Genomic DNA, 72089 nt, shown 5'->3' with positions numbered 1-72089 from the left:
CAAAAACAAATGTTTTTCAAAACCATTTCATTTATCAACATATCTAACCCCTCGCTGTAAAACATTTATAATTTTTCCCAAAATCAAGATATAAGCATATACATAAATATATATGAAATCATATCAATTCAATTCATGTATCACATAATCATAATCTTATATATATGCCATGCCAAGATATAATACAATAAACAATTCAGGTAAGAACAATTTCATAGAAACATAACATGTTAGCCGGAACCCCTGTGATAGTCTGTACAGTTGAATTCATGGCTCAAAAGTCACTCTAGCCCGAGTCACTACTATGACCTATACGGCAATATACTGCACAAGAGTCGGAACCAAACAAAAAGGTCTATACGACAATAATGGGTGTAATACAATTATGCTCAATACTACTCTCACATAATAGTTGGGCGATAATTCGCCAGTCATCTACAAATCGGAACCATAAGTAAGGTATGTACGACAAGACTGTGCACCTAAATTGGATCCAATATGAGCATATGGTGCGGGATGTGACATAATAAACAGGCATGTGCCATATCTACGGCTAAATCACAATCACCCTAAGTGCAGTTTTATGAGCTCAACATTATTCATTCACATCTCGCATCATCAATGATTCACATAACCAAACACAACTTACCTGAGCTTACCTGAGTGTCCACATCACCACATTTATATATATATATATATAAAGCATCACATACCAATTCATGTATGAATTATAAACTTATATGTATGGCATTTATGGCATATTATCATTCAAACACATTTTTCTGGGAAAGTATAAAGTATATAAATATATACTGAAAACCAAAAGTCCACTCACTGATATGTCGACGGGTCGTAACCCCCGAGTCGTCCTTGGATACGCTCATCCTCGGGATAAGTCTCACCTATATGCGAATTAACTATAAAAACATTATTTTAAAGCACATAGGCAAAACTAGCTAATAACTTTTATACACAACTCAAAATGGGTATATGAATATACCACAGGAACCTACACAACTTCAAGAACATCCCCATATTTTTAGATTAATTTTTGGACCCCTCACGCGCCGCCACGCGCAGGGAATCCTGACAGATTCCCTAACTGCCGTTAGGAATATTCCGTTAAGTCCAACGGTAACCGTCCAAACTAACTGACGGCGTCAACATATTCCGTCAAAACTGACGGAATATTCTCCTTTCTTCTCCGGTGAGTCGCCGGTTTCTGGGTAAAAGTTTAAAATCACTATTCTCCTTCGATTCTTCACCATTTTTCATGAAATTGGTACCAAAATGAAGCTAATAACATGTAGAATCACGTTATACAAGTTTCAAGGCTTAAATTCTACTAGATTTTTCCTGAGAAAGGACAATAGCTCGGCTTACCTAGAAACATGTCGATCTCAGTCCTCCGATGTCCAAATCCTTCCAAAGAAGTACCCCTAGATTCATGAGGACCTCCTTAAGCTTCCTATGTCCTTATAATTCCTTGAAACACAAGGTTTTACATGTGCATGAACAGTGCACAAAATCGGGGTTAGGGTTTCTTGGGTTCTCGAAGCATTTACGTCCAAACAAGGGTACCAATATACTCAGGAGGTTACAATGAGCAAGAACCTTACCTTTAAAGCTTCGATCCGTGCCTGAAAGGGGGAGTTCGAAGCTTGTCCATACGAAAGAGGGGAGAGAGAGAGAGTCTGAAAGATGAGAGAGAGAGAGCACAGGAAGGAGAGAGAAGGTAGGTGGGTATATGTGGTCCAAAGGCCACCAATCATAACTAAGAGAACACTTAGTTCTAATTGGTTCCAATAATAGAGGAATATAACTAATTGGTCCACACTCTTAAGCCTAAGCCACAACATCCATAATAATTCTCAACGTCCAAGGGTAATTCCATCATTCCACATCGTCAAAAATTATATATTTAGGACGGGCTGTGATAATCTCCCCACCTTATAAAATTTCATCCTTGAAATTATACATAACAAATACATCCACTAGTAATCATAAAACAAGCATGGATACATCTATCTCATCCAATCCTCTGTCTCCCAAGTAGCTTCTTCCACTGAATGATTTCTCCATAATACTTTCACCAAGCGTACAGTCTTGTTCCTTAGTTCCTTATCCTTCCAATCCAAAAGAGTCACTGGTTCTTCATCATAAGTCAAGTCCGAATTGATTTCCAAAGGTTGAGGAGGAATCACATGTGAAGGATCTGAAACATAATGTCGAAGCATCGAAACATGAAACACATCGTGCACCTTGGACAATTTTGGAGGCAACTCAAGCCTGTAAACAACCTCACCGACTCGTTCGGTGATCATATATGTCCAATACCTAGGACTCAACTTTCCTTTCTTTCCAAATCGTACAACACATTTCCAAGGTGATAGCTTCAGAAATACCCAATCACCGTCATTATACTTCCTATCAGTGGCATGCTTGTCTGCTAAACTTTTTTGTCGATCTTGGGCCGCTTTCAGGTTAGACTTAATTACCTGAACATTTTGAGTAGTCACATCCACAATCTCAGGGCCTACCAAAACTCTTTCACCAACCTCTAACCAACATAGAGGTGTATGACAAGATTTCCCATAAAGTGCCTCAAATGGTGCCATACTAATACTCGAATGATAGCTGTTGTTGTAGGCGAACTCCATCAAATCTAAACAATCATGCCAACTATCTGCAAACTGCAGCACTGAAGATCTCAACATATCATCTAATGTCTGAATAGTCCTCTCAGATTGTCCATCTGTCTGAGGGTGATATGTTGTACTATAAAGCAATCTCGTACCAAGAGTTTCCTGGAATGCTATCCAGAACTTGAAAGTAAATCTAGGATCCCGATCAGAGATAATATTAATTGGCACACCATGGTACTTCACAATCTGTGATATAAATAACTTAGCTAATCGGCTTAATGAATACTTCTCCCTCATTGGAATAAAATGTGCTGACTTAGTAAACTGATCAACTACCACCCAAATGCCGTCATATCCATTATGTGTGCGAGGAAGCTTGTACACAAAATCCATAGTAATATTTTCCCATTTCCACTGTGGAACGAGAAGTGGCTGCATTAAACCAAACAGCTTCTTCCTTTCAGCTTTAACCTGTTGGCAAATAGCACACCTACTCACATATTCGGCAATTTCTCTTTTCATACTCGGCCAATAATAAAATGGTCTAATGGTATGATACATCTTAGTGCCCCCTGGATGCATCGCATATGCCGAAATATGTGCTTCATCTAAAATTTCTTTCTTTAACTCTGCATTATTCGGCACATACATTCTGTTTTCCTGCATAAGCATACCATCAGTTTCTCAAATCTCAAAATCTTTCTTTTTTCCTTGATTTCTTGCTTGAATAATTTCCTGAGTCTCCTCATCATGCATCTGAGCTTCAAGCACATGATCAATTAAAATTGGCCTAACTTGAAAATTAGCAAGCAAGCGTCTTCTCAATCTTCCACTCCTAGCTCCACTCTAGTGGACCTCAAATCTGTTAGGAGAGGAACATGACAATCATAGATGGCATTAAGTCTGGCTGGAGTTTTCCTCCTAAGTGCATCCACCACTGCATTTGCACGACTAGGATGATACTCAATTGTGCAATCATAGTCACTCAGTAACTCAATCCACCTCTGCTATTGAAGATTAAGATCTCTCTGAGTAAACAGATACTGAAGACTCTTATGATCAGTGAAGATCTTACATTTCTCACCATAAAGATAATGTCTCCAAATCTTCAAAGCAAAGATGATAGTCGCCAACTCCAAATCATGTGTAAGGTAATTCTTCTCGTGAGGTTTCAATTGTCTCGAAACATAAGCAATTACCCTACCATGTTGCATCAATACACAACGCAAACCATTCAGAGAAGCATCACTATAAACCTTATAAGTACCGCTATCATCTGGAAGTGCTAGAATAGGTGCATGAGTGAGATAATACTTCAGCTGCTGGAAACTTTGCTCACATTTATTATCCTACTCAAACTTAACATCCTTTTGAGTTAACCTCGTCAATGGCAAGGCAATCACTAAAAAATCTTTAACGAACTGTCTATAATAGCCTGCTAGGCCAAGAAAACTCCGTACCTCAGTGACGGTTCGAGGTTGCTCCCAATTCTCTACAGCTACCACCTTCTGAGAATCCACTTGAATGCCTTGAGCAGAAATGACATGTCCCAAAATTGTCACTTGATTCAACCAAAATTCACATTTGCTAAACTTAGCGTATAGTTGGTGTTCCTTCAAACTGCTCAACACCAACTTCAAGTGTCTAGCATGCTCAGCCTTAGACTTAGAGTATACTAGAATATCATCAATGAAGACAATAACAAACCTGTCCAAATATGGCTGGAATACTCGATTCATCAAGTTCATAAAAGTTGCTGGTGCATTAGTTAACCCGAATGACATCACAAGAAACTCATAATGACCATATCGAGTCCTGAATGCGGTTTTAGGGACATCTTCATTTTTAATCTTCAACTGGTAGTAACCTGACCTCAAATCGATCTTAGAAAATACACATGCACCTCTGAGTTAATCAAATAAATCATCTATACGAGGCAATAGATAACGGTTCTTAATGGTTACCCGATTCAGTTGCCTGTAATCAATGCACAGCCTCAAAGTTCCATTTTTCTTCCTCACAAATAAAACTGGAGCTCCCTAAGATGAAGTACTAGGCTGAAGAAAACCTTTATCCGCTAACTTTTGCAACTGAACTTTCAATTCCCTTAATTCAGCAGGAGCCATTCTATAAGGAGTTAAGGATATGGGATTCGTACCTGGAAGCAGATCAATAACAAACTCCACATCTCTATCTGGCCGCAATCTAGGCAAATCCTCAGGGAATACATCCGGAAAATATCTGACCACCCGAACATCCTCCGCACTACTAATAACATCACCATTCAATACCACATGAGCCAAATATCCCTGACAACCTTTCGACAACAATCTCTTTGCTTTCATGGTTGAAATAATGCCATATCTCACCCTACTAGGCTCTCCTACAAATGTAACTTCAGGTAATCCAGGACAATGAAATGTGATTGTCTTTCCATAACAATCTATCTTGGCACGATTATAGTGCAACCAATCAGTGCCCAAAATCACATCAAAATCCATAGTATCCAACGACATAAGATTAGCCGACATAATAACATCATCTACTATCACTGGACATCCTGGATATACCCGATCCACAAAACATTTATCCCCTCTAGGCATGGAAAATTCTAAATTATATCCTAGAGGTGTAGGATGGGGTTGCGTCACTTGAGCAAATGTATGAGAAATAACATAATGTATAGCACCACAATCAATCAATACTCTAGCAAAATGACCAAGAATATTTAACGTACCCATGATTAAATCTGGATTATTCTGGGCATCTTGCAGTGACATGTTGTGGATACGCCCCTGATTCTGCTGTCGTCCACTACGACCTATGTTGGCATGAATACCACATCCCTGCCTCTGCTGACCCGACTGCCTCGAAGATCCTACACTACTAGCAGCAATCTCTCCCTGCTGGGGCTGTCCCCCTTGGTACCATTGAGATCCTCCGGTTGAATATGGCTGATAAGACATAAATCCTCCCTGATACTAAAGGTACCCACTCTGATACTAAGGATCCTGAGAGTACTGATGTTGTTTTGAGGTGTAGGGAGCGGTGTTGCCCTAATAGTGGTAGGCACCTCCTCGTCCAGTCTGAGTATAACCACCAGATCCTGAAGCTTGCTGGGTCGGTGCATGTGGTGGGAATGAATGTTGTTGAGGTCTTTGCTGACTCTGAGGACATTGAGTAACCCTATGACCTATCTGACCACAAGTGAAGCATCCACTGCTACCTCTCCTACACTCCCCCAAAATGCCTAATATTACACCTGTGGCATAAGGGAGCACCGGATCCACCTGAACCACCAAAATCTCTCTGCCTCTGGAGCTTAGGGCTTCTAGTAAATCTACCACCTCTCCTCTGCATATTAGTACTCAATCCCCTCCTAGAAGAGCTGGAACTGCCACCACTCATCTTAAAATTCTAGGTCTTGCGGGGTCCTTGAAATGCTTGCCCTTTTCCTTTGTCATCTCGTCTCTGGCCCCCATTTTTTCTTTCCTCATCCTCACTTTCACTAGGTATGTTCTTTGAGTCCTCAATCCTCAGTAGAATCTCATAAAACTCCTGGTAAGTGGCACAGTGAGTCGATGTCGCTATGGAACGCCATTTCTTCTTAGCACCCAATCTGAAATGGCAGATTATCTCAACTAGGTTAGCAGCAACCTCCGGATCATATCTCGACAGGTCAGTAAACATCCTGTAATACTCATTAGCTGACATCTTTCCTTACTTCAAATGAGTAAACTCTTGTTTCTTCCGATCAATATACTCATGAGAAATGAACCTTTTTCAAAACAGCTCTTTAAATACTCCCCAATCCGCAATCTCTGCTAGGGTCAACAAGTAAGACTCATGTCCTCACCAGGATGCAGGCTGCTCTACCAAATACCAGGTAGTCGTCTCGACCCACCTATCAGGAGGAAGATTCCCCTAACTCTACATCACTTGAAAGGTCTTCTTAATATGATTCAGCCATTTTTCTGCCCCCTCATGACCTCCATTCCCAATGAAGTGAGTCAACTTCAGATTATAAACTGTCTCAAGAGGTGTGTTTTAGGGAGTACAGAATGCAGACTGAATGGTAGAAACTATAGCTTCCCTTAATTGAGTAATATCGGGGAAACTAGGTTCAGCTGATTGACAGGGCTCTCTACGAGGCGACATAGTTCTGACATAAGACATCACAAGGATTAGATCATTCAAGAATTATACAGGATCACTAAACTTGGCTCTGATACCAAACTGACACACCCCGACTGAGATCAAGGCATGCTGGCCGTCACGTGAGAGTGACGTAGCCATGTGCACAGTGCGGAAGCAATAGAGATAAGAAATATACGAATAATTAAAAACTGAATTATTAGAATGCACTACTAAACAGGACGTGATAGGAGTTAGTTACAAAGTAAACATTCCTAATCAGAGCATAATAAGTCTAGGTGCAGTCCAGTAGGACAAGTACTAGTTATACAGTACCAGGAATGTCCTACTATTATTTAGGTAGGTCAGAACAGCCGACGTCTTCAAGCCACCAACAACAAGCTTACTCAAAACTTGGAGGGGCGCAAAATAGAAAACATGAGTGGGCAAAAACAAATGTTCTACAAAATCATTTCATTTATCAACATATCTAACCCCTCGCTGTAAAACATGTATAATTTTTCCCAGAATCAAGCTATAAGCATATACATAAATATATATGAAATCATATCAATTCAATTCATGTATCACATTAGGCCTGGCAAACGGGTCGTGTCAGTCGTGTTCGTGTCGTTTTCGAGTAACACCTGTTATCTTAACTGGTCGTGTCGTGTCACACCCGTTATCTTAACGGGTCCTTAACAGGTCGTGTCACTTTACCCAACGGGTAAAGTGACCCGACCCGTTATGACCCGTTATGACTCGTTAAGAAAAATATATTTTTTTTCTTAAATTTGCACATACCACACATTGCCACATAAATATTACTTCAAAACATTAAAATACATTTGTTGTTTAAGTACTACATCTACACTCGAAAATAAGAGCCTAATAAAAAAATAATACATACACTACTAATCTATTACAAATTTTAAATGTGCGAGGATATGCAAAATGAAACAGTTTTTGTTTTCAAGGTTGTGAAATCTTTCTCAAAAGTTTAAACCTCAATTTACAAAATCCTCGATTTACATCGATCATCATGAAATTGCATTGGAACTTTGGCTTGATCTATTGCCTTCAAGAGTTATGTTGATGATGTTTTCAGTAAGGTTTTCCACGTCATAACTCTCTTCTGCATAAACTAAGCATAGAAAAACCAAACATTAAAAAAATTTCAAATTATGAGAAGTTTACCAAAATAATTATGAAAAAAAAATAAAACAATAGTACCATACCATACTTTTATTAAGTATAAACATAAGATTTTGTGGTATCCACTAGTGTAAATATTTTAAATTGAAGATCGAATTCAATCATTGTATTCATATAAGGTCAAGGAGTGTAGTTGTAAAAAATCATCAAAATCGGAGTTAAATTAACTGTTAAATCGTGATTTTTCGTTTATAACCGTCGAAAAGTTTTGTTCCGTTACTTGCTCTCTGAATGTTTGTTTTTTGCAATTTTTGTCGTATACGATCTCGAAATATATACAAACATGTTTGACGGTTGGATCATTGAAACTAGTTTCGTAGAATGAGTATCCCATCAAAACAATAGATTCACTAATATTTAAGAGTTTATTCATACTTTTATTAAGTATAACATAAGATTTTGTGGTATCCACTAGTGTAAATATTTTAAATTGAAGATCGAATTCAATCATTGTATTCATATAGGGTCAAGGAGTATAGTTGTAAAAAATCATCAAAATCAGAGTTAAAATGACCGTTAAATCGTGATTTTTCGTTTATAACCGTCGAAAACTTTTGTCCCGTTACTTGATCTCTGAATGTTTGTTTTTTGTAATTTTTGACGTATGCGATCTCGAAGTATACACAAACATGTTTGACGGTTGGATCTTTGAAACTAGTTTCGTAGAATGAGTATCCCATCAAAACAATAGATTCACTAATACTTAATAGTTTATTCATACTTTTATTAAGTATAACATAAGATTTTGTGGTATCCACTAGTGTAAATATTTTAAATTGAAGATCGAATTCAATCATTGTATTCATATAAGGTCAAGGAGTTTAGCTGCAAAAAATCATCAAAATCAGAGTTAAAATGACCGTTAAATCGTGATTTTTCTTTTTATAACCGTCGAAATGTTTTGTCCCGTTAATTGATCTCTGAATGTTTGTTTTTTGTAATTTTTGACGTATGCGATCTCGAAATATATACAAACATGTTTGACGGTTGGATCTTTGAAACTAGTTTCGTAGAATGAGTATCCCATCAAAACAATAGATTCACTAATACTTAATAGTTTATTCATACTTTTATTAAGTATAACATAAGATTTTGTGGTATCCACTAGTGTAAATATTTTAAATTGAAGATCGAATTCATTACTTGTATTCATATAGGGTCAAGGAGTGTAGTTGTCAAAAATCATCAAAATCGGAGTTAAAATAACCGTTAAATCGTGATTTTTCGTTTATAACCGTCGAAAACTTTTGTCCCGTTACTTGATCTCTGAATGTTTTTTTTTGCAATTTTTGGCGTATGCGATCTTGAAGTATATACAAACATGTTTGACGGTTGGATCATTGAAACTAGTTTTGTAGAATGAGAATCCCATCAAAACAATAGATTCACTAATACTTGAGAGTTTATTCATACTTTTATTAAGTATAACATAAGATTTTGTGGTATCCACTAGTGTAAATATTTTAAATTGAAGATCGAATTCAATCATTGTATTCATATAAGGTCAAGGAGTGTGGTTGTAAAAAATCATCAAAATCGGAGTTAAAATGACCGTTAAATCATGATGTTTCGTTTATAACCGTCGAAAATTTTTGTCCCGTTACTTGGTCTCTGAATGTTTTTTTTTTGCAATTTTTGACGTATGCGATCTCGAAGTATATACAAACATGTTTGACGGTTGGATCGTTGAAATTAGTTTCGTATAATTCGTATCCCATGAAGTTCAATAGTGTGTGTGTGTGTGTATATGTATTTATTTATTAAGTAGATTTAAATCTATTTATTTTGTATGTATAATTATTATAGTTTTTAGGGGTATAAAATTTAATATATATATATATATATAATTATTATAGTTAATATTTTGGGTATAATTATTATAGTTAATTTAATATATATATATATATAATTATTATAGTTTTTAGGGGTATAAAATTGTTAAATTAATATAGATATATAATTATTATAGTATTTTTTTAGGGTTATAAATTATTAAATTAATATTCTTCTTATCGTGTATCGTGTTACTCACGTGTATACCCGAACAAACCCGTTATCTTAACAGGTGCTTATCGGGTTACCCGATAACGACCCGTTTCGTTATCGTGTCGACCCGAACACCTGTTAATTTCGTGTCGTGTCGTGTCGGGTTATCGGGTCGTGTCAGGAATTGCCAGGCCTATATCACATAATCATAATCATATAGCCATGCAAAGATATAATAGAATAAACAATTCAAGTAAGAACAATTTCATAGAAACATAACATGTTAGCTGGAACCCCTGTGATAGTCTATACGGCTAAATTCATAGCTCAAAAGTCACTCTAGCCCGAGTCACTACTATGACCTATACAGCAATATAATGCACAAGAGTCGGAACCAAACAAAAAGGTCTATACGACAATAATGGGTGTAACATCATGCTCAATACTACTCTCACATAATAGTTGGGCGATAATTCGCCAGTCACCTACAAGTCGGAACCATAAGTAAGGTTTGTACGACAAGACTATGCACCAAAATTGGATCCAATATGAGCATATGGTGCGGGAGGTGACATAATAAACAGGCCCGTGCCATATCTATGGCTAAATCACAATCACCCTAAGTGCAGTTTTATGAGCTCAACATTATTCATTCACATCTCGCATCATCGATGATTCACGTAACCAAACACAACTTACCTGAGCTTACCTGAGCGTCCACATCACCACATATTTATATATAAAGCATCACATACCAATTCATGTATGAATTATAAACTTATATGCATGGCATTTATGCCATATTATCATTCAAACACATTTTTCTGGGAAAGTATAAAGCATATAAATATATACTGAAAACCAAAAGCCCACTCACTGATATGTCGATGGGTCGTAACCCCCGAGTCGTCCTTGGATATGCTCGTCCTCGGGATAAGTCTTACCTATATGCGAATTAACTATAAAAAAGTTATTTTAAAGCACATAGGCAAAACTAGCTAATAACTTCTCATACACAGCTCAAAATGGGTATATGAATATACCACATGAACCTACACAACTTCATAAACATCCCCATATTTTTAGATTAACTTTTGGACCCCTCACGCGCCTCCACGTGTTGGCGAGTGCACGGCAAAACGCGTAGGGAATCCGTTAGGATTCCCTGATCGCTATTAGGAATATTTCGTTAAGTCCAACAGTAACCGTCTGAACTAACTAATGGCGTCAGCATATTCCTTCAAAACTGACAAAATATTCTCCTTTCGTCTTTGGTGAGTCGCTGGTTTCTGGGTAAAACTTTAAAATCACTATTCTCATTCGATTCTTCACCATTTTTCATGAAATTGGTACCAAAATGAAGCTAATAACATGTAGAATCATGTTATACAAGTTTCAAGGCTTAAATTCTACTAGATTTTTCTTGAGAAAGGTCGATAGCTCGGCTTACCTAGAAACACGTCGATCTCAGTCCTCCGATATCCAAATCCTTCCAACAAAGTGCCTAAACTCGTGAGGACCTCCTTAAGCTTCCTATGTCCTTAGAATTCCTTGAAACACAAGGTTTTACATGTGCATGAACAGTGCACAAAATCGGGGTTAGGGTTTCTCGGGTTCTCGAAGCATTCACGTCCAAACAAGGGTACCAATATACTCAGGAGATTACAATGAGCAAGAACCTTACCTTTAAAGCTTCAATTCGTGCCTGAAAGGGGGAGTTCGAAGCTTGTCCGTACCAAAGAAGGGAGAGAGAGAGAGTCCGAAAGATGAAAGAAAGAGAGCACGGGAAGGAGAGAGAAGGTAGGTGGGTATGTGTGGTCCAAAAGCCACCAATCATAACTAAGAGAACACTTAGTTCTAATTGGTTCGAATAATAGAGGGATATAACTAATTGGTCCACACTCTTAAGTCTAACCCACAACATCCATAATAATTCTCAACGTCCAAGGGTAATTCCGTCATTCCACATCGTCGAAAATTATATATTTGGGACGGGCTGTGACAATAAATACTTAAAATAAATTTTAGAGTAATATTGTTCGTCGCAAAATTATAGCAAAAAAATAATGTACCCACATAATTATTAACATATTTTAAAAATTAACTATTGATATATTTTAAAAGATAAAATAAATACATATAATTAGCATGGATACATTTAACAAAATAAAAAATGGATACAAATAAATTAAAAAATATGGATACAAATACAAATAAAAGTTTACAAAATATGGGCACAAAAAGGAATTAATATATGGGTACAAATTAAAATTGAAAAGAAAATTGATACAAATTAAAAAAAGGGTTGCAAATTAAAAATGGGTACAAACTAAAAAATAAAAATATATGATAACAAATATAGCCATGAATATAAATATAACAAATGTAACATTTCTAACACTAAATGAATATATTTAGAAATAAAAAATATTTTATTATTGAAAAAATTAATGGCATTTATTAAATCTAAAGACCATGATCAAAAATTGAAAATGAATAAGGTTTAATCAATGGAGTAGGAAAAATAGGGATGAGAACCTAATTAAGAATACTTAAAAATATATCTTCTCACCATTTATATTATGATGACATGTGCCGTACCGACTTATATTCTAGATACATTGAAAAATCTCTCATATTAGAGCTTGTTTGAAATTGCTTATGGAATGAGCATATGACTTATAAGAGCATTTCCGAAGGAGATGTCAAAATCTCAAGTGGAATGCATAGTTCCACTATGCATTTTTTACATCAAAAATCTTTCTAACTAAAGTGTTATTTGATGTCTGGATTTGAAGGTTTTGTGATTAGGTGTCAAATTTGACCTTAATGTCAAATTTATTTTTAAATAATTTTAATGGTGGGTCTCTTGTTTCACTAACATTTCAACCAATAAAAAATTTGTTCATGTTGTAAACTTTCCTAGTTTAAGTGTGATTGTGTAAATCCTAGATTAGATTTGATTCTAGTTGTCATTTCCTATTACAACTTGTATTCCCTGGGGTTAAGGGAATTTCTTCTCTCCTTTTACTACTATAAATAAAGGCACTATGTAGGAGGGATAACACACACATTCCTCAATAATTCTACAAACACATCTCTCTCAATCTCTCTACCCTTGCCGCCGGCCCTCTTAACCTTGTCAGATAAAATAGGCTACAACACGTTATCAGCATGCTCCTACCGTTGTGCTTAGGAATTTGGCTAGGAATTTTTTTCTGCATCATACCAATTCATCCATATCATCACGCAATCAAGTTCTTTCAAAACAATGATTTTTATCTCGATATTTTTTGTAGCCTTGATAACATGAACATTCACCATAATGCATGACCCAATTTTACGTTTTTCGAATTTTAGATTCTACATAAATTGTGTATGCATTATATTAATAATTGTTGAATTATGTGAATTTGATATTTACCATGAATTGCATCAAATATATGTACATGCATTAAAACTATTGAATTGAATATGCTTCAAGTTGAATTATATATGAATTGAATTGAAAAAAAAATAGAGAAAAGGGAAACAAAAGAAATCGGAAACCACGGCTTGGGTTCTTCGAATCCATGACCTCGAGCGCTCACCTAAGCTTGTAGCTTGTGGCTGAGCCATGCCAGAGCCAAGAGCTCTAGGTGGAAACCAATAAAACCTGACACCATTGATGGTGTCCTTGTCCATATCGACTACGGGGATGGCCTGCAGCCACCACCCTGAACGTTTCGTTCACGTCGTCGACAATCAGAAGTCATCCCATACCAAAAATTGGACTGAGATTCATTATAATTTTTCAAAAAAAAATCCGATTTGAATTTCTAGGGTTTTGTTAGAACAATTGAGTTTTTTTTTTCTTCAAAATCTCCGTTCATATTTGAGGTTTCTGTCGACCCATGGACTCGCCCCTAACACCATTGTCCCAAAGCATGGCTGGCTTAAGCGGTGGCGCCAGCTTTTTTCCTCAACGAACGCACCCAGCTACGGCTGAGGTATTTTTGGACCTAACTTGAGCCATATTCCTGCCCATGTGATTTTTTTTTGGGCTCACCTTCTGCGGCCCGCTGCTTGTTTTCTCCCTCTCCCCGTGGACCTGCACCCTGTACTCGTGACACCCTATCCTTATTTTTGGGTCTGAGTCACACGGACTGAAATTGCTCAGCCCACCCATGGGCTTTGGCCTATATTTTTTGGCCCCGAGCTTCGATTGTCTAACATTTTTAGACAATTTGGGTTTTATATTTTTTCACCCACACTTTAAGTTTGGTCCGAAGTCCAAATAATTAATTAAATTATAATTGTAGACCTAAAGTTCTATTTGCATATTCTTATTGCATAGTTCTGTGTATATATTTGTATTTGCTTGTAGGAACATATGAACCTGAAGTTCATAATTATTTCGAAACTTGAAGTTTCTTAAAAACATGCCTTGTTTGAAAACCTGAAGTTTTAATTTAAAAACATCACCCATGAAAACCCGAAGTTTTTTTCATGCAAAATTAAACCAATACATGTCTCTTAGAACCTATATGTTCTACTCCTATGTGAATGGATTGATTTTTCTCCATTACACTAACCACATCTTGTCCATCTATTTTGTGATAGGAACATGTCGAATTTGAAAAAACTCGACTTCACCGCTTTGGAGGTCTCTGGAAGGAACTACCTTAAGTGGGTCCAAGATGTAAAGCTCCATCTCACTGCAAAGAACTTGCGTCCCGCCATTGAAGAAGAGATGGACAACCCTGTTAGTAAAGCTGAAAAATCCATTGCTATGATCTTCATCCGAAGACATATCCATGACGCCTTGCAAACTGAATACCTTGCTGAGGAGGATCCACATGCACTATGGGTTGCTTTGGCTAATCGTTTTGATCACCAAAATGACATATTCTTGCCTAAAGCAAGACATGACTGGCAACATTTACGCTTCCAAGACTTTAAGTCTGTGAATGAATATAATTCTGAAGTTTGTCGAATTTGATCACTTCTCAAGTTTTGTAACGAAACTTTGATCAAAGATGATCTTCTGGAGAAGACTTATTCGACCTTTTATGCTTTTAATATTGTCTTGTAGCAACAATATAGAGTTGAGAAGTTCACTAAGTTCTCAGATTTGATTTCTGTTCTACTTCTCACTGAAAAGCAGAACTAGCTGTTGATGAAGAATCATCAAGCTCTACCTATTGGGGCGACTGCTATGCTTGAAGCACATTATATCACAAATCAACGCCCAAAACGCCAAAAAATGCATGGTAGGGGCGACCAAAAGCCACCCTACGAAGGTCAACAGAGTCAAGGCCTATCCAAGGGAGGAAACAAAGCCCATAAGCGCTCAAACCTCGGTCCCAAGGCCCCGAACTTCAAGAATAAGGGCAAAGCACCTGAAACCATGGATGCAGATATGTGCTATCGCTGTGGTTCAAAGGACCATTGGTCCCATGTTTGCCGAGCTCCCCAGAAGGTTATAGTTGAATATCATTCTCGTCGTAAGAAGTTTGAATCAAACTTCGTGCAAATGGACAAACTAGAGACTACAAAGATGGAGGTTTCTGACTTTCAAGAGGATACCACCCCTATGGAAGATTAAAATCTTAGACATAAACAATTTTAGTTAGTTAAAATTGCACAATGGGGCCGAATTCCACCTAGTGGCCGAGACCCCCCCCCCCCAATTTTTTTGTTTTTTGGTTGGTTTTTGAACAATTTTCCTTTATGTTTGGATTATTTGTTGGTGATTTGTTTTTTGGATATTAAGTTTTAATTAATTACCATCCTTGAATAAATGAAATTATTTTGAATTGTTATTTGTTTTTAGAACTTTTATGCATGTGACTGATTCAAATTAATTTTTCATTTTAAGTATGATAATTGGGGAAGTTAGTTGTCTGGCAGATAGTGCAACCACGCACACCGTTTTTGCGTGAACGCATCTATTTCACTAACTTCATATCTAAGAATACACCTCTGACAACCTTCTCATGCCCATCCAACCTGATAGAATGATACGATAAGGCACATATAATGTTGTCTAATGGTACAATCTTGACCACTGCTGAGGCACTCTATTCTCCACATTCCGAAAGAACGTTGTTAAGTTTCAAGGATATTAAAGATAACAATTACCACGCTGAAACCCAGAAAATGGAGTTGAATTTTTGTGCATAACTTTCTACGAATATGGCCAGAAGTGTATTCTAGAGAAGATGTAGCGTATCCCGAGTATCTGTATATTACAACCATACGCACCATATAATGCCAATATGTGGTCGGCCTTTCTACTGTGATCGCCCACGAAATTACACTTTGGCATGATCGTTTGGAACATCCTGGATGAATAGCGATGCGCCGAATCCTCAAATCATCATACGAGCATCCACTAACCCGAAGTTTAGGTTCAATCCAAGGAATCGCATGTCAAACATGTTCTATGGGAAAACTAATTACTAAGCCTTCTTATGACAATATTCGTTCGAATCCTCCCATTTTTCTACAATGGATTCAGGGGGACATTTGTGGACCGATTCACCCTCCATGCGAACCATTTAGATACTTTATGGTTTTGGTTGACGCTTCCACACGTTGGTCACATGTGTGCTTGTTATCCACAAGGAATGCTGCATTCTCCAAACTATTGGCTCAAGTTATCAAGCTCAGGGCTCACCACCCTGATTATCCGATCAAATCTATTTGATTGGATAATGCTAGAGAATTCACATTTAAAACTTTTGATGACTATTGCATGTCGGTTGGAGTTAAAGTTGAACATCCCGTACCCCATGTTCACACCTAGAATGGCTTGGCAAAGGCTTTCATTAAGCGCTTACAAATGATTGCTCGATCATTAGTCATATGTATCAAGCTCCCGATCGTTGCTTGGGGCTATGCAATATTACATACAACAAAGTTGGTTCGCCTGAGGCCTGTTGCGACACAACCATTTAATGCCCTTCAATTGGTTACCGTATATGAACCAGACATATCGCATTTGCGCATTTTTGGTTGTGCGGTATATGTGCCAATCTCGCAGCCCTTACATAGAAAAATAGGGCCTCAGCGAAGGATGGGAATCTATGTCGGATATGATTCTCCTTCAATTATTCGTTACTTACAACCTTTGACAGGTGATTTGTTTACTGCTCATTTCGTGGATTGTCACTTCTATGAGATAGTCTTCCCGTCGTTAGAAAGAGATAAAAATGTCAACGTTCCTGAAGAACAACTCAAATTATCGTGGACGACTCTCACTTTGTCTCATTTAGATCTTTGCACCACTCAATCTGAAACTGAAGTGCAGTGTATATTATATCTCTAAAGCATAACTCAGAGCATGCCAGATGCTTTCACCGATCTAGCGCGAGTGACAAAATCACATATTCCAATTGTGAATACGCCTGCAAATATGGATGTACCAAATATATGACGGATTTCCCTCTTGGAGGCCTAGGACTCCAATCTTGGTGATCTTTGTACATTAGCGGTTAGCCAATCATTTGCCCCTACACAAAAGCATGGCAGACCCCTTAGTTTAAAGGATTCACACCCCTGGAAGAGGAAATCCACAGAACAAGGTCCTGAAGAGCCTACCATGAATCCGACCATCGCTTACTCATTCTATCCAACTCATGAGGAAATTCTAGATTATGGAAGTGTCTTTGAAGAGACAAATCCTCATCCCGAGAATTGTGAGATTTCGGTCTATTATGCTAGCTTAGATGATGTATGGCATAGAAATGAGATGATTGTTGACAATGTATTAGCATTTGCAGTAACTACTGAGATCATGTTGAACGATGACATTGAACCCCGTTCCATTGACGAATGTCGACGTAGAATTGATTGGTCAAACTGGAAACAAGCAATTCAAGTTGAAATCGATTCGCTTGCGAAATGTAAGGTGTTTGGACCTGTAACTCCTACTTCTTCACATGTGAAGCCTGTTGGCTACAAGTGGGTTTTTGTTCGGAAGCGTAATGAGAAGAACGAAATTGTGCGTCACAAAGTTCGTCTTGTTGAATAAGGTTTCTCACAACGCCCCGGGATTGACTATGATGAAACTTATTCACCCGTTATGGATGTGATTCCTTTTCACTACCTTATCAGTTTGGTAGTTTCCGAAAAACTGAATTTGCAGCTGATGGACGTAGTAACTACGTATTTTTATTGGGATCTTGATACAGAAATTTATATGAAAGTTCTTGAAGGACTTACATTGACTAGCTCAAATATTTCCAAACCCCAAAACACGCTCTCAATTCGATTAAGACGTTCACTCTACGGTTTGAAGCAATCTGGAATAATGTGGTATAACCATCTAAGTGAGTATTTGACTAGTCAGGGATATGTGAACAACTAACTATGCCTTTGTGTGTTTATTAAGAAGTCACATTCCAGATTTGCGATTGTTGCAGTATATGTCGATGACATGAATCTTATCGAAACTCCTGAAGAGCTCGCGAGAACTGCCACGCACCTGAAGTCGGAATTTGAGATGAAAGATCTAGGTAAGACTCGATACTGTCTCGGTCTCGAGATAGAGCACTGTTCGGATGGAATCCTAGAACATCAATCGAACTACACCTAGAAGGTGTTGCACCGCTTTAATGAGGATAAAGCGAAGCCTTCGAGTACTCATATGGTCGTTCAATTGCTAGATGCAAAACGAGATCCCTTATGTTTGAAGGAGGATGATGAAGAGATTTTGGAGCTTGAAGTTCCTTATCGAAGTGCGATATGCGCTTTATTGTACTTAACTCAATGCACTAGACCCGACATCTCATTCTCTGTTAATCTTTTGGCAAGATACAATAATGCATCTACACACAGACACTGGATTGGCGTGAAATACATCTTCTGTTACCTTAAAGGTACTATGGATTTGGGCTTGTTCTACCCTTACTAATCCTCGAGTGATGCCACACCCCCTGCTTCTCGAGTCGATTCTCACCTTGTTGGTTATACCGACGCAGGATACTTGTCTGATCCGCACACGCGTTCTCAAACGGGTTATGTCTTTACCTTTGGAGGCATCGCAATCTCTTAGAGGTCAACTAAACAAACCTTAGTTGCCACTTCGTCTAACCATGCTGAAATTCTCGCCTTACATGAAGCAACTAGGGAATGCTTTTGGTTGAGAGCAGTAATGGGCTATATTCGAAGCTCCTGCGATCTTTATCCCGCCATAGATGTCCCTACGATGATCTTTGAAGACAACGCAGCATGCATCGAACAACTCAAGAAAAGTTGTATCAAAGGAGACAACACCAAGCACATTGCGCTGAAGTTCTTCTTTTCACACCAATAACAAGAGCATCAGAAGATTGAAGTCATGCAAATCCGTTCACAAGACAATCTGGTCAACCTCTTCACCAAATCACTACCGAAGACGACAATTTAGAAGCTTGTTCATGGAATTGGTATGCGTAAAATTTCTGAGTTGTAACATTGCTATTTCTCTTTGGAATTATGTCAAACTCAGGGGGAGTATCCTGAAGATACTTGCTTGATTTTAATGTACTCTTTTTCCCTACGATTAAGAGTTTTTTTTCCACTGGGTTTTTGTTACCTAACTAGGTTTTAACGAGGCACCCACCTTGGCCTGGCCATATCCCTGATGACGTCCTGTAGACGGTTCTTTTGACTTTGCACTTCTCACACATTTTTCTTTAGACTATGGATTTTGTCCCTACTCGGGTTTTTGCCATTTTAGTGAGACTTACTACTTATGCAAGTTCCTACCTTATTGAGAATAAGCGTTGTTCCTTAGAATCAGTGCCGACGAAACAACTTCCTCAATTTCTGCATGATGCTAAATCTACCTTGAGTATTTACACACTCAAGGGGGGGTGTTGTAAACTTTTCTAGTTTAAGTGTGATTGTGTGAATCCTAAATTAGATTTGATTCTAATTATCCTTTCCTATTACAACTTGTATTCCTTGGGGATGAAAGAATTTCTTCTCTCCTTTTACTACTATAAATAAAGGCACTATGTGTGAGGGATAACACACACATTCCCCTACAATTCTACAAACACATCTCTCTCAATCTCTTTACCCTTGCCGCCGGCTCCCCTTAACCTTGTCAGATAAAATAGGCTACAACAGTTCCATCTTTTTTTGTAATAATTACAACAATTTAAAGCTCTATTTAAGTAAGAAAATAACATTTGACAATTCAGTTGGTAAACTATAAAATTTGACATAAAACTTCAAATTGTCACATCAGCAATCAATTTTAATTTGACATTTCCTTTTAAAATAGTCTAAAAGTGGCTTTCTAACCGCAATAGAATTTCTAATTTCATCCCATCCCAAAAAATAAATCAGAATGAAGCATTCCTCCAACCTGAGACTACCAAAGTTTACAGTTTATGGACATCTTGAAGAATATCCTCATTTAACGCACTAATTGTGTCACTCAATACTATGATCTGATGGTATTCCTCTTCACTTGAAAGTAAGAGGAAATTTTTCAAATACCACAACAAGACCTCAAATCTTATAATATATAACACTGCCTTCCCCTCTCCCCCACTTATTATTCATTATCCTCTGTCCGTCCGTCCGTCCGTCCGTCTGTCTGTCTGTCTCTCTCTCTCTCTCTCTCTCTCTCTCTCTCTCTCCCCACATACCTCTCCTCAATTTCAGAAGCTGAATAGTCGAGATATTCAAAGGGTGGGACGAGATTCCAATGGCAAGCGAATACAACCGCTTCCGTCACCACCGCCACAATCAAAACCTGCATATGCATAATCATCAGAGAAGCATATTCTTGCCCATGTTATGTTCGAGACCATCCATCAAAGATGTGAGGCTTCCAAAGTCTGCTTCTGTAAAAGAAGACGCTTTGTCCCCAATAATCAGTTGCATGGGCCAAGTGAAAAGAAGCAACAAGGTCACTGGCTTTCCAACCCCTCTCGCCACTCATAGACTACTCACCATCTCCTCAAACCCTAATTCCAAGGACAATATCAGCAGCCCCAACAACCACCACCACAACCACCTCAAGTACTCCAAGCTCAAGAAACGCTAACGAGGATGGGGAAGCTATCTTGGATTTTGCAATGGCATATGATCTCTTCTTAGCCAACACCTTCTTTAAGAAGCGGGAAGAACATGTGATCATCTACAAGAGTGGGTCGTCAAAAACACAAATAGATTTTCTTCTAATGAGGAAAAGGGATCGTATAACTTGTAAGGATTGCAAAGTTATACCAGGAGAGAGCGTGGCTAATCAACATCGCTTGTTGGTGATGGATGTACATATCAAAAGAGTGAGAAAAAAGAACAAGACTTGGAAGTGCCCAAGGACTAGATGGTGGAATCTAAAAGAAGAAAAACAAGCCATTTTCAAAGAGAAAATAACCACCCAGTGTGTGTGGGATAGAGAGGGGGAAGCTAACCAAATGTGGGATTCCATGGCTAGTTGTATCCGAAAAGTAGCAAAAGAGGTATTAGGAGAGTCCAAGGGCTTTGCCCCACACCAAAAGGAATCTTGGTGGTGGAATGAGGAGGTACAAACAAAGGTGAAGGCTAAGAAGGAATGTTGTAAAGCCTTATACAAGGATAGGACCGATGAAAATGGTGAAAGGTATAGAAAAGCGAAGCAAGAGGCGAAGAAAGCTGTGAGAGAAGCTAAGTTAGCGGCTTATGACGATATGTATAAACGACTAGATACCAAAGAAGGAGAGTTGGATATCTATAAACTAGCTAGAGCAAGGGAAAAGAAGACAAGGGACCTAAACCAAGTGAGGTGCATCAAGGATGAGGATGGAAAGGTTCTTGCTACAGAGAACGCGGTTAAAGACAGATGGAAAGGTTATTTTCATAATCTTTTCAATGAAGGACATGAAAGGAGTGCTTCTTTAGGGGAGTTGAGTAACTCAGAAGAGTGTAGAAACTACTCTTTTTATCGTAGAATCCGGAAGGAAGAAGTGGTTGTAGCTTTGAAGAAGATGAAGCATAGAAAAGCAGTAGGCCCAGACGATATACCAATCGAAGTGTGGAAAGTTTTGGGAGAGACGGGTATAACATGGCTCACTGACCTTTTCAATAGGATTTTGAAAACGAAGAAGATGCCAAATGAGTGGCGAACGAGCACTTTGGTGCCTATCTACAAGAATAAGGGCGATGTACAAAACTGCATGAACTATAGGGGTATTAAGCTAATGAGTCATACAATGAAGCTCTGGGAGAGAGTCATTGAGCATAGATTGAGGCAAGAGACACGGGTTTCGGACAACCAATTCGGGTTCATGCCAGGGCGCTCAACCATGGAGGCAATCTATCTCTTACGAAGATTGATGGAAAGATATAGAGATGGGAAAAAGGATTTACACATGGTCTTTATAGATTTGGAAAAAGCGTATGATAGGGTCCCAAGAGACATTCTTTGGAGAATTTTAGAGAAGAAAGGAGTACGAGTAGCATATATCCAAGCTATACAGGATATGTATGAAGGAGCAAAGACTGCCGTAAGAACTCATGAAGGACAAACCGAAAGCTTTCCCATAACTGTAGGATTACATCAAGGCTCATCCTTAAGTCCTTACCTTTTTGCGTTGGTAATGGATGAGTTAACAGGACATATTCAAGATGATATTCCTTGGTGTATGCTTTTCGCAGACGATATAGTGTTGATAGATGAAACTCAAGAAGGGGTAAATGCAAAGCTTAACCTTTGGAGAGAAGTGTTGGAATCTAAAGGTCTTCGCCTAAGCCGATCAAAGACAGAATATATGGAGTGCAAGTTCAGTGCAAATGGAGGCCAAAACGAGTTAGGGGTGAGGATCGGAGATCAAGAAATACCAAAGAGCGACCGTTTTCGTTACCTAGGATCTATCTTGCAAAAGAACGGAGAATTAGATGGAGATCTCAACCATAGAATACAAGCTGGATGGATGAAGTGGAAGAGTGCATCCGGCGTGTTGTGTGACCGCCGTATGCCACTGAAGCTCAAGGGAAAATTTTATAGGACGGCAATAAGGCCGGCGATGCTGTATGGCACAGAATGTTGGGCGGTGAAGCATCAACACGTACACAAAATGGGTGTAGCGGAGATGAGGATGCTTCGTTGGATGTGTGGGCACACGAGAAAGGATAAGATTAGGAATGAGGATATCCGGGGTAAAGTAGGAGTAGCCGAAATTGAAGGAAAGATGAGAGAAAATCGGTTACGGTGGTTTGGACATGTGCAAAGAAGGCCTACTGACGCTCCGATTAGAAGATGCGACTATGGGACAGAGGTTCAGGGCCGAAGGGGTAGAGGAAGACCCAGGAAAACTTTGAGAGAGACCCTAAGAAAAGACTTAGAGTACTTGGATCTAACGGAGGACATGACACAGGACAGAACACAATGGCGTTCTAAGATTCATATAGCCGATCCCACTCAGTGACTTGGATTTTCCAAGTCTCCAACCGAGAAGTTGTCCTCGCTCGGGAAATTAAGGGAACACTACCTCAACCTACATGCTCCACTCACAAAGCTCCAACATACAAGCTTCAACAAAAGAAAATTCAAAGAACTTAGCGAAGAAGGCTTTGGTGATTTAACACAATACGTTGAAATGAAGGAAATCTTATTTATTGATATCCCCGATAAATTACAAATATGTACATATACTTGAGTCAAAATAAACAAACAAGAGGGAGCCTTCACAAAGGTTGCTTAGGAGAAGTCTCGGCAGTCGGTAGAGCCCCAGAAAGAGAAGGCACCGGAAGGGGATCATTCGGAGCCTCAGTACTGGACAGAACCCTAGAAGGAGGAGGCATCAGAGGTTGATCATTTGGAGCTTCATTACGCGGTACAGCCCCAGAAGACGAAGGCAATAAATGCCTTTGGAACAAACCCACAAATCTCTGATGATCAAGTAAAACCTGACCATCAGATTCCTTCATCTGGTCAAGCTTCCTCTTCATGTTTGTAGCATAGTCATGTGCGAGCCGGTGCAACTGTTTATTCTCATGCTTGAGCCCTCTAATCTCCTGTTTGAGACTCATCACTTCAGCCGCCAATGATTCAACTTGGCGGGTTCGAGCAAATAGGCGTTGGGCCATATTAGACACAGAACCTGCACACTGAACACTAAGAGCCAGAGAATCCTTAACAGCCAACTCATCAGACCGTTTGGAAAGTAGTCTGTTATCTTTGGGAGTGAGAAGGTTCCTGGCCACTACCGCAGCGGTCATATCATTCTTCATCACGGAATCCCCAACGGTAAGAGGACCAGTAGGGGAGACGAAGGATGGGCGCCATATGTTGTCTGGAGAAGGCGGGGCTGTCTCTTCAACAAGGTTCAAGTCAAAACGACGGTCGGAGGGGCCAGACATTTTCAAAGGTGTAGAAAAGAGAAGAGGTCGGACAAATCAAGATCTTAGAAGTGCAAGAATGGAGCTTCTACTGGTGGATATTCAAGTGTGCTTTGGAACTTAATGTCAGCCTCTATAAAAATCTGCACTCGACGAAGCTTCAGAAATCGAAGAGGCGTTTGCTTTCTCAAAAGCTGGGCTGCTCAGAGACCACGAGGGTCGATCTCAGAAATCGAAGAGGCGTTTGCTTTCTCAAAAGCTGGGCTGCTCAAAGACCACGAAGGCCGATCTCAGAAATCGAAGAGGTTTGCTTTCTCAAAAGCTGGGCTGCTCAGAGACCACGAGGGCCGATCTCAGAAATCGAAGAGGTTTGCTTTCTCAAAAGCTGGACTGCTCAGAGACCACGAGGGCCGATCTCAGAAATCGAAGAGGTTTGCTTTCTCAAAAGCTGGGCTGCTCAGAGACCACGAGGGTCGATCTCAGAAATCGAAGAGGCACCTACTTTTCCAGCCTTGTCAGCACCTGTCACACGCACTCAGCTTTGCGGAAATTATGGGCATTCTGTCGATGATTTCTGGCGAAGTAGAAAGCACATGAATCATATTGTTCAATCACCCACTTCCCACACGCAACAGTAGCTCATGGGTACCACATATAACTTTGCCAAAGTCCTCTGACAAAGTTGAGACTACTTTTCCAGCCTTGTCAGCACCTGTCACACGCACACTCAGCTTTGCGGAAATTATGGGCATTCTGTCGAAGATTTCTAGCGAAGTAGAAAGCACATGAATCGTACTGTTCAATCACCCACTTCCCACACGCAACAGTAGCTCATGGGTACCACATATAACTTTGCCAAAGTTCTCTGACAAAGTCGAGACACGTGAAGCTTGCAACTCTCACTACATCGCTCTGACCAAGAAGGGTAAAAGAATAGCAAAGAAACAACACTAACAAAGTTTAGACACATAAATTTTGACGGCCTAGCTACCATATTATTACCCACAAGGGTAAAGGAACAGTACCACTGCTGGATAATTGGAAAGTCCCGGTGTGTCAACCTCTGTGCTTCATGGCAAGGTAGACTAGCAAACATGCCCAACCTTTACTCACATTCGAGAAAACACTCCCAACAAGATTGCTTGCCCCAAAATCGAAGAGGCATCGCCCTCCGAATCTCGAGAGCCAGACTCCCAACATGATTACTTTCTCAAAAATCGAAGAGAGGGTAAAGGAACAGTACCACTGCTGGATAATTTGAAAGTCCCTGTGTGTCACCCTCTGTGCTTCGTGGCAAGGTAGACTAGTAAACATGCCCAACCTTTACTCACATTCGAGAAAACACCCCCAACAAGATTGCTTGCTCCAAAATCGAAGAGGCACCGCCCTCCGAATCTCGAGAGCCAGACTCCTAACATGATTACTTTCTCAAAAATCGAAGAGAGGGTAAAGGAACAGTACCACTGCTGGATAATTGGAAAGTCCCTGTGTGTCAACCTCTGTGCTTCGTGGCAAGGTAGACTAGCAAACATGCCCAACCTTTACTCATATTCGAGAAAACACTCCCAACTCCCAACATGATTACTTTCTCAAAAATCGAAGACACCGCTCTCCGATTCTCGAGAGCCAGACCCCCAGCATGATTGCTTTCTCAAAAATCGAAGAGGCATCGTTCTCCGAATCTCGAGAGCCAGATCCCCGACAGGATTGCTTGTTCGAAAACCGAAGAGGCACCACTTTCCCAACTTCAAGAGCCGGATCTCCTTGGATAAAGCTTGTCTGTAATCTTCACACGCAACATCAGCTTTCCAGATACCACAGACCATTTTTTCAAAGTGCTCTGACAGAGTTAAAACTTGTGAAGCTGGCAGCTCCCACTACCGTGCTATGACCAAGCAGGGTAAAGGAATAGCATTATTACTTGATGTTAGGGAGACTCCTATATATGTCGACCTCCATCCCCAACGGACAGGCAGACCTGCAAAAATGCTCAACCCTTCCTCTTATCTGAGAGGGCACTCCCAACGAAGCCTTTCGAAATATTCAGCTTTCTTTCCCCCCGATAATACTTCTGTAAACAAGCTATACTAGAGCAAGAATATCTCATATCATCAGGGTTAAAAGCAAGAGTATCCCATATCATGCTTTTTCCCTGTCTTTTCCTTTGGCCTTGTTCTTACCTGCAAGACAAGGAGAAAGAGAGCAATCAGTCAGCACTTGGAATCAAGCTTCCAGCCAGGAACTGACTGCCTGGAACCCCTTACCCTGACATTGCTCTCGAGTACTCATCTTCAACATCTTATGCTTCCAAGGAAGATACCGCATCTGCCTGAGGAACAGATAGGGCAAGTGAGAAGGATACAAGGAAACATGTGGAGACAAGCGTAACAGCACACGTGCCGATACATCCACTACTCTGTCAAAAGCAAAAGTATCCCATATCAGCAGGGTCGAACGTACTCTAGATTTGATGGACTTGTTTTGACCCTCAAATTCTTCAGTCGGCCTTATACTTTGGAGGAAACCAGAAAACCCTCCAGCCCAGTTCAAGAATAAGCCTGTGGAAAGTTACTTCTTCAAAAGCAAAAGTATCCCATATCATCTCTTCTCATTTTTCTTCTCTTTATCCTTCATGCTGCCTGCAAGATAGGGAGAATGTGAACAATCAGCCGGAGCTCTAATTGCTTACCTTGTCTGTTACCTCTTTCAGCAGATCCCCTAGCTCGGCGACTTGGGGGACTCCTACTACATGGTTTGTATCGCGCTTGACCAAGCCTGAAACTACAAGTAAGCTTCAAGTGACATTGATACATTACCTTGTGCATCTCCACCAGTTACAGATACCACCCCTGGATGGAGGAAGAGTACTTCCAGAGAAGATTCCACATCTACCTATGAGACAGATAAGGAAAGTCAAGCCGATACCACACTCCGGGACTTAGAAGTTTCGTGGTTACGAGATCATTCTCCCACAATATTTCCTAATGTCATTTGTACTAAATCATTCACTTGTACTCCCTAAAGGAGAGCTTGAACCTATGTACTTGTGTAAACCCTTCACAATTAATGAGAACTCCTCTATTCCGTGGACGTAGCCAATCTGGGTGAATCACGTACATCTTGTGTTTGCTTTCCTATCTCTATCCATTTATATACTTATCCACACTAATGACCGGAGCAATCTAGCGAAGATCACAAAAAGTGACCGTTTTCGCTACCTAGGATCTATCTTGCAAGAGAACGGAGAATTAGATGGAGATCTCAACCATAGAATACAAGTTGGATGGATGAAGTGTAAGAGTGTATCCGGCGTGTTGTGTGATCGTCGTAGGCCACTGAAGCTCAAGGGAAAATTTTATAGGACGGCAATAAGGCCAGCGATGTTGTATGGCACAGAATGTTGGGCGGTGAAGCATCAACACGTACACAAAATGGGTGTAGCGGAGATGAGGATGCTTCGTGGGATATATGGGCACACGAGAAAGGATAAGATTGGGAATGAGGATATCCAAGGTAAAGTAGGAGTAGCCAAAATTGAAGGAAATATGAGAGAAAATCGGTTCCGGTGGTTTGGACATGTGCAAAGAAGGCCTACTGACGCTCCGGTTCGAAAATGTGACTACGGGACAGAAGTTCAAGGCCGAAGGGGTAGAGGAAGACCTAGGAAAACTTTGGAAGAGACCCTAAGAAAAGACTTGATTACTTGGATCTAACGGAGGACATGACACAAAACCGAGCGCAATGGCGTTCTAGGATTCATATAGCCGACCCCACTTAGTGGGAAAAGGCTTTGTTGTTGTTGTTGTTGTTGTATTTGAATTAGCGACAAACCCCAACATCTGATATTCTTAATATTTTTTTAGGAAGATCTCTCTGCCTTTTCTTTTGTTTTCTTCTTTCTGTTCAAAGTAGTAAAGCAGGAAACTTATATAGAGAAGAATTATAAGTGGTGGCTAGAAGAACAGAGTCATGTGATGGTGTTACGCTGTTAACTGAGGAATTACTCCCGAATCGCCGAGGTTAAAAAGAATTGGAGATGAGAAGAGCCAGAGCCACTCATCCACACAAGTTGAACGATGTTTCAAGTAACTGTTCCTCGTAAGGTTGTTGTGTCGAGAAGTTTGAGGGTGAAATTTACTTTTCATTCGTAAGTAATGGTCGGGACTCGGGACTTGGCAGTGCCGTTATGTTAAGGGCGGTCCACATGCGTAGTTTTCATGCGCAACAACAAGAACAAAGCATAGTATTTATCTTCATCCCAATAAAATCCCTCCCTAAAACTAATATTATAGGAACGAGTCAACACAATCCCACTCTGCAATCAACGAACGATTGCTCAGTTAAGAGAGATTTTTTAGTGTATTTGGAACATAAAGCGGTTCATTATGTGTCATAATAGAGAGATACTGAACAATACATATTCTCACCATTTATATTATGATGACATGTGGTGTTACCGACTTGTGTTCCGAATACATGAAAAATCTCTCCTATTAGAGTTTGTTTGAGATTGCTTATGGAATGAGCTTTTGATGCAAGACAAAAAGAATTTAAAAGCGCATATGACCCATAAAAGTGGCTTTCTAACCGGATCCCTTCCATCAAATCCACCCAATCAATCAATCCGAACATTTGAAATTTAATCCAACGGCTACAAATAGGGAGCCCCCTTTAAAAGTTATAACAACTTTAGCCGTTGGATCAAATTTCAAGGATCCGAATTAGGTGATTGTGTGAATTTGTTGGAAGGGATCCTTGGATCAAATTTCAAGGACCCGAATTACGTGATTGTGTGAATTTGTTGGAAGGGATCCGGAGAGGATCCCTTTTCTTTCTAACCATACCAGAATTTCTAATTTCATCCCATCTTCCACGGGAAACCTCACTCAATTGTTTCAACTCTGTTTCATAAAAAAATAAATCAGAATGAAACATTCCTCGTGCCCGAGACTGCCAAAGTTTGCAGTTTATGGACATCTCGAAGAATATCCACACAATGCACTGATTGTTGCCATGAGTTCATTAATTAATGTTTTGTGTAGAAAATGAGACTATCTTATGCGTATATAGGTGTAAATGTTGAAGGCTTGCTGGAGGTCCAAAGTCCCTTGAAGGTTTGAATATGCAAAATGGTTTGAAATAAGGTTTTAAACTGTATATTTTTTTTTTCTTAAAAAATACTAATGTTGTTGAGAGGGAGGGGCAGAGAGAGAGGAAGATGGATATTTTTTTTCTTTTTGTTAGTAAATGGTTTGAAACCGAACTAAAACCGCATTGAACTGAACCGAATAGAACATTTTAGTTGTATTTCGATTTTAGCTTCAATAGTACACCAAACCAAACCGCAAAAAGTTTCTGTTTTGATTTCACGTTCACTCAAAATTGTACCAAACCGAACTGTAACCACCCTTGCTTAAAATTTATGAACTCTTAGTGAATTCATTTTCTTCTTACTAAGTTGTCAAATATTTTAGCCTTTAAATCTAAACTAATATAACTTTGTAGCTAGCATGCATCTGATCTTCATCGGTCCCTCAAAATGAAGACCTGATTAGAGCATAACTCACATTACTGCACTAGTGAATGTTGTTATTGTTTCAAGCGACAATAGCAAATGACAATATTGCCCTAACCAAGTTATTCACGTCAACAACACAAGCCTAGTATTCAAGTTCAAATTTTGTTTTGATGCCTAGGTCTATATTTATACAAGCAGTCGCAAGTTTACAGGTTTTGAATGAAGCGGACTACTTATGATCACCCTTGCTCTTTATACGGCGTCCAAATCAGTTTGCTAACATCGACCTCGAGACCCCCACGTCCGGCGGCTTTTAGATGACGATCCAGGACCTTTGGGTCTGCACAAATGACATGCTGCCCCTTCCTGTACTGAATTAATTCTAGACTCTGAAGGGTGTTCAATATATCCTCTGCCTTGATGGCTGTCATGTCACTAAGCTCCTGCATGGCGAAACATCATCATATACAAGTACATATCACCTGTATGTTCTACGAAACTCAGCAAAAACCATATGGCATTCAGATATATATACGATAACCCTAGGCTTTATAAGGAGAGAGCAATACAGGAAAATACAAACCCATGTTAAACGGTGTTTAAACTGTCCCAAGACAAATCCAGTATACAATTCTTAAGTATTTGGGTTTACTTCATATCGTGTAAAATCCCGTTTCGAGAATGGATACTTGCTTGGTCTCAATAGTAACAACCTCCATGCAATGTGCAAAACACTTCAAACACTCTCAGCATAGAGTTAAGCCACAACTATACGATGGTGGAGTCTTTGGTTTAACTAAAAACTTTGAGACACTCACCTTGATCGAAATGTTTCCCTTGTGCTTTTTCAAGATATCTAGAAGCACCCGGGTCCAGTACCCTCTGTAACTCAGCAATCCTAGGTCAGAGAGGGGTCTTTCAGGCGTGCCAACTTTACCTTCTTTCTTTGATAGTTCATATGCTGCATCATATTTAATAAAACATAAGCATTCATTACTCGCAAAAATTATACAAATACGGACAAATGAGACAATCAAATAGCAAAATTTGACATCAGTCCAGAAATTGGTTTTGATAATTGACAGAAGGCAAAACTGTCTTCTGAGGCCTATTACAAACCAGAGTCAGCAACAGGTCCATTCATAAGATTATTCCATCATACAAGAATGTGTCACCCTCTAGGCTCAATTCTATGACTAAAAATTTCTTAGGGGCATGAAGTGATGGAGTCGATCACATCATGTGGTAATAAACCCATGTTTATGCCTAGAAAATGACCAAAGTGATCCTTGTCATATAGATGATAGGCTTGAAGATTAAAAATAGGGGACAACTGGATAGCAGGGTATAGAGTCCACAAATACAATTAGAGACCTTTGAATTTCTTTGCAAGAGAAGATTTATATGTAAAAGCAACCTGCAAATATACAGATATGAAGGAAATTCTAGAATTTCAGTTCTAATGGTCTATTCCTTGCTACAGAAACAATTTAGTTAGAGAGCTTTACTTTATATTATACTATATTGTAATGAGTTTTGGCTCAATATGGTCTTCCACAATCTGCAACTGCAACTCATTGCAGGAATATAGAAGAATATTTCAAAAAACTTGTTGGCGCAAACCCATTAATAGATGTCTTTTTACAATGGTCCTACACAATTCAAAGATATTCCAAGGACTACCAATACTAAAGTCAGAACTCAATCATCGGGACAGAACAGAGACAATAGATTCAAAATAAACCGAAACAAAATAAGAAAGTAGGTCCCAGAGCTTACAGAAGGCAATCAAAAATTTTCCATAGCCTTTTCTTTGATACGGAGGGAGGGTGAGGATACATGCCAAGTTATAGGATTCCTCCGAATGCTTTTCCTGCATCACAAGAAATTACATAATTAGCAATACTGACAATTCAAGTTAACAAAGATAAACCAGGGTAAAATAATCTAACTAAAAACAGGAAAGTGCAGAAAATTCTTCAGCGACTTCAGAATCATTTCTACCCTTTCACATGTCTAAATTTGCAAGAAGAGAGAACAGACAAAATTCCAAATTCCAAGATACAAACAAACAAAATTCTCTACCAAGTAGAACTTGTATCCAAATGCTATTTTAGCACCCTCAGAATCAAAGTTCATTACTAATAAAATAACACTTGGTTTTCACAGTTAAATCCGCATACACCAAGCCACATATACACACAATAACAGATACGCAGAAATTTCTTACTATTATAGATGAAACTCAGGAAGCAGTAAATGTGAAGCTTAACCTTTGGACAGAAATGTTGGAATCTAAAGGTCTTCGCCTAAGCCAGTCTAAGACAAAGTATATGAATTGCAAGTTCAGTGCAAATGGAGGATCAAATGAGTTAGAGGTGAGGATTGGAAATTAGGAATTACCAAAGAGCAACAACTTTCTCTACCTAGGATCTATCTTGCAAAAGAACGAAGAGTTGGATGGAGACCTCAACCATAGAATACAAGCTGGATGGATGAAGTGAAAAGAATGCATCTGGCGTGTTGTGTTCTGGCGTGTTGTGTGACCGTCGTATGCCATTGAAGCTCAAGGGAAAATTTTATAGGACGGCAATAAGGCCAGCAATGCTTTATGGCACAGAATGTTGGGCGGTGAACCATCAACACGTACATAAAATAGGTGTAGCGGAGATGAGAATGCTTTGTTGGATGTGTGGGCACACGAGAAAGGATAAGATTAGGAATGAAGAAGATGTAAAGTAGGAGTAGCCGAAATTGAAGGAAAGATGAGAGAAAATCGGTTACGGTGGTTTGAACATGTGAAACAAAGGCCTATTGACTCTCCGGTTAGAAGATGCGATTACGGGACAGAGGTTCAGGGCCAAAGGGATAAAGGAAGACCTAGGAAGACTTTGGAAGAGCCTATAAGAAAAGACTTAAGAGTACTTGGATCTAACGGAAGACGTGAACAGAACTGAGTACAATGGCATTCTAAGATTCATATAGCCGACCCCACTTAGTGGGAAAAGGCTTTGTTGTTGTTGTTGTTGTATAGAAAAGACGTATACAACTCAAGGTAATTCGGCAAAGATATATAACTTCCAGATAATGCAGGAAGAAATCATAAAAATGATGTTCCAATATTGGGACAAAGTTGCAAAAGGGAAGCAAGCAGGCTACAAATATACCCACACAGAAAGATGATATAATTCATGAATTCTAATACAATTTTCTCTTGCTTCTTCAATGGTAAAAGATAATGACAGCAAAAATATTACCTTGGAAAAATATCCAACCATATGGCAGCCCCGATCATCACATTCACATAAAATGTAAAACAGAAAGAGGTCAACATCATAATACAGGGTCTTGTGATCAAGAAACAATTTTGCCAAATAACAAAGATTCTGCCCATAAACCTTGTTCTTTTTGCCATCAACCTGATTCAATAGATTTAATAAATAAAAAAGACATATCAGCCACAAACTCAATATCTGAACATGACAAAACGATCCGAAAACTTGCATAAACAAAAATATTCAAGATGATATTTCTTGGTGTATGCTTTTCACAGATTCACAGATGATATAGTGTTGATAGATGAATGTAGGAGGGTGTAAATGTGAAGCTTAACCTTTGGCAGGAAGTGTGGAATCTAAAGGTCCTCGCCTCAATAGGTCAAACACAAAGGATTGGAGATTAGGAAAGTGCCAAAGAGTGAACGATTTCGCTATCTTGGATCTATCTTGCAAAAGGGTGTGTGAGAGACAAAATTGGGGGGGGGGGGGGGGGGGGTGGTGTGAAACTCACCACCCAAACAGGATATACAATGAGACAGCTTTTTATTTTCACAGCAAAGTCCATTACAGATTGCAACTTTCGAAACCACTTCAAACCTTCCCACATTAACTTATGAAAATTAACACAAGGTTTTCCTTTGACCATCAGGGGGATATTGTGCAGAAACTATGCAACTAACCTCAAACATAGAAAGTGTACCACTTCGGTATATCTCATCACCAGGGGGATGCTTGAGATCACATTTTCTCTACATATGCAGACAGGAAAATGTATAAATTATTATGTTAATAACAGAAACAGTCGACTACACTGTGTGAACTTAACCATGAATGAAAGATACTGTAAGAAAGGGAAAAATATTGAGATACAGCTCACCATATGCCTTTGAAGCTGTTCTTTGCGCTTCATGAAATTGAGACAAAACTCACAAAAGTACAGCTTCAAAGAGTCATTATATTCGGGTGGGAAGGGGGAGAAGTACCATGTCTCAATTTCATATCTTCCAAGTTCTATAGTTGCTATATTTTTCACTTTCGTAAACTCTTCGTGTTCACGCAAGCTGGCAGCATCAAGTTCCTCATGGCCCTATAATATTGCAAGAGCACATTCAGACCATATATATACAAAATCTGAAACATATTCAATAAAGGCACAAGCTTTTGGAGAATTGATCCAATTTGTGTGTGTGTAAGAGCAAGAGAGAGAGAGGCATAAGAATTGATCCAATTGAGAAACATTAATGATCTAGACTATTAAATTCAGTTGTTAGCCAAAAGTGATGTCTATAGGTACATAATGTTTTCATCCAAAAAATAGGGATAAACAGCAAGAAAAACAAGAAGAAATAACGATTCTAATCAGTGGATACCTCTACATGTGTCTCATCAATCTTCCGCTTCTGATGACGAGTCATTTTCAAGCTTGTAACCTAATAAACCCGCATAGTGAAATATTAGCATAGGATATCTTGAAAATAAAAAGTACAGTACAAGCAACTGAAGGGGGAAATAAGGGCCATAATCATAAATAGCAGGATTTTCTTTGCACAACCCTAAACATTATCACAAGGAAAATGCTTGGAATTTCAAGTAGGGTTGACAATGAGGAAGGATGCATCACCTTGTCCTCCACTTTCTCATCAACTACAGCCTCCACTGAATCAAGATCAAGTTGGTCAAGTTTCACCCACTCGTCAAGCCTCCTATTGACTGACATAAGGAACAAACATAAGAACAACATCATAAGAAGTATTTCATTGAGATCATAACAGAATAATTTAATTAAATCACCCCCAGTATAAGACGTTGAAAACTAAGTAAATAATCACCTGATGGAGCTTATCCAAAAGTAAATTTTATAACAGTTCTGCAATCAGTAAGCTAATTGCCCTGTTCTATTATGATGGTATAAAAGATAGAATTTCCAGGATATCGAACACTGAGACTTTTTACGAGAATCAAACAACAAATCCACATATAGGAATGACATTAATAAAACAAGTTTTGTGTTGTGTATTATGGCATGTAAGGTTTGATTCATGAAATCCCTCGCACCAATGTTTTTTTCTATATATTTTTATTTCTAAAAAAGGCCTCACAATCCTCCATCATCATTAATCACAAAACTATCCCTCAACAGGATGAACATACGTCTAGCCACCACCTTTTCATCATCATGGAAAATGTACATTCATATTACTCCTCAATTTTTTTAGCAAACTTATTATGCTCATCATCTTATATGTCACTCTACATTGTAACGTATCACTTTGTCAAAGCCTCTACTACCAGCAACTTTTAAGAGATCTATCCCAAATTTGAGTAATGTCCCAGCTGAAAACTCAGCAAGTTCCCAAATTTAAGGTATCAATCAATTTAACCAGCTAAATAAATAGCAAACAATACACTCTACCAAAAGGAAAAGAATTTAAAGTACAGATCAATTAAACCGAAAACCCTAACCCTAATTTGCAAAATTGGGCAGGCAACGAAGAAATTAAACTTACACTCAGTGTAGTGGACGTAATACTCGTAGTCGTTGGGCCCACCGCAATGGACTCTCCGTCGTTCAATGACCTTGACCGGGTGGTACTTGTTATCCCTCCACCGGCACATGACGCGCGTGCCGACCTCCAACGGAAGAATCGACGACTTTCGCTTCTTCAAAAATTCCGACTCCGGGGTTATTTCGTTGGCCGAAGGATGGTATCCATCGCCTGCCTGAAGCATTCTATCAGCGTCGCATGCGGCGGTGACCGGATTAGGGGTGGCAGAGCCATTCTCTGCACTCGCCGGTGTTCCTATCGAAACCATTAAGTCGGTCGGCCGAAAGGGGCTCTGGAATTGTTGGCAACTTGTTATTATTAGAAGCGGGATTAACTCTGAAAGGCCGTGGGCCGGGTCCGTGAGAGGACCGTATGTTTCTGGGCCGGATAACATAGAATATGGGGAACATTCACATACGAGATTAAACAGAAATTTATTGGTAGTTGTATAACAGTCTAATAGTATTATTGTTCACTTATACGTGTGAGGTTTTAGGTTCGAACATTATTGATGGCATGTCCATATTAATATATTATGGCTGACTCATTCTGTAGCTTAATTCTCTTTTCACATCCCTTAGTAGTGTCATTATATACAAACAATATTCTACTCTAATCAACATGACTAAACTCGATCTGCACTTTTTTTCATAATCTTTGATAAGCTAAATTATGGCAAATGCCACTTCAAATTATGATTGATAAATTGATTGCGTGTCATTTTGCCCTCGGCAGTCCACTTCGTCATTTCAGTAGTATGCTACTTGTTACTTTGGCTATCTTGTAGTCATTTATATGCATTAAACAGATAAATAGTTGTCTAAAGTATCTTTAAATTGAATGATTTTTGACAAATATAATCTTTAAATGATAATAAATAGAATGAATGATTCAAATTGTGATGTTTGTGATGTTTGTACGATGAAAATACTCTAATCATACAAAGGGGACATGTAAGTTCCCCAGTGGGGAACAGAGGCACCATCATCCATTATTTAATAACTTATTCTGCTTATAATCTCAAATTGATAATTAATTAAGTTTTTGTGCTTAGAGGAGACTTAGGTGACAGAATGATTAATAAATGAAAGATTGGTCTGCAATTCTTATGAAAAAGGCCTCTTTGTATTTCAGTTTGACACTCCGTTCATCCCAGTGGACACCGTCCTTATCCACGTACAAAAATACATATGCCCCGCTATGGTTGCATTTTTGTTTGTTTTATTTGTTGTGGTACATCATGTTTCTACTATTATATGCTTTTCTACTGTCGTTGACAATAATTTAAAAAAAAAATCACTTTTTTTTATCAAATACATTTGATGTTTCAGATTTTTTTAATAAGCTGTTAAAAAAAAAAACACCACAGTCTCAAATCAACCCTAATACTAGACCTGTCAAACGGATCGTGTCTGTCGTGTTCATGTCATTTTCGTGTAACACATGTTATCTTAACGGGTCGGGTCGTGTCACACCCGTTATCTTAACGGGTCCTTAACAGGTCGTGTCAACGGGTAAAGTGATCCGACCCGTTATGACCCATTAAGAAAAATATAATTTTTTTCTTAAATTTGCACATACCACACATTACCACATAAATATTACTTCAAAACATTAAAATATATTTTTCGTTTAAGTACTACATCTCCACTTGAAAATAAGAGCCTAATAAACAAACATCCATACACTACTAGTCTATTACAAAATATTAAATGTGCAAGGATATGCAAAATGAAAGAGTTTTTGTTTTTAAGGTTGTGAAGCCTTTCTCAAAAGTTTAAACCTTACCAATGGAACTCAAAGCTTGCATTTTATTCCTTTTACAAAATCCTCAATTTTCATTGATCATCATGACATAAGATTTTGTGGTATCCACTTCTGTAAATATTTTAAATTGACAATCAAATTAATTTATTGTATTCATATAGGATCAAGGAGTGTAGCTGTAAAAAAATCATCAAAATCGTAGTTAAAACAACTGTTAAATCGTAATTTTTCGTTTATAACCTTCGAAAAGTTTTGTCCCGTTACTTGATCTCTTAATATTTGTTTTTTGCAATTTTTGGCATATGTGATCTCGAAGTATATACAAACATGTTTGACAGTTGGATCGTTGAAACTAGTTTTGTAAAATGCGTATCCCATCAAAACAATAGATTTACTAACACTTAAGAATTTATTCATACTTTCATTAAGTATAACATAAGATTTTGTGATATCCACTAGTGTAAATATTTTAAATTGAAGATCGAGTTCATTCATTGTATTCATATAGGGTCAAGGAGTATAGCTGTAAAAAATCATCAAAATCGGAGTTAATATAACCGTTAAATTATGATTTTTCGTTAATAACCGTCGAAATTTTTTGTCGCACTACTTGATCTCTGAATGTTTGTTTTTTACGATTTTTGGCGTATGCGATCTCGAAGCATATACAAACAATTTTGATGGTTGGATCGTTGAAATTAGTTTCGTAGAATGCGTATCCCATCAAAATGATAGATTCACTAACACTTAAGAGTTTATTCATACTTCATTAAGTATAACATAAGATTTTATGGTATCCACTACTGTAAATATTTTAAATTGAAGATCGAGCTCATTCATTGTATTCATATAGAGTCAAGGAGTGTAGCAGTAAGAAATCATCAAAATTGGAGTTAAAATAACCGTTAAATCGTGATTTTTCGTTGATAACCGTAGAAAAGTTTTGTGCCGTTACTTGATATCTAAATGTTTATTTTTTGCAATTTTTGGCATATGCGATCTCGAAATATATACAAACATGTTTGATGGTTGGATCGTTGAAACTAGTTTCGTAGAATGTGTATCCCATAAAAACAATAAATTCACTAACACTTAAATATTTTAAATTGAAGATCGAGTTCATTCATTGTATTCATATAGGGTCAAGGAGTGTAGTTGTAAAAAATCATCAAAATCGGAGTTAAAACAACAGTTAAATCGTGATTTTTCGTTGATAACCGTTGAAAAGTTTTGTCTCGTTACTTGATATTTGAATGTTTGTTTTTTTCGATTTTTAGTGTATGCGATCTTGAAGCATATACAATGAAGTTTGACGATTGGATTGTTGAGATTAGTTTCATAGAATGCGTATCCCATCAAAATGATAGATTCACTAACACTTAAGAGTTTATTCATACTTTCATAAAGTATAACATAAGATTTTGTGGTATCTACTAGTGTAAATATTTTAAATTAAATATTGAGTTCATTCATTATATTCATATAGGGTCAAGGAGTGTAGCTGTAAAAAATCATCAAAATCGGAGTTAAAATAACCGTTAAATCGTGATTTTTCATTGATAACCGTCGAAAAGTTTTGTCCCACTACTTAATCTCTGAATGTTTGTTTTTTACGATTTTTGGTGTATGCGATCTCGAAGCATATACAAACACGTTTGACGGTTGGATCATTGAAATTAGTTTCATAGAATGCGTATCCCATCAAAATGATAGATTCATTAACACTTAAGAGTTTATTCATATTTCATCCACTAGTGTAAATATTTTAAATTGAAGATCAAGTTCATTCATTGTATTCATATAGGGTCAAGGAATGTAGTAAAAACTCATCAAAATCGGAGTTAAAATAACCGTTAAATCGTGATTTTTCGTTGATAACCGTAGAAAAGTTTTGTTTCGTTACTGGTTCTCTGAATGTTTGTTTTTTACGATTTTTGACGTATGCGATCTTGAAGCATATACAAAAAAGTTTGACGATTGGATCGTTGAAATTAGTTTCGTAGAATGCGTATCTTATCAAAATGATAGATTCACTAACACTTAGAGTTTATTCATACTTTCATTAAGTATAACATAAGATTTTGTAGTATCCACTAGTGTAAATATTTTAAATTGAAGATCGAGTTCATTCATTGTATTCATATAGGGTCAAGAAGTGTAGCTGTAAAAAATCATCAAAATCGAAGTTAAAATAACCGTGAAATCGTGATTTTTCGTTGATAATCGTCGAAAAGTTTTGTCTCGTTACTTGATATCTGAATGTTTTTTTTTGTGATTTTTAGTGTATGCGATCTCGAAGCATATGCAAACAAGTTTGACGGTTGGATCATTGAAATTAGTTTCGTAGAATGCGTATCCTATAAAAACGATAGATTCACTAACACTTAGAGTTTATTTATACTTTCATTAAGTATAACATAAGATTTTGTGGTATCCACAAGTGTAAATATTTTAAATTGAAGATCGAATTCATTCATTGTATTCATATATGGTCAAGGAGTGTAGTTGTAAAAAATCATCAAAATCGAAGTTAAACTAATCGTTAAATCGTGATTTTTCGTTGATAACCGTCGAAAAGTTTTGTCCCGTTACTTGATCTCTGAATGTTTGTTTTTTGAGATTTTTTGCTGATGCGATCTCGAAGCATATACAAACAAGTTTGACAGCTGGATCGTTGAAATTAGTTTCGTAGAATTCGTATCCCATCAAGTTCAATGGTATAAAATCGTTAAATCGTGATTTTTCGTTAATATATATTTATTTATTAAGTAGATTTAAATGTATTTATTTTGTACATATAACACTTCAGAAATTGAATGATATGTACATTTAACCTTTCCAATGGTCACCAATTTTTAATATTTAATTTAATATATATATATATATATATATAATTGTAAACACGGAAAATTCCTGAAACGAATGAGACAAGAACACGTGTACAAAATAATATTTGTATTAATGATTTAGGGGTCACAATCTCTTCTACGAATTTGGCCTCTGATTCTATCTTTGAAACGTGTAGATGTAGTGTTGCTGATCCAGGGGCCGTCGAGGCTTGATCTTGGACGAACAGTTGATGAGTGATGAACACCTTCTTCAAGGGCCGTCGGGGCTTGATCTTGAATGGGTGGAAGTTCTTCAAGGGGCGTTGGGGCTTGATCTTGAAGGAGGATTTCACGAAGAACGAAGAGGGCTTTCTTGATCCTTCGGGATTTGCTTGAGATCTTCTAAGTTTCGAGGCTTCAAGGCTTTGGTGTGGTGTGACTTCTCTTCCAATTTGGGAGTAGAGAAAGTGCATGTAAAAATCCTCCCCTGATTCTTTGATGGAGGAGCCTATTTATAGACTTTGGGAATGAACCACCACCATCCATTTATTTTGGTGGATGTTGTAGGTGAATTTGGGTGGAGGTTGTAGGTGAATTTGGATGGATTGTTGTAGGTGAATTTGGGTGGAGGTTGTAGGTGAATTTGGATGGATTGTTGTAGGTGAATTTGGGTGTATGTTGTAGGTGAATTTGGGTGGAGGTTGTAGGTGAATTTGGATGGATTGTTGTAGGTGAATTTGGGTGTATGTTGTAGGTGAATTTGGGTGGAGGTTGTAGGTGAATTTGGATGGATTGTTGTAGGTGAATTTGGATGGATTGTTGTAGGTGAATTTGGGTGTATGTTGTAGGTGAATTTGGGTGGAGGTTGTAGGTGAATTTGGATGGATTGTTGTAGGTGAATTTGGATGGATTGTTGTAGGTGAATTTGGGTGTATGTTGTAGTTTTAATGCAATGGTCAACATTTATTTCACTAAAATTTCAATGTTTACAAATGTAATTTTAATGCGATGGCTAACATTTATTTCAACGAAATTTCAATGTCTACAAATGCCCCCACTTCAAGGCGCATAGTATACATGTGCTTGTCACGTGTAGAAGATGCGTTTTGAAGTCCCTTAATGTAGATGTCGATCCAAGGGCCGTTGAGGCTTGATCTTGAACTGGTCTGGGAGTTTCTTCAAGTGCCGTTAAGGCTTGTTCTTGAATTTTGTTTGAAATTTCTTCAAGGGCCGTTGAGGCTTGATCTTGGATGAAATTGGACCACAAGGAGCTTCACGTAGTAGACGATCCTTGGCTTTGATAATGGATGAATCAGCACGTATTTTGTTGTGCTTGTTGACTTTCCACAGCTTTGATCTTGAACTAGGCTGGAGGAGTTTTCTGGTTTCCTCCAAAGGACTTTCCACAGACTTAATCTTGAACTGGATTTGACTCAAGAGTGGTGGACACTTGATCTTGAGTCAGGGTCGTTGAGGCTTGATTTCGAACTTAAACATGACCACGAGCAGTTTCAGGACATGCATGCTTTGAAAGATCAAGGAAGTTCGCAGCATTTTCATATGAACCCTGAGCAGTTTGGTCAACAGTATGATCTTCAAGATTGATGGGCTCTTCTTCCAGTTGGTGACTTGATCTTTAAGGATTATCGAGGCTTTGCTCTTCGGTGACGGTACCAGCGAAGGGTCGTTAAAGCTTCTCGAGCCTTTTGGGTTGGAGCAACGGTGTCTAGCTTGGATCTTTACTTGAACTCCTCCGTCTGGATTATGTGGTTATGCAGGGAAGGGCTTCGTGCTTCATGATTTGTTCCAGCTTGTTGTGTTGCATTCTTCTCTGCTTATTTCTTTTGCATGGCTGAAGCGATGTGCAACCTTTTGCCTTTAAATGGTTCCTCGGAGCACCACCTCTCAGCGACTCACTCATGCTTGGCAGCTTCAGTGCAAAGAGCCGATGTCAACAGATCCACACTCTTGAAGCATTTGCTGAGGGAATTCGAGACATATTAGCAGTTGAAGATGAGCACTCGAGAGCAACGCTAGGTAAGTAACCAGGCAAAGGTTCCGGGCAATCAGTTCCTGGTCGGACATTTAATTTCAGGTTCCGACTGATTGCTTCCTTTCCCCTTGTTCTGCAGGCAAGAGCAAGGGCAGATGAGAAGATGGGGGAAGAGCATGATATGAGATACCTTTGCTTTCGACCCCAGTGATATGAGATACTTTTGCTTTTGAAGAAGTAGCGGACGATCAGCACATGCATTCGTCGCGCCTGTCTCCATATGCTTCGATGCATCATCTTCATCTGCATCATCTTCACCTGCATCATCTGTTTTCCAGGCAGACGTGGTAGACGAAGAGGAAGCAGAAGATGTTGACGATGCGTATTCGAGAGCACGGCTAGGTGAGCAATCAGGAAAGGTTCCAAGCAGTCGGTTCCTTACCAGGAGCTTGAGTGGAGGTTCCGACATATTGCTTTCTTTATCCTTGTCTTCGTAGTGAAGAGGGAGGACAAAGAAAAGGATAGGGAGAAAGCATGCTATGAGATACTCTTGCTTTCAACCCCAGTGATATGAGATACCTTTACTCTGGTGTGGCTTGGTTGAAGAGGCGCTTCCAGGGAGGAAGAAAACTGAATTTTGGTTGCAGATGCCCTTGGCGAGGAAGAAAGGTCAGGCTGGATGCGTTTTCAGGGAGGAAGAAAACTGAGTTTTGGGATGCAAATGTCTTCGGCAAGGAAGAAAGGTCAGGTTGGATGTGTTTTCAGGGAGGAAGAAAACTGAGTTTTGGTTGCAGATGCCTTCGGCAAGGAAGATGAGTCAAGCTAGATGTGTGTCTTGCTATAGGATGGAGGTCGAATTATATGGTGAGCTCTCAACATCAAGTGGTAGGGTGAGCGTGGCCTTGTCACCCACGCTTGTCGGCAGAAGTGCGGTAGTTGGCGTAATGGACCTCACACGTCTTCAACTTTGTCAGTGATATCTGACGAAGTTGCACGTGATAGCCGAAAGCTGAGATTGTGTCTGAGAAGTGTCGACGGACTTTACGCAGAAAAATCCGGGTTTTGAAATTCGGAGAGTGGTGTTTCTTCGATTTACGAACGAATGGTTGTGCTGCCTCTCCTTTTAAAGAGGTGTCAATTGTATTCAACACGCACAATTTGAAGATTGCCTGTCCGTGAAAAATTATCTCTGCTACTCTTTACTTCATCCAACCTTTTTCTTTTAGTATTTTTTGAAAATGACTTCCCCTTTTAACATTTGCTTAGATTTGAGTCTTAGCAGCGACACAGGTGCACCGCGTCAGGGTAATGTATGGCGCCCGTCTTTTTTTTCTTCTAATGGCCCTCTTACAGTTGAAGACTCTGTGATGAGGGATGCAACAACGGCTACGGTTGTAGCTAGAAACCTCCTCACTCCTAAAGATAATAGGATACTTTCATGACGGTCCGATGAGTTAGCCGTTCAAGAGTCCCAGGCTCTCAGTGTCCAGTGTGCGAACTCTGTTTCTAACATGGGCCAACGCTTACTTGCTCGAACTCGCCAGGTTGAATCATTGACAACTGAGGTGGCAGCTCTTAGTCAAGAGATTAGGCAGCTCAAGCGTGAGAATAGAGAGTTGCATATGCTTGCAAATAGTTATTCGACGAGCATGAAGAGGAAGCTTGATCAGCTGACGGACTCCGAAGGTCGAATTCAAAGTGACCATCGGAAGTTTGTGGATGTATTCCAGAGGCACTTTTTGCCTTCGTCATCTGGAATTCGACCAAGTATTGAGGCTCCAAATAAGCTATCTTCAGTGCCTCCCTCCTTTAGGGTTCCACCGAGTACCAAGGCTCCAAGTACCGAGGCTTCACACAAGTGACATTCGTGAAGGCTCCTTTTTTTTTTTTTTTTTTTGTGTGTGTAATTTCTCGGAGATATTAATGGACATGTCTTATTTTATTCAGTATGTTGTGTTGAAACGCAAATAAAACGCATATCTGACTAAGATGCATTACTTCCCCATGCACCCACCTCCTTTTAGATGGTGACTAGTGTACCCATTTCTTTTTAGATGGTGACTGGAAGCATCATTTTGTCATCACCACCCATTTCCTTTTCCATTATTGACTTGCGAATAGTAATACACACTCGTGAGTGGCTTGACGATAGCACAGTTGGTTTTTTTTTTTGTGGCCTTCCTCACTGCATTGCGTTCTTCTCGCATGCGGACCATCTTTTCACTTGCACAATCACCTTATCACAATCTTCATTGCATGCGGATTGCTTTTTACACAGTCACTGCATCGCATACGGATCACTGTTTGCACAGTCACTGCACTACATGCAGACCGGTTTTATTTGCAGCCTGTTGAGACCAATATATATATACACACGCATTCATACACACATGCATACATACATAGGGCATTGCGTAGTCTTTACATAGACACTGCACCAGCTTACTGCCCTGAATCTTAACTGCACCGTCCTGTTTCTTTGCTGCGACGTGCTCTTCTCGTCTGCCGTGTGGTGAGCTCGGTGTTGGACAAAAAGTGGTGCAGCTTCATCAACCCCATCGCCCTACAGTCGGTCACGTCGATGTTCATCGTGTTCATCCGAAGTCTTCACTGCGGCAAAGGAAAAGCTCACCATCATCAAAATTAGGGCAGCAACAACAAACTTCATTATCCTGCAAGCTTCAGGGAGAGTTGCAGGAGAGCATGAGGACGGAAGGATGAAGGACTGCAGCATGGTTGCTACAACCGCTTGGGCTTCCGTTTATCGTCCTCGATGGCGCTGCAAATGTTTCCACCAATGGAGAAGAGGAAGGAGGGCGCTGCCTTCACTCTGTGAGGTGTGTTTTATTGCTGAGGACGGTCTGCCGCATATATAAATATATATATATATATTTTATTTTTATATAGTGCTCTGTCAGGCTGAGGTTGCTAAACCGGCGAAGAACCTAGGAAGGCATCGAAAGTCTGCTCTGCTTGACTCGGTCAGAGAAAGTGAATGCGAGTGCAGGTTCGAATGACAAGGCCGAGTTGCTTTCCCCGTCTTCAACCGCTGCAGCTTCATTCTTGTTGCTACAGGTTCGTCTTTGCTGTGGCTTGGAGAGAGAGACGTCGCTGCATAGGAGAGAGAGAGAGAAACACCACATCTGGATTCAGATTTTGTGCATCTGCAGGTCTTCCTTTCGTTTGTGGGTGACTGTGCAACTTTTATGAGAGGAAGAAGAAGAGTCAACGGAAAAGAAGGTGTTTGCAGACGAGGTCGCGTGGCTGACTTGGAGGTCCACTTGCTTCGGGTGTGCGCACCATGTGTTGCAGGTGGGGTTTTGCTGTGCAATGCCTTTTGGTCACAGTTTTCCCTTGGTGGTGACGTTGGCGTATTGCTCACCTTTGTAATATGACTTTGTAACCAAATCATTTCTTTAAAGAAATAAAATATTCATATCTTGAATTTGCTATTTATTCTTCAAAGTGTTTGTGTTTTTGTTGGTGATGTGACTGTACTTGATGTTTTGAAGTTTCAAGTTGCCTACGTACCCTCGGTTGATGAGGGATCAAGTCATAACGTAGTTCAAATGAGCGATGATTTTTTTATTTTTTATTTTTTTATTTTTTTATTTATAGTGATTTTGATGATGATTTTGCCGTACACAGTTTATGCTCTTGCGGGCCAGGAGCTTTGTGCCGTAGCCTTTAGGGGTAGTAACGCTTCAAGAATCTGCCATTGATGGGACCGATCTTCAAGCCGTCTTCTGCCATGATTAAGTAGGCGCCGTTCGTGTAGACCTCTTGTATTACGTACGGTCCATCCCACTTTGATGTGAACTTGCTTTTTGTCTTGTGAGTTGTGATGATAGGCCTTCGTAATGCAAGGACGAGATCTCCAGTTTGGAAAGACCTTGGGCGGACCTTCTTGTTGAATGCCTTGGATAGCCGTGCTTGGTAGCATTCCAAGTGTTGTTGAGCTTCGAGCCTTCTTTCGTCGAGTGATTCCAACTCTTGAAGGCGCAGCTTTGCGTTCTCTTCATCAGTCAAGCCTTCTTGTATAGCCATCCTAAGTGAGGGGATTTGACTTTCTAGCGGTAGAACAGCTTCCACGCCATATACGAGAGAATAAGGGGTAGCTTGGGTGGGAGTCCTATGCGTCGTCCTATATGCCCAAAGTGCTTCGCTTATTCTTTCGTGCCAGTCTCTCTTTGTTCGGCCGATCACTTTCTTTAAGAGGTTGCACAATGTTTTGTTGAATGCTTCTGCAAGACCGTTGGCCGGAGCATGATACATGGAAGACTTGTGCTGCTTGAACTTGTATTTCTCGCAGAGCTCGTTTACAAGTCGGTTGGAGAACTGTTTTCCATTGTCAGTGATAATGTAGCGAGGCACACCATATCTGTGGATGATATGCTCTTTGATGAAACGGACAACAGTTTCCTTTTTTACTTCCCTTAGGGGTATGGCTTCAGCCCACTTGGAGAAGTAATCTGTTGCAGCTAGGATGTAAGCTTCTCCTGCAGATGACTTTGGAGTAATTGGTCCTACGACGTCCAATCCCCATGCATCGAATGGCCATGAAGCAATTGTAGGGTGTAATGGTTCAGGTGGTTGATGTATGAAGTTGGCGTGGAATTGGCAGGCTTGGCACCTTTTGGCATGTTCCAGGCAATCCTTCACCATGCTTGGCCAGTAGTAACCCATTCTTTTGAGCTGGAAATGTAGCTTTGGTCCAGATTGATGCGCCCCGCACACGCCTGAGTGTGCTTCTTCCATGGCTTGATTGGCTTCTTCCTCACCTAGGCATCTCAGAAGTATTCCTTCGAAAGAGCGCCGGTAGAGTGTTTCTTTGTAGTAGAGGAAGCGAGGTGCTCGTCGACGTATTTCAGAGCGGTGTCTCGGATCATTTGGAAGTTTTCCATACTCCAAGTAGTCAATCAATGGTTGTCTCCATTCTTCAACATCGACTGGAAGTACCGAGATGACATTTGTATCATCTAGTATCATTTCGGTGGCGAGGGGGATGACCCATCTTTGGCAAATTGGCACATCTGCAGCTTCGTCTTCCCCTAGTGTCATACTCGAGGCTAGGTTAGCGAGAGCGTCTGCCATTTGATTTTCTTTTCTCGGCACGTGTTCTAGTGTTACGGCCTCGAACTTTTGTAGCAGCTGAGTTGCCAATCGGAAGTACGGAACGAGATCATCTTTCCTCACCTCATATTCAGTCAAGAGTTGACTAATTATGAGCTTAGAGTCGCCATATACCCCAAGGGTTGTGATTTCCATGTTGATCGCCATTTGAAGCCCGATGATTAGTGCCTGGTACTCAGCGACGTTGTTGGAGCACAATTCGCTTAGTTGGAATGAGTAAGGTAGTATTTGCCTTTGCGGTGACATGAATACTACTCCTGCCCCCGCTCCGTCTGCTCGTGCGGATCCGTCGAAAAAGATCGTCCATCTCGGAAATATGTCAATGTAGAATACCTCCTCGTCAGGCAAGTCGTCTGAGATTTTCCAATCGGCTGGGATTGGATGATCGGCAAGGAAGTCTGCTAATGCTTGTCCCTTGACGGCTTTAGCTGGGACGCAAATGATCTCGTATTGATTGAGAATCAACGCCCATTTAGCTAGTCGCCCTGTCAAGACTGGCTTGGACATGACATATTTAACCGGGTCAGCTTTAGCAACCAAGTGGATGGTGTAAGCATGCATGTAATGTCTGAGCTTCTGGATGGCAAACACTAAGGCAAGGCACATTTTCTCTATTGGGGAGTAGTTCAACTCGGCGCCGGTGAGCGTTCGACTCAGGTAGTAAAGCGCTCATTCTTTCTGGAATTCGTTTTCCTGGGCCAAGAGTGCTCCCACTGAACTTTCCTGAGCGGCGATGTATAATATGAGTGGTTTCCCGGGCACAGGCGCCCCCAGGACAGGTGGACTTGATAAATATTTTTTTATGGTTTCAAAAGCATTGTGGCACGCTTCGTCCCATATGAATGGAACATCCTTTTTCATGAGTCGACTAAACGGTTGACAACGCCCTGCAAGGTTGGAGATGAAGCGTCTGATGAAGGCTAGTCGTCCTTGTAGACTTTTCAGCTCGTGCAGGTTTCTTGGCTCGGGCATGTTTTGGATGGCCTTGATTTTTGATTGGTCCACTTCAATGCCACGGTGCTTGACAATGAAGCCGAGGAACTTTCCAGAGGTGACGCCAAACGCACACTTCAACGGGTTCATCTTGAGGTTGTACTTTCGCAGCCTTTTGAACACTACTCGCAAATCCTTCAAGTGATCTGATCTTTTCTTTGTTTTGACCACCACGTCGTCTACATAACATTCTACGTTTTTGTGTAGCATGTCATTGAAGATTTTCTGCATTGCTCGCTGATATGTGGCTTCAGCGTTCTTTAGACCAAACGGCATGACCTTGTAGCAGTAGATACCTTTTGGAGTGCGGAATGCTGTTAGTTCCTCATCTTCGAGAGCCATACGAATTTGATTGTATCCAGAAGAGCCGTCCATAAATGACAGTGCCTCGTGGCCAGTGGTTGCGTCCACCATGATTTCGATGATCGGCAAGGGAAAGTCATCTTTCGGGCAAGCGTCATTGAGGTCCCGGAAGTCTACACAAACACGTATTTGTCCAGATTTCTTAAGGACGATGACGATGTTGGAGATCCACTTAGGGTATTGCACCTCTCGAATGAAGCCTGCTTCGATTAGCTTATCAATCTCTACCTCGATTTGTGGAATTAGCTCGGATCGATAGCGCCTTTGAGTTTGCTTTATCGGTCGCGTTCCAGGCTTAACTGCAAGATGATGTACAGCGATGACAGGGTCAAGGCCGGGCATTTCCTTGTAAGTCCAAGCAAAGACGTCTTTGTACTCTGATAACAGTTGGTAATACTCATCTACCTCGTCTGCACTTAGCAGCGCACTCACGAAGATAGGTTTCTGCTCATCTTTTGTGCCTAAGTTGAGCTCCTTGAGATCATCAACCGTGGATTGCCCCCCATCCTCAAGTTGCGGTGGCGCAGCAGCGACATCTTCTTCGGGGATCTCATCTTCTCCACTTTCTTGGATTGTGATGTGGAAGACATCTTGGAATTCCTCTTCGGTGTCGTCCTCTTGGGCCGGTCGGCATGAAGATTGTCCAGTGTGGATGATGGTGCGCCTTTTTACTTCCAGTGGTCCATTTGTGTCCACCTCCAAGATTTCTTGGCGCTTCATTCTTGAAGGAATTGAGCTTCGAATATCACATTTTTCTGCTATCATGTCGAGTTTTCCTTCCTTTGACATTGTCTTCCTATTTCTGGAAAACTTCTTGTTGTCTTCAAGTCTTTCCAAAGCTGACTGACGAGGAAGAGAGCTAGTCGTGTTGCTTTGCCTCTTAGGTTTTGACAACCTTTCAAAAACAGAGCTTTGGGATGCTGGCATGTTAAGTCTCTTGAAGACGGAGGTTCGGTTTTGACCACCAATGCGGTTAAGTGCTGACATTCTGGATCTTGAACGATGCATCCTATCGAAGACTGACGTCCAAGGGGTGGATTTAGGCTCATTATGATCTTGTTCAATACTCACGCTGATGTGTTGGGTGCTAGCATTTTTCACTTTGCTTGAAATCTTCACGGGTGCATTTGGTGTGAAGCCTAGTCCAGCTTTGTTGTTATCAACTCTGTAACCGTGCTTCTTCAACTTCTTTTGAGTCTCGGTGAGGTCACGTTCTTTATTGTTAATGGTGTTTGAAACCTTCTTTTCATGATTCGAAGAAGAAGCGAAGTCGTAGCCAGCTTTCGACATGAGTTTATAGGCGTTTGGATCAAAACCTTCTTCGGTCCTCTGGGTTGGGAGAAAGCTTGGTTCCACCCCCTTTGGTAGAGCTTTTATGAAGCCTTGTGGTAGTCTTGCGACCTTAGTGCCGCCTAGCTGTGTCAGAGGTAAAACTGCATTCGTCTTGAGCAACTTTACATTATCCATATGCCTCTGTGCATCGGCTTTGTTTGCTCCAGTTTCGAACGGAGATTGACCATTCTTTCTTCTCGACATCGGGATGTATCGGAAGACGGGTATGGTTGGTCCATTTGAGGGTATCCTACTCCCCTTTGTTGTTGCTCATTTAGCCAGCTCATTATCGTTCTTGCTTGAAGACGGCGTAACTTCTTCTTCTCGCTTCTTAGGCATGGCTTGTCGCTCCTGCTTTTTAGGTGTTGCTTTGCCCGTGGATTTGATTTCTTTTGGAAGAGCTTTGGGTACCATGTCTTCATCCATGTAGAACTTGGCGTCTGCGAAATGTGATTCGGCTTCAGTGAATGGTTTGGTGTCGCCATAGATCACCTTCACTCCTTCTCGGTAGAATTTTAAGCATTGGTGAAGGGTGGACGGTACTACTCCATTCGCATGGATCCAAGGCCTTCCTAAGAGTAAGCCGTAGGAAGTTCTTGCATCAATCACGTGGAATATCGTGCTCGACTTGAGTTCACCAATAGTCATCTCCACTCAGATCATGCCCATCGCTCTTTGTCCTCCTTGATTAAAACCTTGGATTAGTAGACGACTTAGGGACAGCTCATCTGCCTTGATGCCGATTGTAGTCATTGTTGACTTTGGCATGATGTTTATGGCTGATCCACCATCCACGAGCATGCGGTTGACTTTGTGCCCCTTTACATACCCAGAGACGAAGAGAGGACGGTTGTGAGGCTTGGATCCTAGCAGCAAGTCTTCGTCGGTGAAATGGATTGCATCCTCGATAGCACAACATGTGGCACATTCATGTGGCCGAAGCTTCAAGCCTTCGTTCTTGCTTTCTTGCACTTCATGTTCATTGGGACTTTCCAAGACCGCTGCTAATGCTATTCGCATCTTCTTTGGTAATCGTAGCGCTTCCTCAATGCTAAAATGTGTTGGCAGACCTTCTTCGAGCGTGAGAGTTTTTTCTCCCTCAGTGGTGATATCTTTGCCTTTTGGAGGTTCTTCCGTTTCTACTTCGACCATATGGCATGCAGCGATAGTGCACTGTTGGAAGAAGTCATTCGGGAAGTACTCGCGCAAGGAGACAGGAATGCGTGGCTCTTGCTCCATGGGTTCCCCAGCATACGTTGGCTTATTGACTTTTACGTTTCTTTTAGGCTTCCTACTGTTGCGGCGACGGTTTTTTCTCACTTGTTCCACCTTTGGTCTTGTGGCTTGTGGTTTTGGTTTCCTTGTTTTTTTGTAGGTCACCAATGTCCATCCTTCATCATCATCAGTATACGCATCTTGTTCGTTTGCCCCCGGCGATGGTTGAGTAGATGGCGCCGTGTAGCTTGCACATTGATAGGAATGGTCGGCTGTCGTTTGGAGAGGCACGGGATCGAAGGATCCGAACGCCACCGTAGTAGTATGTGTTGCGGCTGTGTCCTCAAGGTCTAGCTCGATTCTCCCTTGTTGCGCTAGCTTCATAATGAGTTCTTTGAGGACGAAGCACTTGCCCACATGATGGCTTACGATACGATGGTACTTGCAGTACCTAGGATCGTTCGTTCGATTCATTTCTTCAGGGCGCTTGCACTCTGGTAACTCAATTACCTTTTTTTCCAGCAAGTCATCTAACATCGCATCCACGTCTGAGTCAGGAAAAGGGTACGTCTTTTGCTCCAACTCTCTCAAGGTGTTTTTATACTTGTCTTGGGTGCGAGGAGGCTCACTTCTCTTTGTCTCATTTGCCTTGGTCTTGGAGGAAATCTTGATAGGCGCAGAGGTGGTCTTGATAGGCGCAGATGGAGTTTTGATGGGGGTAGTGTTGACAGTAAAAGTTTCCTTGGCAGGCTTTTTTCCAGTCTTGTCCACACTCGGGGCGAACACCTTATCCTTCTTGAAGTGGGTGATCGGCTCATTCTTTCCGTGATTGGCGATACTCAGCTCCATGTCGTGGGAACGCGTTGCCAGCTCCTCAAACGTTCTTGGTTTTATGCCTTGGAGAATGTAATGTAACCCCCAGTGCATGCCTTGAACACACATCTCAATGGCAGAGGTTTCAGAAAGCCGATCTTTGCAATCCAGACTTAATGAACGCCATCTATTGATGTAGTCGACGACGGGTTCCTCCTTCCACTGTTTCGTACTGGTCAGCTCCAGCATGCTTACGGTGCGGCGCGTGCTGTAGAAGCGGTTGAGGAATTCCTTTTCTAGCTGATCCCAACTGTTGATAGACTCGGGCTCGAGGTCGGTGTACCAGTCAAAAGCGTTGCTTTTCAGCGAGCGCACGAACTGCTTAACGAGGTAGTCTCCTTCTGTTCCAGCATTGTTGCAGGTTTCAATGAAGTGGGCGACATGTTGCTTCGGGTTCCCTTTTCCATCGAACTGCATAAACTTTGGTGGTTGATAACCCTTCGGCATCTTCAAAGCGTCAATCTTCTTGGAGTAGGGCTTTGAGTATAGTACGGAGTCATGTGAGCTTCCTTCATACTGCGCCTTGATGGTGTTGGCGATCATTTCCTGCAGCTGCTGGATAGAGAGAGACCCCATGAGTGTCGCCGCTTGGTCCGGCTTCAGTGTCTCTTCGACGTTCTCCACTGGAGGTTCCTCATCCTCGTCGTTTTCCCTCTTTACTAGATTATCCCCTTGCCTGACTTTCTCATCGGGCTTTGCATCTAGTTGGTTAACAAGCGCTGCGATTTGCAGGTCTTTGTCCTCCACAGTCCTTGTGAGTTTTGCGATTGTTTCACTCATCTGAGCCAGCTGCTCCTCAATTGAAGTCGCTCCAGCCACCATGACTTGCATAGCTATGCCGCTGCTTGAGTCGGCATCAGAAAGTAAGGATTCAGAGTACTTCCTCTGGCTTTCCTCTCTTGGCGCCCTGAGCGAGGCCAGGGTGATCACCGGTTTGTGCCTCGGGTGCTCTTGTGCCTTTGGCGGAGTTGATGCAGGGGCGGAAGAGGCGGCAGAAAGAGCTTTTGCCTTGCTCCGAGTTATGATGCCTGAAGTGACGCCCCCTGTCGTGATGGCGCTCTTGTTTCTTGCATTGGCAGCGAGAACAACTTGGGCCTTCCTTGACGCCATTTGTGCTTGTTGTGGATTCAAAGATAGAGATGAGAGGTAGAGACGGTCCCACTGGGCGTGCCAAATTTGTAAACACGGAAAATTCCTGAAACGAATGAGACAAGAACACGTGTACAAAATAATATTTGTATTAATGATTTAGGGGTCACAATCTCTTCTACGAATTTGGCCTCTGATTCTATCTTTGAAACGTGTAGATGTAGTGTTGCTGATCCAGGGGCCGTCGAGGCTTGATCTTGGACGAACAGTTGATGAGTGATGAACACCTTCTTCAAGGGCCGTCGGGGCTTGATCTTGAATGGGTGGAAGTTCTTCAAGGGGCGTTGGGGCTTGATCTTGAAGGAGGATTTCACGAAGAACGAAGAGGGCTTTCTTGATCCTTCGGGATTTGCTTGAGATCTTCTAAGTTTCGAGGCTTCAAGGCTTTGGTGTGGTGTGACTTCTCTTCCAATTTGGGAGTAGAGAAAGTGCATGTAAAAATCCTCCCCTGATTCTTTGATGGAGGAGCCTATTTATAGACTTTGGGAATGAACCACCACCATCCATTTATTTTGGTGGATGTTGTAGGTGAATTTGGGTGGAGGTTGTAGGTGAATTTGGATGGATTGTTGTAGGTGAATTTGGGTGGAGGTTGTAGGTGAATTTGGATGGATTGTTGTAGGTGAATTTGGGTGTATGTTGTAGGTGAATTTGGGTGGAGGTTGTAGGTGAATTTGGATGGATTGTTGTAGGTGAATTTGGGTGTATGTTGTAGGTGAATTTGGGTGGAGGTTGTAGGTGAATTTGGATGGATTGTTGTAGGTGAATTTGGATGGATTGTTGTAGGTGAATTTGGGTGTATGTTGTAGGTGAATTTGGGTGGAGGTTGTAGGTGAATTTGGATGGATTGTTGTAGGTGAATTTGGATGGATTGTTGTAGGTGAATTTGGGTGTATGTTGTAGTTTTAATGCAATGGTCAACATTTATTTCACTAAAATTTCAATGTTTACAAATGTAATTTTAATGCGATGGCTAACATTTATTTCAACGAAATTTCAATGTCTACAATAATTATTATAGTTTTTAGGGGTATAAAATTGTTAAATTAATATATATAATTATTATAGTATTATTTTAGGGTTATAAAATTATAAAATTAATATTTTGCTTATCGTGTATCATGTTACCCACATGTATACCCGAACCAACCCATTATCTTAACAGGTGCTTATCGGGTTACCCGATAACGACCCGATTCGTTATCGTGTCGACCCGAATACCTGTTAATTTCATATCGTGTCGTGTCAGGTTATCGAGTCGTGTCAGGAATTGTCAGGCCTACCGAATACTATGGTTGGGCTGAGGCGGAAAGAGATCATTTCCAGATCTCTCCCTCCAAAACCCAAGGATCAAATGATCCGAGCCTTTGAAATTTAATCAAACGGCTAAAAATCATTTAATCCTTGGATTTTGGAGGGAGAGATTAGGAGAGGAACTCTTTCCGGCTGCTGTATATCATATAATTCCAAGATTAAATTTCTTTTCTTTTTAACGTAACCCTGACTTCTCCACTCCATCCTAATACCACTCGACTCAAAGGGGGAAAATTATTTGATCGGTAAAGAGTAATAATATGGCTGCTAGTTGTGTATGGTAAACACTCATCTAATTAGCATGATATGCCAGTGCATTCATTCTTTTTTCTCTCTCTCTCTTTTTATTTCCTTCAACCTATTTGTGTGATAATTTCGCTTTTATTCTTGTGCTAGTAGTTTTTGGACGCTTATAAAATTCAATTATCATTAAATCTCAAAAATGCAAATTTACAACTGTACACTATTAGGTTCAGAGTTTAAATCTTGATTTCTATTATTTGTAAGAGAATAAAAGAATTGGTTTTTAACCAATTGTGTCGAGTAGAACCCAACCTATATTGATGAGTTTCTTTTACCAAATTCATATTATTTTAAAACTTAAACCAAATTACTTATTGTAATATCATTATACAATTTGTTGTTCTTCAAGCTTATCTCTCTGTACTATGATTATAACAATGAAAAGACCACCACGTCAAATCCAAAAAGAAGACATTGCAAAATTATACAATGTCATTTACCAAAACGGCATTCGCCAAAATACCTAATTGATGTGGGATTCAAATTCTTTATTTTTCATTCAAACTCTTATATTTTCGCATTATATTGGTCAGCTCACTTATGAAAGTGAAATGATACGTATCATTGTGTGCTTATCCACGCATTAATGTGTTCTTAGGCCAATCATGTTAAAAACTTTTACTTAGCCTCGAAATTACTCTATAAAAATATTTAGTTCTCCCCAATATCTTAAACTATTTCATAGATAATCTCAATAACATTTAAATATCAATTGAAGTTAAAAAGTGATTATACCACTTGAATTTGGTATTTGTAATGCTAGTGTGCAAAGGTTCTGCATGTTGTAGATATAGTAAACCTTCATATAATCAGCATGATACACCACCGTATTAATCATAAGAATTGTATTTATTCCTCTAAGTTACCAGCATCCAACATACAAACTGGAGTCAGTTGGACAAAACTTCAACTAGGAAAATAAAAACGACACGGCTCAAATATTAAACGCTCGATTCCATTAATCTGATGCATCCGGGGGATTGGTATTGTAAGGATATATACAATAACTTTACAGAGCAGGCAGAGCTTCTTGTACACCTGTTTACAAGCAGAGCTTCTCTTTAGTCCTAACAAACACAAGAAAAACCCACGCTGCCTTCCAACACTTGTAAATGGAAGAAACTCACCCACTGTACAGTTAACTCTCACAAGAATATACAACGATGCCAAAACTTACACACATCCGAAATTAGGACGTGAAATCTTTACGCACAAGGCGATGACCTAACCTCCTGCTTCCACTCGGCCATTTCCCTTTGAAACCAAGAAACGTGGTGGTTTCCAGGCCAGGAAGGGCAAGGTGATGCCATGGGATGGAGGGCAGAGAATGCTTGTCCTCTATTACTTTTGAGCTCCACAAAGGCAGATTAAACACAAGGAGGAAGTTTTCTGACACTACCCGTCTCCTTGCGGTTGTTCACCAGAACAAGCATCCTGGTTGATCTGCTTTTCATTTGGAATGCAATCAGCAGGAACATATGCATATCCTTTGGGTAATTTCATATTTTTCATCGATGCTTGATCCGATGTCATTACCAGTTCTTTCTCAAAAGTCTCGGCATGCTGTGAGTTGGAAGGTTTACAGTTAGTTCTATCATACACCTTATTGTGCTTATTCTAGAGACGTATGTGCGCGCGTGTGTATATTTTATGCAAAATGTAAAATACCTTCCTAGATTTTGACCTCCATCCTCCATCTTCCGAAAGCTTACAAGTTGCAGCACTAGAAGCTCCACAAGGAATATGTTTATCAGAAACTTGTGGCCTCTCCAAGAGCTTTTTGGTAGAATGGTTTTGGGATGTGGAGCTGTCATCATCTGTTTTTGGGTCATTGTCAATAGTTATAGGAACTCTCCGCCGCTTCACAGAAATTGTACTATCTACAGTCACATCATCTGATCTTTGAATTGCATCACTGCATGATTTGTAATCATCTGTATGTCCGTTAAGAGATGTTGTAGCTGATTCAGAACTAACATCAGGTGGCAGTAAAGGACTATTAACAAGCACTGTCCGAGTAACATGATCTCTCCTGACAGCAAGAAGGTCATGTGAACAAATGAGCAGTTCCCGCTGCATTCAAAAGAAACCTTATTCAGCATAAATTCTCCACAAGATAAGTACCTTAGAAATACAAGGGAATGAAAATATGCAACTTAAGATAATCAGAGGCAACAGGATTAAACAAGAACTGAACCAAGGCTATAAACAGTCAGGTACAAATCATGTGGCTAGTGACGCTACTCCAGCTCCATTGGCATTACAGATGCCAACATTACATACATATGTCTCAATTTCTTACTGATCTCCAGCAAAGCTAAAGATGCACCAGATAATAATTCCATGGAGAAAGTGGGTCATACTGGCCCATATGTAGGTCTAGTAAGTCACTGTTTCCATGGATCCAACAAAGAGTTAAAGGGCAAAAGACAGAAAACCTCTTTCCGAATCTTAAGATTGGAGACATATGAAAACATAACAGACACTAAATTGATAACCAGGGAGCCAATAAAAGCATGCATCTAAACCATGAACAGAACCATGGAAATGCCTCACCTTTACTTTTTCTCGTTTGATGATTCTATCACAAAGTAGTCGTACCCTCTCCAGTTCAACCTGCAAAAGATCATTCATGTCATAATTCAATCAGAGAATTCGGTTCATCAAGCAAATAAACGCAAGTTGAAAGAAGTTAAAGTGATGGACCAAAAACAATATCACTAAGCACATATATATAGATGAGAAACAAGTTGCAAAAAGAGATGCCACCAAGGCACAAATACTTTCAAAACTACTACACGCCTAGGGATGGCCATTTATACCGATGGATTATACATTCATGGGTATTTTATTCTAATAGGACTAAAAAAAGGGGGTCTGATGGACTTGGGTTTTTTATTGTCCATACCCATTATGCCCATTTTTAACCCATGAAACCCATCAAATACAAGGACAAAAAAAACACATCCCCTTCCTACGTCTCTCTCCCTCCTTCCTCTCCCCCCTTCTCGCTCTTTCTGCTCGATTCCAAATTTCCACGCTTCATCCTAACCACCACCACCTAGTTCCCTGTCTCTCTCTTCCTGATAGATCCCAAGCCTCATCTCAATCAATTGAATGGGTCGCAGAGGAGATGCGAGTGGTTCAAAAGGGATGGGTGGGTGATGAAAGGAGTGACACGTTGGGTTGACTTGGCATATTTGGTAGAATTGACGGCGGTGTGGCATATTTGTTGCTCTTCAATCTTCTGTTTTTTACTTCTGGCCTTAGAAATGTATTTGAGCAACTATAATTACTGTACAATAAACTAAACACAAGAATGATACTTACTCTGATTTTCCTGAGGTTCTCTAACTCCTCAGTTCCATGTATTTGTGTTTCAGCCTGCATAAATTCAGAATCCAAGAAAATGAACAAAACAACTCATCAACCACCTAAAAGATGGAGGCTTTGGGGTGATAAAGATATAGACCTTCGTCCTCTGCTCAACACTATGCTTTTCACAGTATGCCTTGTGTTGGATCTTTCCACCGAAAGTTTTCACATTCATGTAAAAACCAGAACTTCTAGCACAGGAAGGATGAAATGTTGACTGACAATTGCCAAAGTTACACTGCAGACAAACAATACAGATGCCTGGCAATCAGTTTCCTAATTATAAAGACAAAAAACATTTCCACTTAAGTATAAGATCACGAGGGAAGAAGAAAAAGTCAAACTCTTACTTTTATGCAGACACCACATTTGCGTCGGCAGATATAACAAAAATCAAGCCCCTTAGAAATCGTCTCCTGGCATTCAATGACATATTGTTATAATTGCTGGAACATTACGTTCAATGCTTATCAAAAAGCAAAAAAATTCAATGACAGTAATCTAAATTGTTCAACATTACAACTGCCACAGCATAACCTATACACATACCATTCCCTCAATGAGAGATACTTGCCCCCTTCTGAATGTTGACTCAAAGATCCACTACCAAATGAAGCAGAAAATAACATCAATTCTTTAAGCACTAAAAAAATGAAAAAAGTAAATGACATCATTTGTGTGCAGCAGAAAAGTATACCTCGGCACAAAAGGCATGTACCCATTTACCATCAGAAGACTTCCTAAATGCACCTGTTTTGCCACCACATAAACCACATTCTGCAACAAAATGATCTTTCTCCCAAAAATTGACAGGAGCACCAGCAATACAAGTTGATGACATTTCTTCACACAGTTCACAATACCATGGACCTGTAGATTCTCTAGTCCTACGATAGCAATCCAAGTGAATGGCAACCTGTTAAAAGGGCTTGGTTATCAGTCATAAACCAAGCAGAGTAGCAAGTCTCATCAAAGTAAACCCATAAGAAAGGCATGAATACCTTGCAACTACAACAGACTAAGATCGGGTTTAACAACGTTTCATAACGTCTGCAGATGTCACAAGATCTAGGATGTTCTTTGGAAGAATCAGTGACTGAATGAACAAAACCCGAGTGTTTTTCCACAGAAATCCGGGGAACAGCCACCCTCGGAAATGTCTCTTTAGGTCGCGGCATCATCTGTGAGGAAAAGCTGGACCTCCCACTAGAAGTATTCAACTTCGTCACATTCTGCAAGAATAAAATGACAAAGTATGAAAGTAAATAAATGACCACGAAGAGACATGTTATTGAGAAAATAAGAAAATCATTAACCTCCTGATGGGAAGATTCGTCAAGAACCTCTTTCCTAAATGATGAAATCCTAGAAGAGGCAGCAGCAGCAGCAGTTGCAGCTGCTAGCACAGCCTGTGCTTCTTTATGCCGTCTCTCCTTCCTACCCTGCTTCTTTGCCTCCCTAAGCTCCCAAAGATACTGGTTAACGAGTACAGCATCCCATTTTTGCCTCCGTGCTGCATCAATCTCCAATGGAAGACTCTTAGCAACATTAGATACCAAATTATCTGCAAAAGAATGTATTTACAACATAAGTTAATATTCATATTACATGACATCAAATGATAGTATTGCATGCCTCTACTAAAGGCAGGAACAGTGAAAATAAAACTAAACGGAAGACAAGTGCATTGCATATACCAGTAAAATGCTTTCTTGCAATCGCATTGTTGAGCAACCTATGCTGGTAATAAATAAGCTCTCCTTCCATTTCATCACCTGGACAGATTTCTAGAACTCCCATTTTTCGAGCCTTAACCAACTGTTCTAGTTTCATCTCATCGGATTTAAAAATGATGTCACAGCATTTTGGATGCTTATTTTGGTGATTACAGCAAACACTTGCATGGGAGGATGCCTCCAGACGTGAAATTTCTCCCTCACTTGAACCTGACAAATAAACTACCTGTCAAACTCACCCATAACAACATAATGGAAACAAAAATAAATAAATTTGTATCAATACCATATATTGAATTTTCTAAGGACACCCCAGTCTGCATCTGCAACAACTTATTTTCAATATACGGATGGACATAAAAACCAGGAACTTCAGCCTCAGATTTACTGCAAACCATGAATTTGCGAGATTCAGAAAAGCTATCATCACATCACAAAACAGGCAAAAAATTTTTGACATGTAGCAAAATAGAAATAATTATAAAAAAGAAAGCTTACTTGAATTCAGGAATAACCGGTTTTGCAACTGAAAACGATTGACCTTCATTTGCAATTGCTGAGGTACCCTGCAAAGGAATAGTACCCAACTGCTCTTGACCCATTTGCAAAAGGCTGCAATTCAAGGGTTTAGCTAAAAGACCTGCCCATCATACAATATTTTAAGTCATAATACACCAGAACCTATTCTAATGCTGCAAGGGTCATTTATGCATGAAACAGAAAAGACTACAACGAGTACAGAGACGACAACAAACTTATGCAACCAAACAGAAAATGTACTAACAGACCAAATTCAAAAGTACAATAACAATGTAGTAACTCCCCATCGCCAGAAAAACAGAGCAAATAGAGCATAACAAATTAGAACAAATATTAAGGGAATAAAATTACATCTACAAAATACAATTGCAAACAAAAGAACATTGATTTGGTTGATCATGCGCACCGTAGACCCCAATTACATCTATTAAAATGGTTATGTTCTGGAGTGGTTCCCAACTTATTTTGCACTATATACAAATCTGACTTCCCTCACTAACGCAAGTATCTTATATTTAGGTCATCAACACTAGTATGCTGTTTAGCATTCCTCTAAATGTACAATAGAATATTCTGAAATGACGCTAACTTCAAACTTGAAAAGAACAACACTTTTTCATGTATAGAAAATTGTTTAAATAGAGTAAATGTCACCCAAAACAAAGAACGTAATTATCAATAAAGATAGCTCCTGTCGTCCTTCCTACACTGACTACCATCACATGAGGTCAACACAAGTCCCATTCCTTTCCTTAGCCTTTACTGCTGGTGAATAGTAAAAATTGCAAGGCGATAATAGCCAAATGTAAAATTAACATCAGAAGCTCTTATCAGTAAATTAAGCTGATTTAAAAATAGAAGACAATAATTTAAAGGGAATTGTTATTGGCACTCCAAATTCCTCATTCTACACTCCAAACTTTCTATATTTAGAAAGGAAAATACACTTGTGAGGAGTGTAGAATGAGATTTTTGGAGTGCCAATAACACTTCCCTAATTTAAATTCTTTTTTATATGAGGAAGACTAATAATTTGATTGTGAGCTTAAATGAGGCAAGAGTGGCAGAAAGGTAAACATTTCAAGCACACCTATGAAAAATGAACTTGTTAATTTATACATGAACTATTTGAACAACAGAATATACAGAACAAAAAACATGAAAGGAAAAATTACAATCAAACTAACAAAGCCTATCCAAATTCCTGTGTAGGCATGCAACTGTACTTCCTAACCATTTTCAGCAATGGGATAAGACAACTTCCTGACTCCTACTCAAGGATACTCCAAACCCTCCAGATATTATTCAAATCTATTAAATTAAGATTTGTACGACACTATTAGGAAATTGGCTATGTTCACCTAATATGGATCTCCCCAGAACCAGAAATTAGAAGTCTTTCCCTAGGCAATCAACATGCACATGAACAACCACAATCTTCAATCATACTTCTGACATCTAACCAGCAGAAACGGAGAAGAGTACCTTCTGATCTAGGTGAATGTGTCATCAAAGAATGTTGAAACACATCGGCCTCTGTTGGATTCTGCAAAGACAAGAAATATCTTAGTAATGAATGCTTGAGGTAGGAAATTACACACAGGGAGGGAGGGAGGGGGATGTAGAGAGAGAGAGAGAGAGAGAGAGAGAGAGAGAGAGAGGGGCACCCCATTAAGTGTTTATTCAAAGCCACACTTAAGCAAACATGTTTCCATTACTACTGAGAAATTCTATTTAAAAGCAAAATAAAGACTTAACTTTATTATTGTAACAAGTACATTATAACATCCATAAAGCTCAAACCCCATGAAACCTTTAAGCATAATCACTTCAACTAAACCTATAAGTAAACTAAGGTCCAACAATATACCCCCAATGGTTTAACAACGCATATTATGACAGAGAAAGCCTGACCTTGTGGAAGCCACAGAGGATGGCTTTCTTAAGCTTATTGCAAAACTCATGAATTACAGATAACACACTAAAACGAAACTCACTCAACCAAATCAGAATTGATATTTATACATAATGCCCGTCCATCATAAGGTACTAACGACCAAGCAATCAGATTACACTAGTGTATCCAAATGCACTAGTCAGAAGGCGTGCATAATCAACATATCTCAAGTAAATCATTACCTTCTCAACAGGATCAGGGACAGACACTCTACTTAAATTTTCTTGTTCATCAGTGACAGGTTGATCAACCTTAATCTTGTCCAATGTGCCATTGTCATTAAAGATCCCCTTGGATGAGCTTATTACTTTGTCATCCTTCAGAAACCTAATACTGCTTTTGGTTCTTCTCCGTGGGGGTACTGACTTAACAGCTACATCTGCCATATCAGACTCCGATAATGAAGCAGCTTCAGAGCCATCAGAATCCCCAAACTCAGCCATGGATGACATTGCTGATCTTAATTTCATTTTTCCATTTTTCTGCTTTAAATCCAAGTTAGAATGGTCTTTTAGCCATTTAACTATTCTTCCTTGCACATCAGGCACCATAGTACCATCCTGCAGGAAGGACATTACATCATAAGGGCAAATTTTAAGAAAGCACCGGACATGCTAAAACTATTTTAGAAGCCAATCAGGAACATAAAAGTAATTTTTTAGTTCGCATTACAGCAAGTGATGCAGATAAAGAATCAGGTGAGAGACCAACGTCCAATGCCACATCCTTCACATTAACTTTTCCACAATCAATCAGCTGCAGGAGAAGATATAAGTATTAAAACAAGCTCATGAAGTTCCCAATTTATAGAGAATAAGTGACCAGAGGCATACTTTACCTTCTTTAAAATCAGAGAAAATTTAAGGGAATTAGAAGCATTAACATCCTCTTTGCTTCTCTCAAATGCCCCTGCATTAATCATCGGCTGTGCATTACCACACTCCGATGTCAGCCTAGGATTTAATCTTGGAATAGGAAACACTATCTCCTGTGATTCACTATCACCCGATTTGTCAGAAGTAATATCTAGAGCCTCAATAGGTACTGCAGTTTTATCACCATTTCTAGGGCCTATCCTTAACTTGGGTAATTTGTTTTCTGACAATGCCATAGGAAGATGGTTGGAGACATTTGAGTTCTTGTCAGCAGAGACAGAGGGAGATACTAATTGACTGTTGTTGTTACCTGGTACTTCTGAGTGCTTTGAACAAAAGGCCCTCAGCTCAACCTACATGTTTATCAAAGTTGGGAATTTTATTCAAAAAGGTTGATCACAATCATAAGTTGGCGACATATCAATACTAGACAGCAGTCAGCGATGAACAAATATTACGATTTTCAAATACATACATAAAACTCTTACATTATCGCACCCATATTTTCCCCAAATTTCCATTCTCTGTCTTGCCTCCCTCGCACATAATGGATGAAACGAAGTTCTGCAAGTTCCTGACCCCCAAGCCAAAAGAAAATTAGCATAGTGAACGAAATCCCAAAGTCGAAACATTTAATAACTTAGTAATTGAAAGATCTGACAGGTAAATATGTGCAATAATTAGGAATTTATAGAAGCTCCATTTTACCACTCAGCCATCAATAATATGAACCACAACCAGGCCAAGCTGATAAAAAAATAAAGCTGCCATATGCAACGTGCATTAACCTTGTAAGCTACAGCGACAGTCCAGATTCCACAATATACCATAATTATTAAGATGCTTTTAAGCCTGCAAATGGTCATTAAGATAAAACCTAAACAGGCCATCTGGCTCAGATAAAAGTACGATGATGCAAAACACCCATGTAGGTATTCTGCCAAAACATTGCACTCTTATCTCACAAACTATTAAATTGCAATACCAATTGAAGTTAAGTCTGGGGAAGGAGAGGGTACATATTATAAGTAATAAGATTATGACCCCTACAAACTACCTAAGCAAAATTATTTCTAACCTTTTCCCTAACACAGATGCAACACGTCGAGGCAACACCCTTGTATCTTTTGCGTTAGACAACTCTCAAGTCTAATAAACCAAAAACTAAGCATATATGCCAATTACCAAAAATTCCATTGGCATGCCAGCCAAAACAGAAACGATAATTGTATAAGACAGTAAAGCAACAAAGAGTACCATGACTGCACCGAACACAAGCGCCCCACTTCACCTTGCATATGTTACATATTAACTTTCTGCGGGTTTCAATTATTCCTCCAACGTTTATGATAGGCTCCATCTTTGCTAAGTCCTCTATATAAACCTCAGGCATCCATTGACAGCAAAACAAGTGAACAAAATCCATAGATCCACCATTTTCAGCGCTCTTAATAATTGGCTTTAAAGCGCCACCCTGCTTTGAGCAAAGCACACATGGCTTTACTGAATCACTAGTATCAGTCTTCTTCTTACACCAAGAGCATAACCATGAAGCATCTACATTCTCTAGTACTCCATAGCACTTCTGATGAACTCCAACCTTACAAGAACTACAGACAATCAATGGGTTTGACTCGTTCCCTGCATCACCCATGCAGCAGAAATGGCATAAAGATGAATTCCCATCACATGGAGCCGCTATTAACACTTTCTCCAATCCTGCATCAGAACCTAGAACCTTCCGCTTCTTTGACGGGCGCTCTGATGTTAAAGAAATCTTATTCCTGTACCCTAAAAGCCACTCAAGACCACTAGGGGGCAACCCAGAAGCTCCCACACTATCTATTTCCATGGAATGTTCATCCTTCTCTGTCTTAACCTCGTCTTTGACAACCCTATTTTCATTTCCACCATTCTCATTCACTTTTTCAACTACAACCGAATTGGCATTCCATTCATAAGCACACTCAGCCTTGACGACACCATCATTAGCATTCTGATCGTTTGCATTCTCATCCATGACAATGGCATCATTTGCATTCCCCCCATTTATACCTTCATCCTTGACAACAACACAATTTGACTTACCGCCATTTGCATCCTCCTCACTGACAACAACTCCGTTTGCATTAACGTTCTCATTCGCATTCCGCCTCGGAACATTTCCCACAACCGGAATCGAAAAACACTTGTGAGAAGCTAAATTACTAAGCTCGGATACCTGAGACAACGCATCAATATCAGGCAGTGTCAATGGTCTAAAGTAGTCCTCAGTCTCCACCCAAATGTTATTACCCCGGGACCTCTCTCTCTGCCGAAAACTCTTCTTCTCAGCGCCGGCATGCGACTTCTTATGCCGCTTTCGACTATCTGACTGCCTCGACAAGAAGCTAGCCAAACCCCTAGGCAAGGTGGTGGGCACACTCGAAGATGAGCCGTCCTCAGGAACATCAAAAGGAGAGCGCTCACACAAAGCCTTCCTAGCCTGCGAGAAAAAATCAATTCTCAAAGAGCTCGACGACTTCTCTAGAATTTCCAGTTGGGTAGCCGGAATTTTGGGCCGAACCCTAGGAATTGGGCAAGGCCTCTCCTCGGTGCCGCAACCTCCGTCCGCACCCCTACCCATCATCTTCTTCTTCTCGTGACATCGGCCTCCGGTCATCGCCAACAACCCCCCGACCCACAACCGACCACAAATTCCATCGCCGAAATCCTATCCCTAAACCTAACCCAATCCAACCCTAATTTCTCAAAAATCCCAAATCCCAATCGACCTATGATTCTCCAACCCTTAACATGCAGCTAACGAAAAAACCCTAACCCTAATTGGAAAACTCGCTTTAGAGTGAGAGAGGTGGAGAGAGAGAGAGAGGCGGTGGGTAAGGTGAGTCGCGGCTGGGCTAGGGCTAGGGTTTACGGTTATATTCTGGTTCGTATTCTTCCGGATCCGTCTCTTTCAGTGGGTTCCTTTTTTCTTTTGTTTTTTTCTTCGAAAAATGGTTTTTTTTTTTCTAGAGAGAGAAAGAGAGAGGAGAGAGAGAGATTCGCGTTTTTTGCAGGGAGTGAGTGAGTGTGGACGGTACGTTTTAGGAGGTATTATTTTAAGAAGGGTACTTGGCAACTTCAAAGATGATTAGTAATTCATACTCAAAATTCTTAGTGTTTTAATTATGGAATTTTGTGTTTATGATCAAAATCATCTATATTATAAATCACACTGTAAAGATCATCTCTGCAAAAAATAAATTAAAACTAAGATCGTTTTGTCAATCTATTATAGCAAATACATAGACGGTTTGTAATGTTTTTACCAATACCGTTCATTTGTTTTTAAACAATTTGATGACTAAACAACCTTAGTTTCAATTTATTTTTGGCAGAGAAGATCTTTGTAGGGTGATTTATATGAATGATTCTGATTATAAACACAAAGTAATATAAATTGATAACGAACAATTTTAAGAAATTTTGAGTAGGAGTTCTCACTCATATTTAAATAGCCAAGTTTTGTTCTTATTTTAATATGTGGAGGCATTGTAGCGTGGACTGACGCAACACATTTGAACTCGTACAATGGCACTGATTTACTCATGGCGTCCATTCATACGATGGAGTCATGATTTTCGCCCAATCATTCGTCTAATTTGGCACATTTTTAGCTTTTTAACTTTGCTTTTTTGTATTCATTTACATTTTGGTTCTTTTTATTTTTTTGTCAAAAATAGATTTTATTTATAATCTAATCGAAATGTTTACATCCATAGCAAAAATATTAAATTAAAAACTCAGAGCCTATTCCGTCCCATACAAATAGACCACCATGTTTGGCAGTAAATGAGGCAACCGTGTGAGCAGCCAGGTTGCTACCCTACGACACAAACCCAAATGTGCTTCACCACAATATTAAACAGAAAACATTCCAAATCAGTATTCACTTCAATCTCCTTTTTGTTCCCTTTTAACTATATCATCTCTTTGTTTTAATTTTTTGTTAAATAAAAATAAAGCTTTTTAATCAAAATGGTCTCTGAGATTTGCACAACACCTCGCTTTGGTCCCTGAGATTTGAAATCGATAGAATTGGTCCCTAAATTTGTCCATAATCAATCATTTTGGTCATTCTGGGGAAAATCTCAATAAAATAAGGACAACAATAACAACAAAGCATTTTTCCACTAAGTGGGGTTGGTTATATGAATCCTAGAACACCATTGCGCTCGGTTCTGTGTCACTTCTTCTGTTAAATCGAAGTACTCTAAGTCTTTTCTTATATCTTCCTAGGTCTTCCTCTACCTCTTCGACCTTGAACCTCTATCTCGTAATCGTATCTTCTAATCGGAGCTTTAGTAGACCTTTGTTTCACACGTCCAAATCACCGTAACCGATTTTCTCTCATCTTTCCTTCAATTTCGGCTACTCCTACTTTACCTCAGATATCCTTATTCCTAATCTTATCATTTCTTGTGTGCCTACACATCCAACGAAGCATTCTCATCTCCGCTACACCCATTTTATGTACGTATTTGATGCTTCACCGCCCAACTTTCCATGCCATAAAGCATTGCCGTCCTATAAAATTTTCCCTTGAGCTTTAGTGGAATACGACGATCACACAACACACCAGATGCACTCTTCCATTTCATCCATCCAGTTTGTTTTCTAGGGTTTAGGTTTTTATCCCACTCTCCGTTCTTTTGCAAGATAGATCCTAGGTAGTGAAAACGATCGCTCTTTGACACTTCCTGATCTCCAATCCTCACCCCCAACTTATTTGAGCCTCTGTTTGCATTGAACTTGCACTCCATATACTATATCTTTGACCGACTTAGGCGAAAACCTTTAGATTCCAACATTTCTCTCCAAGGGTTAAGCTTCGCATTTACTCATTCCCGAGTTTCATCTAACAACACTATATCGTCTGCAAAAAGCATACACCAAGGAATATCAACTTGAATATGTCATGTTAACTCATCCATTACTAATGCAAAAAGGTAAGGACTTAAAAATGAGCCTTGATGTAACCCTACAGTTATGGGGAAGCTTTCGGTTTGTCATTTGTGAGTTCTTACGGCAGTCCTTGCTCTATCATAAATATCTTTTATAGCTTAGATATATGCTACTCGTACTTATTTCTTCTCTAAAATCCTCCAAATAATGTCTTTTGGGATCCTATCATACGCCTTTTCTAAATCTATAAAGACCATGTGCAAATCCTTTTTCATATCTCTATATCTGTCCATCAATCTTTGTAAAAGATATATTACCTCCATGGTTGAGTGCCTTGGCATGAACCCGAATTGGTTGTCCGAGATCCGTGTCTTTTGCCTCAGTCTATGCTCAATTACTCTCTCCCAAAGCTTCATTATATGACTCATTAACTTAATACCCATATAGTTCATGCAATTTTGTACGTCGCCCTTATTCTTGTAGATAGGCATCAAAGTTTTCTTTCGCCACTCATTTGGCATCTTCTTCGTTTTCAAAATTCTATTGAAAAGGTTTGTGAGCCATGCTATACCCGTCTCTCCCAAAACTTTCCACACTTCGATTGGTATATCATCTGGGTCCACTGCTTTTCTATGCTTTATCTTTTTCAATGCTACAACCACTTATTCCTTCCTAATTCGGCAGTAAAAAGAGTAGTTTTTACACTCTTCTGAGTTACTCAACTTCTCCAAATAAGTACTCATTTCATGTTTTTCATTGAAAAGATTATGAAAATAACCCCTCCATTTATCTTTGACCGCGTTCTCTGTAACAAGAACTTTTCCATTCTCATCCTTGATGCACCTCACTTGGTTTAGGTCTCTTATCTTCTTTTCCCTTACTCTAGCTAGTTTATAGATATTCAATTCTCCCTCTTTGGTATCTAGTCGCTTATACATATAGTCAAAAGCCGCTAACTTAGCTTCTCTCACAACTTTCTTCACCTTTTTCTTCATTATTCTATACCTTTCACCGTTTTCATCGGTCTTATCCTTGTATAAGAATTTACAACATTCCTTTTTAGCCTTAACTTTTGTCTGTACCTCCTATTTCCACCACCAAGATTCCTTTTGGTGTGGAGAAAAGCCCTTGGACTCTCCTAATAACCCCTTTGGCTACTTTCGGATACAACTAGCCATGGAATTCCATATTTGGCTAGCTTCCCCCTCTTTATCCCAAATGAATTGGGTGATTACTTTCTCTTTAAAAATTGCATGTTTTTCTCCTTTTAGATTCCACCATCTAGTCTTTGGGCACTTCAAGGTCTTATTCTCTTTTTCTCTCTCTTTTGATATTTACATCCATCACCAACAAGCGATGTTGATTAGCAAAGTTCTCTCCCGGTATAACTTTGAAATCCTTACAAGTTATACGATCCCCTTCCTCATTAGAAGAAAATCTATTTGTGTTTTTAACGACCCACTCTTATAGGTGATCACATGTTCTTTTCTCTTTTTAAAGAAGGTGTTGGCTAAGAAGAGATCATATACCATTGCAAAATCCAAGATGGCTTTCTTATCCTCGTTTCTCTTCCCAAAACCATGGCCACCATGAAAACCTCTATAATTGTCTGTCTCCTTGCCCACATGTCCATTTAAATCTCCTCCTATAAATACCTTCTTTGTCTGAGCGATTCCTTGCACCAAGTCTCCAAGGTCTTCCCAAAATTTCTCCTTCAAACTCGTATCCGAACCTACTTGAGGTGCGTACGCACTAATCACATTGATGAGTTCTTGTCATATTACAATCTTGATTGTCATAATTCTATCTCCTACCCTCTTGACATCTCTAACATCTTGTGTTAAGGTCTTGTCCATGATGATGCCAACACCATTTCTCGTTCTATTTGTGCCCCGAATACCAAAGTTTAAAACCTGAGTTTTCGAGATCATTTGCCTTAAGACCAACCCACTTAGTTTCTTGTAGGCACATAATGCTTATCATTTTCCTCACCAGAACTTCCACTACTTCCATAGATTTTCCCGTTAAGGTTCCTATATTCCACGTTCCTAAACGCATTATACTCTCTTGAACTCTACCCTTCTATCTTAGCTTCTTTACCCTCCCCGTCTAATAAGGTGTTGACCCTAGAAACTACAAAGCCTACGTGGCGCGCAGGCCGAGTAATCTATAAGCTAACTACGTCATTCGATGATTGCGGGGCGTGCCAACTCGTCGACCGAGCTCGGCCGAGGAGTAAATTTTTTAATGTTGCGTTGGGTGCGCGGCTGACTTCTGCGTCTTGCGATTGCGGCCGAGGAAGGAACACGTCTCGGTCTCTTGGGCTCTCGAACCTGAAGACAAGGCTACTATTTTTACGAAGTTCAATATCAAATTCGGCTTTCAACGTGCCGAATGTAATAACTTGTAACACCTCACTTCGCCGAGAAGGCTGATGAGATGACCTCGACCAATAAGGATTCAGAAATCCTTCTCGACCGAGACTTGGATAGGTAATCAATCGTTCTCGCCGCAGTGCTGTTGATGCCAACGGAAGATACTGCGAGACCGACTGATTCTACGGTGACAGAGCTATCTATGCCGACTTAAGATATCATCGGTTGCTTCCACAGTGCTGTTGATGCCAACGGAAGATGTGTCAGTGAAAAAGAAAAAGAAAAATCACAAGTTGTGAGAATTTGCGCAGGGCAATTTTGTATTGATTTGCAGGGGGCTTCTTGAATGATGCACTGCCTCTGTATTTATAGGCTGATGTACTTGCTTGGCACGGCCTGACTCTCGAGTAGAGTCCTGTTCCAAATTCCTGACGTGACTTGGATAACCTTCACCTAAACAACCACCAATTAAATATATATATATATATATATATATATTGCACCTTTCCCATGGCATGCAGACTGCCAAAATGTACGGTAACCAATTAAATATATATATATATATATATATATATATCTATTAGTCATTCCCACGGCAAGTCTGCCACATCCATCACCAAGTAAAAAGCACCCTAGTCTACCTAGGTTTCCTATAATTTAAACTCATCCATGCATGCATCTTGATGGCTGTCAATTAAATCCAATCACATCCACATATTCACACGCCTGTTGTACTGTCATACTTCAAGATATATATCTCATAATAAATCATTATTAAAAGATAATTATGATAAAAATCATAACTTTAAAAATCATTATCTTTTAATAATGACCTTTATTTCTTGATCCAACAGTCAGGAGCTATGTTTACTCAACGACCTTGATTACTTGGGCCGATGATGTAAAATCGGGTCCAAACATAAGGTTAAAATGCTTCTTTTGCATGTCCTGTGTAAAGTTGATAGGAGCAGATGTTTCCAAACAACTTTGAGTGGAATCGTTCAAAAAGAAGTTTCTATGGCCCTATTGCTAATTTAACACTGCATCTCGGCATCGATGGAGATACAGCGACCCTTGATCACTTATCACTGTGCTTGGGCCACATAGCGCACCACTTACGAGTGACGACCTAACTTTAGCGCAATTTCATTCAAAATTCATTATCATAAGGATTCAACGTATGATATGAGTGCCGGCTGTCAGACGCCCTTCCCCACCTCTTTTATCCAGGCTTGAAACCGGCAATGTAAGATAAACTTACGTAGGTGGAGTTCTCCATAAAATAAGGATAATGTAACAAAAATATCCTCAATTTTTGTCAAATCATTTTGACATATTGTTTATTAAAGTTGATTCTTGTTTAACATAATTTTTCACCGAATGACTAAAATAATT

At 39.7% G+C, this 72089-nt stretch overlaps 5 protein-coding genes across 7 annotated transcripts; 1 reads left to right on the top strand and 4 right to left on the bottom strand.

The window, feature by feature from the left end:
* The first annotated feature begins 15138 nt into the window (after positions 1-15138).
* Positions 15139-15567, top strand: LOC139198091 (uncharacterized). The gene has a single exon (XM_070826349.1). It carries the CDS (start codon positions 15139-15141, stop codon positions 15565-15567), a length of 429 nt encoding a protein of 142 aa, XP_070682450.1.
* A 14239-nt stretch (positions 15568-29806) lies between these two features.
* On the bottom strand, positions 29807-36024 carry LOC103410217 (histone acetyltransferase of the MYST family 1-like). Its single transcript, XM_029107133.2, has 9 exons — positions 35588-36024; positions 34702-34790; positions 34451-34510; positions 33958-34167; positions 33761-33829; positions 33060-33221; positions 31582-31675; positions 30621-30763; positions 29807-30245 (listed from the first exon to the last, which is right to left on the bottom strand). Exons 1-9 carry the CDS (start codon positions 36018-36020, stop codon positions 30042-30044), a joined length of 1464 nt encoding a protein of 487 aa, XP_028962966.2. The 5' UTR covers positions 36021-36024; the 3' UTR covers positions 29807-30041.
* Positions 36025-44526: 8502 nt separating this feature from the next.
* On the bottom strand, positions 44527-47494 carry LOC139198090 (uncharacterized). Its single transcript, XM_070826348.1, has 3 exons — positions 46952-47494; positions 44661-44777; positions 44527-44562 (listed from the first exon to the last, which is right to left on the bottom strand). Exons 1-3 carry the CDS (start codon positions 47492-47494, stop codon positions 44527-44529), a joined length of 696 nt encoding a protein of 231 aa, XP_070682449.1.
* A 376-nt stretch (positions 47495-47870) lies between these two features.
* On the bottom strand, positions 47871-50602 carry LOC139198439 (uncharacterized). Its single transcript, XM_070827199.1, has one exon. It carries the CDS (start codon positions 50237-50239, stop codon positions 48017-48019), a length of 2223 nt encoding a protein of 740 aa, XP_070683300.1. The 5' UTR covers positions 50240-50602; the 3' UTR covers positions 47871-48016.
* A 5226-nt stretch (positions 50603-55828) lies between these two features.
* LOC103428511 (uncharacterized) lies at positions 55829-66441 on the bottom strand. Of its 3 annotated transcripts, XM_008366614.4 has the most exons (20): positions 64630-66435; positions 63861-63946; positions 63683-63725; positions 63336-63595; positions 63170-63253; positions 62680-63057; positions 62026-62086; positions 60499-60640; positions 60287-60387; positions 59962-60210; positions 59581-59828; positions 59266-59496; positions 58962-59180; positions 58814-58867; positions 58615-58680; positions 58362-58502; positions 58220-58273; positions 57446-57505; positions 56558-56962; positions 55829-56452 (listed from the first exon to the last, which is right to left on the bottom strand). In XM_008366614.4, exons 1-20 carry the CDS (start codon positions 66032-66034, stop codon positions 56285-56287), a joined length of 4455 nt encoding a protein of 1484 aa, XP_008364836.3. In that variant the 5' UTR covers positions 66035-66435; the 3' UTR covers positions 55829-56284. The 3 variants fall into 3 exon arrangements, with proteins under 3 accessions (XP_008364836.3, XP_008364834.3, XP_070683301.1); XM_008366612.4 differs by having other exon boundaries at positions 63336-63725; positions 64630-66441; XM_070827200.1 differs by having other exon boundaries at positions 59608-59828; positions 63336-63725; positions 64630-66441.
* Between the last annotated feature and the right edge of the window lie 5648 nt (positions 66442-72089).

Source organism: Malus domestica, chromosome 08 (genome assembly GCF_042453785.1).
Source record: "Malus domestica chromosome 08, GDT2T_hap1".
Taxonomy (NCBI): domain Eukaryota; kingdom Viridiplantae; phylum Streptophyta; class Magnoliopsida; order Rosales; family Rosaceae; genus Malus; species Malus domestica.
Note: the sequence above shows the minus strand (reverse complement) of the source record. Positions and strands in the feature narration are given on the sequence as shown.

Coding starts and splice junctions, on each gene's coding strand:
- LOC103428511 (XM_008366612.4), bottom strand. CDS start 66,034: ATGACCGGAGGCCGATGTCACGAGAAGAAGAAGATGATGGGTAGGGGT. Junction 63,254..63,335: donor TTTCTCTGATTTTAAAGAAG/GTAAAGTATGCC, acceptor CTTCTCCTGCAG/CTGATTGATTGTGGAAAAGT. Junction 58,681..58,813: donor TATCTCTCATTGAGGGAATG/GTATGTGTATAG, acceptor ATTGAATGCCAG/GAGACGATTTCTAAGGGGCT.
- LOC139198091 (XM_070826349.1), top strand. CDS start 15,139: ATGAAGAATCATCAAGCTCTACCTATTGGGGCGACTGCTATGCTTGAA.
- LOC103410217 (XM_029107133.2), bottom strand. CDS start 36,020: ATGTTATCCGGCCCAGAAACATACGGTCCTCTCACGGACCCGGCCCAC. Junction 34,511..34,701: donor ATGAGAAAGTGGAGGACAAG/GTGATGCATCCT, acceptor CGGGTTTATTAG/GTTACAAGCTTGAAAATGAC. Junction 33,222..33,760: donor GTACACTTTCTATGTTTGAG/GTTAGTTGCATA, acceptor CTATTGAATCAG/GTTGATGGCAAAAAGAACAA.
- LOC139198090 (XM_070826348.1), bottom strand. CDS start 47,494: ATGGCGATCAACATGGAAATCACAACCCTTGGGGTATATGGCGACTCT. Junction 44,778..46,951: donor TGGAAGAAGCACACTCAGGC/GTGTGCGGGGCG, acceptor GACCGACTGTAG/GGCGATGGGGTTGATGAAGC. Junction 44,563..44,660: donor TGCAGTTAAGATTCAGGGCA/GTAAGCTGGTGC, acceptor TGGTCTCAACAG/GCTGCAAATAAAACCGGTCT.
- LOC139198439 (XM_070827199.1), bottom strand. CDS start 50,239: ATGTCGAGAAGAAAGAATGGTCAATCTCCGTTCGAAACTGGAGCAAAC.